Raw genomic sequence first — 72,089 nt, 5'->3', positions numbered from 1 at the left:
ACATACAAGTTCAGGAACTACTGACCTTGTGTGGTCAGGCTCTTTGGTAGGAATAAGGTGATTCCTTTGTGGTCCATGTGGAGAAGCTTGGAAGATCCCAGGCGTGGGGCATGGGAATGCAAAGCAGGACTCCATGCAAAGCAAGCCAGAGAGACCATTTGATGTTTGAAGCAACAGCTAATATTTGGTATTTAAGATTATTTTGTAAAAACAAAAATAAAGCGGTTTTCCTAGAATGGAAAAAATTGTGAGATGAGTTTAATGAGTTGATTGATAATTCTACATAAATGAGTAGTGATGGAAGAACTGAGGGTAGTGATGTATTTCAAAATAGGCTGAACTAGAAATCTCTCCTCCTCCTAGCCCTCTATCATTCTTGCACACCTTTAGTCAGTTGGTACAAGCTGTTGTATATCTAAGCAACAGGAATATTTGCCCACACCAAGGCTAAAATATATGTTATATATGATCACAAGGCATCAGTGGAACATTACTAAAGGGATGTCCCAGGTAATTTTCAGCCTGTATTTAAGCCAAGAAAAGTGTCCTGCTCTAAGTTTTTTTTATTAGAATTAACAATAACAAAATGGGCTCCCTTTGTATTTGGAAAAAAAATTCTCCTCAAGTGTTTCTCCAGTTATATAAACACCTAGCCTTTCCCTTCCCACATTCTCTAAAGCAGTGAAATGCCCACAGCTACAGTTGCAGGAGGGAGAAGGAGGAAAAGTAGCAGAAGCGGTATGTAATTAGTATTTTTTACAAGTTGATGGCTGCCACATCTTCTGAGGTACCAGGAACAAGTCCATGTGCTTGGCAGGTCCCCCCAAAACACCTGCTGGATAACTACTGAGTGGTTAAAAGCAGGAGGTCGTTGTAGAAATCCCAGCACAGCTTGCTGCTCATTCATTATGTTGCCTTCAGCAAATTCCTTAACCTTTCTAAGTGACAGTTTCTTAAGAAGAAGGGAATCATATCTAATGCATGGTTTTTGTTGTTTTAAACCTGACCCTCTTGTCCATTTTATTTACTTATTTATTAAAGTATAGTTGACATACAGTGTTATATTAATTTCAGGTGTACAACATAGTGATTCAACATGTATATACCTTATGATGCAATCACCATAGGTCTAAAAGTCATCAATGACCAAAATTATTACAATAAAATTGATTATATTCCCTTTGTAGTTCCAGTTATACAATAACTGGGGAGATAATGTAACATCATGCATGGGGGTTTTGTGAGGAATAAGTGAAATGAAATAAATGAAATATTGTCACATTGAAAGTACTTAATAAATACAAGATATAATATAATGAATCAATCACTTAGTAAAATGTCATCAAAAGATTACATGGAGACAAATGTTCCAGCTTCTCAACGTGGGAAAAGGTGTCTATTAAATGTATAGATAGGGGAGATTGATAGAAATTTTGGGGAAAATTTGAGGACAAACTTTAAGCAATTGGTTTGTGAACACTTTGCAATCCCTAACAACTAGAGAGTTTCAGTAATCATAGATTATACTGACAAGATTGCACTTTCTTTTGCATTTGATTTGCAGGGCCAATAATTGGGATATTAAATAAATGATGCATCTGATGATAGGTAATTATCAGTGTTTCTCATGATGTCCTTATAGAAGATGGACTAATAAAGTTGAATTAGTTACAATCATAGATATTTAAACATGTATACCCAAAATATGTTGATAACAAACTGGCTACATTAGGCTACAGAATGAGGACTAAAAAGAAAGTGATATATTAAAATAATGAAAGGAAACTAAGTTAAAATTTCAATGAGAATACAAATAAAGTTAAACACTTAGTTAAAAAATTGGTTGTGTGTACACAAAAAGTGTAAAATTGGACTTAATTGGAATCCATATGAAAAAGATATAACTATTAGTTCATTTTAAACTCAAAAGCTGTGCTTGCTAAACCCAGAGATGCAATATTAGCCTGTAAACTCTACTTCGTATATCAAGGAAAGTAATGTTGATACTATAATACTGATAATATTGATTCTGTACTAGTTAATCACACCAGAAGAAACCTTTTAGAATAACATTTTTAAAGAATGTTTGGGTGAACTGGAGAAGTCTACAGGGGGGTTACAAGGATGGTTGAAATCTCTGGAAATTAGGTACCAGAATAATGGGAAAAGGTGGCAACGTTGTACCTGGAGAAAGAACAATAGGAAAGACATGATGATTGTCTGAAAGAGTGGACAGTCTTTCTCAAGCCCAAAAGGAAGAACAAAGATCCCGTTAATGTACATGAAAGGGTAGAAGACATTAGCTTTATATGATAAATACATTTCTGGCAATCAGAGGTATTTAACTTACAGGATTTGCTTTCTGAGGTTGTAAGTTTATGAACTTTGTCACTGGAGGCATTAAATACTGTGATCATCTCTTAAGAAATATTCTTGAGAGAAATCCTCCTTTGGTGGGAGCTAGGATTTAGGTAGCCTTCAGGTTATCTTCCAACTTGAGTATGATGTTGAAAATAATTTTACCCCATATTCATGCTTTTAGGTTATTCAAGAAATTAATAGAAGGGAGGACATTAGCGGCTGTGAAACTGTCTTGTTTTTAACCTGCCACCATTCTAGCTGGAACCTCTAGGACCACTGCCTAATTATCTTTCTGATCACCACTCTTATTCCTTCTTCTCATCATTCTCTACTCTGTAGCCACAGTAACACACACACACACACACACACACACACACACACACACACACATATATTTTTCATGTCAATCAGAATATGCCACTTGCTGCTTAAAGCTCAGATATCTTTTATGTAAGCCTAGTATTTGAATTCTCTATAATGACCTACAAGGTGTCACATCTGGGGCCTCAGCTGATCCTTGTTCACTGCATGTATTCGTCCTATCACTATAGTTCAGTCACACCAGCTCTTATTTGCTTCATCAAATTGGATAAACTCACCCTCACTTCAGGTCCTTTCCAATAGCTGCTCTGTCTTTCTGGAATCTACTTCCTCCACACTTTTTTGTGTGTGGCTGGCTTCTAATGGTAGTCCATTCATCAGAGTGAGTATCATTGCCTCAGCGGGGACTTTTCTGATGACTCAACCTGAAGGCTTTCCACTCCCTTCCTGTAATCTGTTTTATTTTCCTATAAGCACTTACTATCTAAACGTTTATTGTTATATTGTTATTTAAGTTTAAAAAAGTGTCTGCACTCTCCCCCAACTAAACAATAAGTCTTATTATGGTAGGGACTTTATCTACTATCTTGTACAATCATGTGCCATTAGCCTTACAAAACAGGCTGAGGAACAGTAGTCACTCAATAAAATATGGTTGGAAGAAAGAAGAGGAAAGGAGTGATGAAGGAAGAAAAGAGCTTTCTTCTCAAAATTTATTCCTTGCATAAACTGGTCATAGACAGTTAAGAGATGTTATCTAAAATTTTCTAAAAATTATGGTGAGGGGATAGGATGAAGGTAAAATAATTTTTTATTTCAATAGTAAGGTCTGAAGTTGCTTTTTTATTGAAGTTTACTGTTAAAGAGTCAAATTTTAATTTTTCACTGTATCTCTGATACTTCTATAATTTTAGAACAGTATCAGGTTACGATAAAATGAAGATGAGATGATTGTGGGAGAGAATTAAGGATGTGTATTTTCAAAGGTGGCACTTAGAGAACAAACAGACTGCTCAGGTGGGCCCCTCCATGGAATGCACGCCAACAGTGCTCAGATTTTGACATTCTGATAGCTGTTTAACTGGTCCCTTATTAGATCTAGAGTTCAGCTTTATTTGAAGTGGTTTTTAGGAGGCAAGGCCCTTCCATTTTGACATTTTGTTCAAATTTCTAAGATTAGTGAAGAAATAACATTAAAATCAGTTGATCTTGAAATTCTGAAGATTGTTTATATAGTTTGTTTATAGTTTTATGATTTTTTTTAGGACCAAAGATTCCCTCTACCACGAAAATATTTATCACTTTACTATCAATATTATTTTAATCACCATGATACTTATAGAAATTGCTATTACAAGCAAATGCTTGAAGGAACAGGCCTTTGAGTTATAGAAAAAGAAGAAAAACTGCAAGCACCTGTTGAAGAAAGTGATGACAGATGGCAACATTTTTCTCAAGGTTTTCCCCGCAGCTGTGCTTACATTCAGTTCTCCAGGCTGACCAGCAGTTTATTCATATCTTCTATTACACCATTGAGTTTTCACTTTATCCTGTTTAACATAGCACCAGTCAAAGCTCTCTTCTGTTACAGAGATTGCATTCAAGAGAGAAAAAAAGGCTGACAATGAGTGAGAACCATTTAACATCTGTGCAATCACGTTTTTTAACAAGAGGTCATAGCAATCTTGTAGAATATAAAAGCTAGCGTTTGGGGGGCTGTTATGTTAGCTGGAAAGTGGCAGCCAGTAGTAGTGCTCTCATACTTAATGATAAATGCCAACTTTTGCTAATGCCGACTTTACTGTTGCCACATAGCAGTTTGAAACCTTAATGATATAGTTCATAATTTTTTCAAAGCATAAAATGTTCAAAAGAAAAAAATATCCTGTGAGAACATGTTTTAGGAGTAATATTTTTTATGACACAACTATAGACTAACTTTATTGCCAGAGTTTAATTATTAACTTAGATTTTCAAGGGTAATAGGTAATATTTTATAATCTACAATAAAAACAAAACTGTCTCAATGATGATTCATATTGAAGCTGATCTTAATGCAGATATTTGTGTTGGAATGATTGATAATCTATAATAAAAACAAAACTGTCTCAATGATGATTCATATTGAAGCTGATCTTAATGCAGATATTTGTGTTGGAATGATTGACCTCCACATAAAAGTCATTGATCTCGGGTAATATTACTTCACATTCCACTTCACAGAACATTACAACTGAGTAAGTACAAAGAAGAAAGGCTTCTGTGTACCAGCTTTTATATTTACATAATTAAAGCATCTTCATATTTTTATTCTTAAACTCTTACAAAACCTCTACAGAATCATGACTCTCCAAATCCTCCTCAATGTTCTTGCCTTCAGAGTTTGTTTTTAATGACACTTAATTGGAGCCTACTTTTATTTACCAGTATTTTATGTGATATTTATAAAATATACAATATATTTAATACATATCATAAAATTGGATTTTTATAATGGCTGCTGTGCCATTGTGCACTGAGAGTGCACTGTGATCAAATTCCTATTTTTATTTGAAAAGTCCTGGAATATCAAGCACTATAGGAAGACAGCAGAGGAATGGCCTTCACCATGGATTTACAGTAGAGCTGCCTCTGGGTCCATTTGCTAAATGGGACTGGGAGTGGGGGTGAGAGACACCATTCGGTTCTAATCCCAAAGGTGAAAATTAGTAAAAATGACTTGGGAAAATCTTTTTAAATATTTCATAAGTACCATATGGTTTTGTGAATATAAATTTATAAGTGATGTTATTGATATTCAAACTCTTAGTTGGTTGATGTTTTACTGTCAATTCATTCTCTGTTTTTTCACCCTACAGGATGATAGTTACAAATAACTATTCCACTCAATGATTTATTTGACTAATTTTATCCCTTTGTCACACTGTCAGGAAACTCTTAAACTCACTAAACATACTTTTGAAGGTTTAGCCAGTCTGCATGAAGGATTTTTAAGATTGGCAGGTATTTGAGTGACTTATTTTCTTTTCCTCTTTTTTCCCCTTCTTTCCCTCCTTCCCCTACTTCTTTCTTCCTTCAGGCAATAATAGTTGAATGATAGGAAATTTGGGACTGGGCTTTTTTTCTCTCCTCTTGAATCACTTATTAGTTCTTCTAAGGTTTGCCAAAATGCCATTTTTTATTATATAATATCAACTTCATTAAGACTGTGTTTGATTATAGACCATGTATTTTATTAACACAGGGTGAGGAAGAAAAGAGGTGCTACTGGGGAACATTTTGCTCCCACCAAGTTATTCCTTTATCACAAAGATGTGAATATTAGAAGATGGTTCTTATTTTTTATTTTCATTTAGAATTAGCTAAAGGAAAGGCAGGATACTCCTTTTAAAATTATGCATATTTAATGAGCCTCTGCTCTGTGCAAATCACTCTGTTAGACACTGAATATATAAATTAACATTAGAAAACATTCTAAAACATAGTTTCTCTCTCTCAGATTTGTTTTTTCTTCCCTTTAAAATAAGTAGGGAATGCCATCCCAGTGTAAAAGGATTTCAAAGACCGTTTGCATGCATGAGCTTTCCCCCCCTAAATGCTGATGTCAGTCTCATAAGATTCATGTCCACTTAGGGCCTAAAAGGTTGTAACAAGATCCCCAGAGTTCAGTGCCAGATGTGTTTGCATGGCAGATCATGCAGACCCAAACTCATTCTAACATCTGGTTAAACACATTCCACTTCAGATCTTAACCATATGTAAATATAATTGAAAGCAAGTGAAAAAATAATCTGTTGTCTCCCTCTTTTTGTTCTATTTACAATGTAAACAACTACTCTAAAGTTACAAATTAATAACTGGGTTAACAAGATTAGGTATCTATTTCTGGGCAGTTGTCTCATGGCTGAGAAGATAGTGCTGCGTCTAGAATATATTGCATTCTACATGGGAGTGCAGGTAGAAGCATATGGATTCAGAAAGGGAATGGTCACTTCCAGTTGGAATGATCAAAGAAAACTTTATAGAGGAGATAGAGTCATGGGTCTCAAGAGAAGCAAGTACTTCAATGGGTGGACTTAGTGGAGAGGAATCTCAGTGCGGGGAGGAGAGCAGGGGAGATAGATGGGAACAATGTAAACAAAAGGAAAGAGCTGGGAAAAGGCAGAGTATTTAAGGAGAATAAAAAATTGATAATAAAGATCATGTGGTAAGATTAATGATAGACATCTGGAAAATCAAGTGAGACTAAATTTTAGAGAAACTTCATCTAAGTTACAGAACTTTGTACTGTAGACTGTTGAATTAGATCTATTGACACACTGAGAATAACTTTGAAGGAAGAACCTGACAGAAATATGTAGGTGGTAGAGTCTAAACTGAGATAGGAGAAGCTGTAATGGAGTGGAAGTAAAAGGTGGGTTATTTTTTTTCAAAGGAAGGCATGATAGGAGCGGGGCCTATCCGTGAAGTTGTAATAGAAAAAGAAGTTAAATAAGACTGTGGTTTTGAATTTGGATGGCTTGGAGAAGGGCAGTGTAAGTAAAGAAAATAAGCTTACAGATTGAAGGTGAATATAATTTTGGATATAGTGCACTTGAGATGACAATAAGACTTCCAGGTGAAGGGATCCAATAGACTTTTGGATATGCGATACTGAATAAAGGTGATGATTGGAAACTCATGGAGTGGATGAGTTTCCCAAAGGAAGGAATATGAAGACAAAGGAGTATAATGTCAAAGAGAGAACTTTAATGTCCAAGTTAGGGATGGGAATGATAGAGACAGATATCAGAGGTGGGCAATCAATAGTAGAGGCTTCCGGAAGTGAAGAATGTGGACATTCTTACCTTGTTTCCAGGATTTCCTTGTCCCAAATTTAGAGGGGGAAGAGTTCAGTCTTTCATCATTGAGTATGATGTTAGCTGTAAGGTTTTTATAGATGCCTTTTACAAGTTTAAAGCAATACCCTTCTATTGGTAGTTTACTGAGATATTTAACTATGGATGAATGTTTCAAATGGTTTTTCTGCATTTATCAAGATGATCATATGGTTTTCTTTTTTAGACTTTGATACAATGAATTGCATTGATTTTCTAATGTTGAACCAACCCTGCATGGTCAAGATATAGTATCCTTTTTTATATATAACTATTTGCTAACATACATTTTTTAAAAAATGTGCAGGTAGAAACGGCCCCGGTGAGGTAGGGACAGCCCCGGTGAGGTTGAAACTGCCCCGGTGAGGTCGGGACGTGTTAAAAACAAACAAAAACCTAAGGAACTATGGCAACTCAATAGTCTTGAGTGCCCCCTAGTGGGGGTTCTTCATGTATATTAACAGAATGCATAAAATTACGTACAAATTAATGGGAAAAAATAATTCAAAGACGGGATACTATGCTTTTCAGTATATGACAAAAAAATCTAATAGCTCAAAAGAAAAGATGTAAGTTTTGAAATTATTTTATCAAGGAATTCTTTATTTTCTTATGATGTATTACAGGCATGTGCTAAGGACTCTGGGTAAAAATAAGAAAATCAACTTTGGGGGGGAAAAAAGGAGACATATGTAATACTCTTTTTAACACTTTAAGAAATAAAAATTATATTAAAAAAATGTGCAGGTAGGCTCATGAAAGAAAGTGATCTGTAAATTTTCTTGTAATGCCTTTGTTCTGGTATCAGGGTAAGGCTAGCATCAAAAAATGAGTTGGAAAGTGCTCTTTCCTTTTTATTTCCTAGAAGAGTTTGAGAAGGATTGATATTATCTCTTGCTTAAATAATATTTGACAAAATATCAAGTAAAAGAACTTTGGCTTAGAATTTTCTTTGTAGGAAGGGTTTTTACCCATGAGTAGATTGTAGGGCTATTTAGAGTATCTTTTTTTCTGACTAAGTTGCTGGTTTGTGTCTTTTGCAGAGTTTGTCTGTTTCTCATCTAAATTATCCAAGTTTTTTATATCAAGGTGTGCATAATATTAACTTTTTTATGTATGTAGGATCTATTTCAATGTTTCTTTTTCATTTTATTTACATCTACTTGTTTTCTACTTGTCCCATCTGCTCCTTGTTTTAATTTTCTCTATTTAGGATTCCTTTTCTTTTCTTCTTATTTTTTAAAATATATTTTTATTGATTTCAGAGAGAAAGGGAGATAAAGATAGAAACATCAATGATGAGAGCAAATCATTGATCAGCTCCCTCCTGCAGGCCCCACACTGGGGACCAAGCCCACAACCTGGGCATATGCCCTTATTGGGAATCGAACCGTGACCTCCTGGTTCATAGGTTGTTGGTCAACCACTGAGGCATGTCAGCTGGGCAGGATTTCATTTAGATTAAGTATGTTTTATGATTTCATAAAGTAGATATTACTTAGGATAGAAAGAAGGCATGGTGTGAGTTCTCACCGAAATTCTCTCAATAAAATGAGATGTATGATCATAAACTGAGGATGGGGAAGTGTTGGCATCTTGTATAGAGAAGGTTTATGATACTTGTCTTGGGTGGTTTCCTGAGAAAACAGCAAGAGAGTAACATGGATTTCCGAGCATTAATAAGGGCCCCCCTGAAGTAGACATGTAACTAATAATACTAGTTGGACAGCTAATATGAAGATGTTTCCAAATAAGCCTTAAATTTTGAAAAATGGGAACAAAATGGTAATGGAATGTTTTGCATTTCAATTTTAGTGTTAATTAAATCCATTCATGTTTTCCCTCATGAAGGTTGGAGATATTAGCTCTTTTAGACAATCACATTTTTCCAGGAGTCTGGAATCTCAACATAATTGGCAGCTGTCTTTTCTATATATTGAACATTTAAAAAAAAAATGAAAACTTAGCAGTTTACACAGGGCAGATGAACCCTAGGATTTTTAGTGAGACCTGAGGGAAGTTTCTTCTATTTTCTTTCTCAGAGCTAGGTTATCTGAAAAGCCAGAAAAAGTAGAATAGCTGGAAGGAATTGGTATTGGTGAATGGAAACAGAACAAATGGAGAATTGGCAAGCCAGCTGGATAGTTTGAGAGACTAATGGTTTTGGAAACATGTTTGTAAGACTAGGGTAATTATTCTACTCTTCAAACTGATTACATTTTGTACTGTATTCTTTTTGTTTGTGAAACTGTGATTGCTTGATTCATGTAATGAAATGTGAGCTTAGTATAAAGCACAGTTCATTTCTCTAAATTCCATGTTGTCTATAGACACTGTTGTTTCATTTACATATTGAAAATCTGTGTAATTAAAAGTGGGAAAAATCACAGTTTCATAGTAATATTTCATTTGAATTGCTTTCACAATTGCAGCCAGTTCTCAAAATATATATATTTTTTACAAACCCCAACTTATAATTCATGTGGTACTTTGGGAGTTTCCACAAATATCTTAGATCAATTTCACTTTGTAGGAAAAGTAAGATTTTATGTGAAAAACCTGATATGTACATTTTTTTTTCATAGAAAAATGAACTAAGCTATACTTTTCCAAAAGTGGTTACTACAGTTAGAACAGGCTGCCTGCGTTTGAATACTGGCTTTACTACCACTTACCCGCCATGTGGTCCTGGGCAAGATGCTTCTTCACCTCTTCATGCTTCAGTGTCTTCGTTTGTGAAATAGAGTTTTATCTTATAGACTTGATATGAAGATTAAATGAGTTAATGCATGTAAAATGCTTAAAGTGGGCTTAGGGTATAGTATGTTCTCAATAAATTATAGTTGTTACTAGAGTGAAAAAGTTAGGCTCTGAGCATTGCCAATAATGTTGGGTTTGAACAATGTCTAGATCTGGGATCCTGGATGTCAAATTTACACACACATGCTATTAAGGTACTAGGAATAAAAGTTCCAAATTTATTGATGGTTTAAGGTGTTTTTTCCTTGTATACTGTATCTTCTCTCCCAAACATAGCAATCATTTCTTCAAATTTAATTTTAGTGTTAGTAAAGGTTAGTATAATTATATTTCAGTATGTATATTCTAAAAAAATTCTTAGTGATTTACCAAAAATAAAGTATCATTATGTACTGAAAAACCAGAATAGTTAAGGCAAAATTTGTGTCTATAAGTGATGAAAATTAACAATACGATCTTTATAACTCTCAATATAGTAAGCTAATGGTAAAAGGCATAGGGAAATATTTGGGGGGAAAATTACAATTTAGAAGAGGGAAGGAAATGTCATTAAATGGACACTAACCATGGTAGGCATTCACACACACCCTCATATGCTATTTCATTTATTTATCTTTCAAAATCCATAAAGTGGGGCATATTATATATTATCCCCCTTTTACTAATGTTAGAATAAGAGCTCACAGTTTGACTTTAACGGTTCTTCAGGGCATTTAGGGGAGGGCTGGTCATTTGTTTTCCTAGTCATTTGTTTTCAAAGTTCATGCCCTCTCTGATGCATCTGTCTGCCTCCTAGAAGTGAACTGTATACCATTGAAGAAGTTTAGTACAAAAGTTACAGCTGATCCACAAAAACAAAACTTCCCTAGTTTTTCAATATCTTATAATTCAGCTAGTTTATTTTTTTTTACTTTTCATTATATTTCATTTTAATAAGCATATACCATTAAAGCTCATACGAAAACAGCCTATCATTGTAAGGATGGGTCTCCTTGCTTAAGTGCAGAAGGGACACTCCATCCAGGAAAATAGTAGGGCTAGTTCTTGCTTTGCCATGAACTAGCTATTTCACTTTGGGGCAAACAATTTCACACTTAGTGATCTCGAATGTTCCATCTCTTTTGATGCTTTATGGTATTATACATCCACACTGCCTTTTCCTGAAGGTCCAGAAGTTGAAAATGGGCCAATTTCCTAGGGAATTGATTCTCTAATTGGGACCCCCCAGACCCTTAGAAAATTCCAGGGCTTACAAAATGCCTACAGATACAGGATTATGTAATAAGCAAACCCAGAATCAGTTTTTTAAAGGTCCTCTTAATCTAAACACGTTTCTTTCTGAATTTAGGATATACTGACTTTCCCCCCATATTTTCTACAGGATTATTTCACAAATGAACATAGAGAGTTGAAAAAAGATGCACAGCAAGATTACCACCTAGACTATGCCATGGAAAATAGCACACACACAGTAATTGAATTTAGCAGAGAGCTGCATACATGTGACATCAATGACAAGACCATAACGGTAAGGCGTCTCCAAGGGAATGCATGCATGAATAAATTGTACACTTACAGTTGTAAAACCCTTTACAGAATAAAAGGAACAAATATTTAAACATTATCTTTGATAACAAAGTCACATAGTCTTTGGGGGAATGTTCTAGAATTCTCTTTCTAAGCCACAAAAAATCTAAGACTATAAATATCAATAAAGGCAATTTTTGTGTGAATCTCAAACTTTGAAGAGCTGTTTAAAGAGTGTATTGACTTTCAAAAGAGTTTTTGCTTCTTCTCTATAATGTTTGAAAATAGACAATAGATAAAGATTGTGAGAAATGTACTACAGGAGAGAGAAGTATGATCCTGAATATAATTCCTCTGATTTGTAACTGGTTCATCTTAGTAAACTTCTAAAATCAAGATGAATAGTAAACTGATTAAAATTGCCTATCAATTGCCTATCAATAGTAAACTGATTAAAATTGCCTATCAACATATTATACAAGGTCTTATTGGCAGACCTCATGCAAAAAGTAATATCTTTATACATACGAAAATTAAATATTTAGAGGTTATATAATTCATGTGGTACTTTGGGAGTTTCCACAAATATCTTAGATCAATTTCACTTTGTAAGGACCAGTAAAATTATCTGTTTTATTTGGTCAATCAAAGCTTTAAAAATAGGAATGTAAAAATCTGAAGCTATTTTAATTAACATCCAGCTTAAAGAGTAAAAGAGGAAGAAAAAACACATGCAAAGACATGGATCACTTTTTATAGTTTAATGGAATAATAATTATAGTCATTTGACTTATTAAGAAAGAATATAGCTTTTTTTTATCCTCACCCAAGGATATTTTTCTGTTGATTTCTAGAGAGACTAGAGGAGAGTGGGAGAAACAGAAAGAGAAACATCGATGTGAGAGAGACACATAGATTGGTTGCCTCCTGAATGTGCCCCACCAGGGCTTGGGATTAAGCCTGCAACCGAGGTATATGCCCTTGTCTGGAATCAAACCTGGGACCCCTTAGTTCATAGACCGATGTTCCATCCCCTGAGACAAAGCGGCTAGAGCAAGAATATAACTTTTAAAATAAATAGCATTTGCTGTATTATTTATTTTCAAAGTTCTTACTACAAAGATCTGACAAAGACACCTTTATCTATGGGGGGACTAAATAATTCCTTTATACCCAGCAAACCCTCCCACCAGCCCCACAACTTTTTGGGCAATCTCTCTTGGTTGCTAAATGGAAACCAATGTCATATGACAGTACTTCCTCTAGTTGGAATACAGCAGTTCATCTGATTTGTAACTGATTCACCTTCGTGAACTTCTAAAATCAAAATGAATAATGGACTGATTCCTTAGAAAGTCCCAAGATTCATAAAGTGACTATTAAATAGATTCAAGGTTAACAAACAAACCCAGAATCAGAAGTTCCTCCTGTATTTGCATTTTATGTAAATTCACACATATAACTGGGCTAGTGCCTATGAAAGTAAAAACTCTGACCTGGAAAATAATTGTAATTTCCATTCTATTTATTTATTTTCCCTAAAATGTCTGTGGCATCAAAACAGCTTTTAATTTTCCAAAATCTCTGCTGGTTAACAAGAATATTTGCTTGGTAACTACCAGTTGCTGGTTTGGAGGTTTAGCATGACAATGATTTGTTATTTCTGAATGCGTGAAAGCATACCTATTTGTCCGTTGTGCTTCCCTGTGCTTTGGAACACATAATCTTGCCTGTTGAGAGAGACAATTTCTGCGCCCGCCCCCGCCCCCGCCCCCAAACACACACACACACACACACACACACACACACTTGTCTATTTGGATACTTAATGATCAAATTAGATTTACACAATTAATGGTAGAGAATTCCAAATGTTATTGTTCTCTTTTCTTCACTTCTCCTGAGATAATTGTGTCCATGTCTGATCACAGGAGAGCACTGTGAAAGTGATCTGGGCCTACCACCATGAAGACGTGGGAGAAAATGGTCCCAAGTACCACAGCGCCAATCGTGGCACCAAGAGTCTGCGGCTGCTGAATCCTGAGAAAACCAATGTGTTGCCTACAGCCATACCATACTTTGAGCTGGTAAATCAGAACGTAAGTTTCTTCAGGTTTTATGACTGTAGGAGTGGGATTACTGAAAGTGTATAAGAACTTTTACTTGTACTTAATCGCTTGTCAAGAGAATGTGACTTTGTGTTCTCCTCCCCTTTTTATTAAGACAGGTCCCCGTCCCAAACAAAGGTACAACATATTGGTGCCAAATGTTTAAGATTCCTGTGTTTCAGGAAAAGCATCATGTAATAAAGGTATGTGACTCACTCACAGGCTAAACTTAATTTGTTTGAATGGAGTAGAAATTGTTCTAAAAATGATAATGATAAAACATGTATAGAAATGGTTTTCCATTTTATGAAAGTTATTTAGAGAACAAGGAACTGGCTTATCTGACACACACACACACTGTCTTGAGAGTCACTGAATTTAAGGAGAAGGCTTGGATTGTAGTTAGTCTTCTGGATTTTTGTTCTAAATTTTACATGTTAAAGGTAAAAGTTTTGAGATGCATTTGAACAGCTCTAGTTATTTCTTAGACAACACTTATAAAATTGGATTTATTGGAATTCCAATTTAAAATAATATATTTATGAATTGATAAATTATATCCAGGAAGGTTACATTCCCCACCAAAATTGTTTGAGGATATCTGCTTCATTGAAAATACTGAATATTCTCGTAAAAATAAAAGTTACAGTATTCTTGAAACCAGGAATACAAGAAAATTAGTGAATTTATACAGAAGTTAAAAAATACAGAATTGTGTAGTAAATAAGCCCAGTTTGCCTGTGGCATATAATTCCCCCCACTCCCTCAGGGATAGATCTCCCAAAACTTTTGCCTGTGGTTGGTGAAAGAACAAGTATTTAAAACACCCCACAGGTCCTTGGCTTTGTGCTAGGTAACTATTTGGCTGTTCCACGGTGGCTGAAGATATCCATGGTCTCAACCGAACTGAGATGGTAGGAGTCTAGACCAAGACATAGGAAGGAATAAGATAGAATGAAATAGTGCATATCAAACACTGTAAACATTTGGGAGGCCAGACATTGCCAACTTTTTGCCAGCCCACAGACTGGGTAATGAAATAGTGTGGACGTGAGAAAGGAGCAAACTTGTCGATTCTGGAATCTAGAGGGAAATATATAGGTACGATTCCCAGGTCGACTCTTTAATTAACTGTGTCTCAGGTAATTCGCTCTGAGGTAATGTGCATTGTAGGCCCTGATTTCTTCATCTGCAAAAGGTGTGGTCAGTCATAACACTTTCCCTACCAACCTCAAAGCATTTTGGTAGAAATGGAAATACTGAGTGTATTCTAAGAAATGACATAAATTTGTCATTTTCTCATATATTGGCCCTGTGGCACATACCTGCTTTTCATTTACAGAATGATTCATAACTACTTAGAGAGGCAAGAGGAGCAGGTTGAGAAATGTTTACTGAATTAGCAAGTTGATCTAAATATTTGTAGAATATTTTTGCCATCAGAAGACAGCATTGATATGACTGCAGATGAGTCATTTACCTCTGTACAATGTAATTTTTCTGCTTCTTACTTGTAAAAGGGAAATACAAATTCTAGCTTTACATATTAATACAGTGCCTAAGTCCTTTCCTGATACCAAGGAAAAGTCTTTCTTAGAAAAGAGAATGCTATAGGTATACAGTGTGGGGCAAAAGTAGGCTTACAGTTGTGAATCCACAAAACACAGAATGTATTCTTGTATTATTATTTATTAATTATTGTGTTATTTTCCATATGAATGACTATAAACTTACTTTTGCCCCACTCTTTATAAACTGTGAGCATATACTACTGTGTGTCATTTGCAGTAAATTTAACTGCAACCTCACTTAAGGGACATATAAAAAACCATAGGTTCAGAAATAAGAACAAATGTTTCACAAAATAGGTACTTGATTCATTTGATAGGATGCAAAGTCCTTAATCACTTAAACTAATTCATTTTTATCCTTTCCTTATTAATGCTCATGATTAAGTTGAATGAAATAAAAATAATTGTCTACATTTAAGGGAGCATGTATTCTCACCTCCACGTAGGACATTTGCTTGGTATCTCATCTAAGAATTTTTAGTAGATGTCCCTTGACAAGCACATCCTAGTAATACTCAGATGTGTGAGCATCTACATCTAAGGGTGTGCTTAGAATTAAGTATTTCTTTGGTCTACATTGCTGTCTTTACTAGGTATCAAGAGGGCTCTCAGTGACTTGAAAGGCTTTGGAGCATCTTTTGCAGTGTTTGGAAATTTATAAAGGGCAAAAGTTCTTTACCCCAGCAAAGGGGATTTGAGGGAAGGGCAACAGGTCAGAGATGAGCCTTCATTTTTGCAGGGCAGAGGGTTGATGGCCAGATTTTAAAATTCTATTATTATTTAAGAATACTGCTTATAATAAATTCCTGAGCTTGTTAAACCCTAAAATAACTTAAAGTTCATTAAGTTTTATGAGACATTTAACTTAAAAATGAATTCAAGTAGGATAATATACAAAAAGGCCAAGAAGGTTTACTGGAAAAGTAAATTCCAACATTCAGGTTGTGTAACTTTTGAGTTTTAACTTACAGCCTATGGCAGTTGACGATAATTTTAATGAATTTCTATAGTAAAATTCATAGATTTAGAACTTATCTTAAGAACTTACCTCCTTTTCATTCTTTTTTCCTTAGCAGAGATGATTTCTAAAATATAAGAAAAGTATATCTTTTTCATAGAATTAAAGACTCCTATGTTTTGAAAAGCCATTCGCTAAATGCTAATTATTCCTTAGCATAGGTCTTACAAATGCCTCTGTCCTTCTCTGATACAAACCAAGGTACTTTCTCAGAAAAAAGAATATTGTTTTCATATTGTATTATGTTGTATGTCATTTGAAGTGAGTTTTAAGAACATACTGATTAGAGTAGTATTGTGAGAAATCAATTTTATTGTCTGCACTCTATTTCAAACCAAGAAAAAGTTTGTAATTGCAGTTTAATGTTGATAGTACACTTTTTAGTTGTAATAAAAATTATAAAGCTAAGCAGATTAAAAAATCAGTGCCATGATCATGAATATATTTAATGAAATGACTAAAATTCAAAATATTCATTACATTATTAATTTAAATTTTAATTATGTAATGATAAAAATATTTACTACTAAAAGTATGATATATGGTAAATAATTTCTAAAATTATAAAATGACAAAGATAAATACTTTCATCTGCACTAGCGGTGGTATTGTAATAAAAATTATTGGTGATTTCTATTTATTTGAGACTCCAGTTTTTGATTTGTATTTTGATCTTGTACAAGTGTTTAAAATTGTGACTTGAAAATGTTTGTATCGTCATATGACAGCATGGACCACTTGCATACAGATATAGATATTGTAAAAAAGAAAATTCTTGGTGATTTATATTAAAACCACACTTCTAATATGAGCTCATCTCTGTCTCTCTGTCATGAGACCCACTGTCCAGCTGATCTCTTCATATGCAATAAACATGACCCTAGTTAAGCTTTGGGACTTTACCCTAAATTTAAAATTTTGGGGGGAAGTGATTATTTCCATTTTCTTTAGTAATAGTATTATTGTTATCACCTACCAGTAAGGATTGGGTATACTCTGATAGAAGCTGGAGTTATCAATTAGTTTAACACACTCTTTTTTTGAAGATAATTATTAGGAAATTCTCATAGATAAATTAAACACCTAACTCATCTGTTTTAACATGATACTCCTATTCAATAATAATAAATAGTTGTTTATGGCATATGATGTTAAAGAGGAAAAAAGGAAAAATAGCCAGACTGAATCATCATTTCTTAGTCATCTCTTCTTAAAGGACCAGATTCATGGTAAGTAGGTGGGTTCTTCATTCCAAAGGGCCAGGGTTGAATCCTCTCTTTCCTTTATTAGTTGTTTAACTGTGGAAAGTTAACTGTCATCCACAGCTTAACTTTGTCATTTAAATGGTAATGGTACCTTCCTTATATGATTGTTTATCCTGAAGAATAAACATCAGTTCTTTTTTTTATAAAATTATTAACACTAAGCACAGTATCTGACACATAGAAAGCTCTTAATAAGTCCAATTATTATTATTTAGGCCATTGTTTTCAGTGTTACATGCTGAATGATTTTTCATTGAGAATTATTTAGTGAGGAGGCCCAGAAAAGGATAGAGCATCATGCAAAAAGGTTGACCATTACTGAGTTTTAAGACAGGGTTACTTTTATCTGTTGTATCCTAGGGGAAATTATTTACTTCCCTGAATCTCAGTTTTTCTCATCTGGAACATGGGCGTAATAGTTCTTACCCAATAGAGTTCTTATGACTACTAAGTGAATCAAAGGAATTTAATGTTTGTAAGTAATTAGAACAGTGACTGGTACACAGTGTTTGTTAAATAAGGTAATTAAATAAATTTATGTAAATCACTAACAATACACAATTGTTAATCTGTTGATCATCTTGTTAGGTCTCTGGTTGCTGAGGAATCTCAAACAAGCCAACACTTTCCAGACGGTCAGAGTTTCAAATAAAACCTAGAATGTCACTCATTTCATTTAGGGAGACCATCTTGAGAATGACCTGTTGTGGAGAAATCTGAAGTTGAGGTGAACAAACACTGTCAATCATCCTCATCAATAGATGCAGGAAGGAAAGAAATGGCTATGCTTTCTACTTGCTACTGGACAGAACGTCTTTCTTGCCACGAAATTAGATGCTACTATTCTTTTCTGTTGGTGGCATTCATAAATCTGAATGATTTAATTGGGGAACAGTTCCTAGGACAAGGAAATCTAAGCATAATTGTCATTGAATAACCATGAAATGTCCTTGAAGCAGGGTACTATATATCCATGAAATAGTCATTCAAAATTGACTTTCCTATACTAGACTCATAGTATGAACACTTGACTTTATATGCTACGTTAAATGGACATTGCAGCCCAGCCCAGTTTCTCTTCTTTTTACTAAAATGACACCATTAAATGCCAAATTTTAGCATTGACACATTCTGAAATGTCAAGTATGAGAGAGGGTTTCTATTTCTGAAAATGTATAAGATTTCAGGGTTAAACTTAGCAAGTTGTGGGAATTCTAAATTTCAAACTACATGATTTGACAACTGTTAGAATCATCTCATCTCTGTCAGTATATCTTCTTCCTCCCACCCCCATGAAATACTGCAAAATATATTTTAATTGATGTGCTTTTCCCTCTGAGGGAAATAGCTTTTCGGTTTGTCATCAGGATGCATTTCCACAGACTCTCCTCTTTAGTTCTCGTTGTTTTTTCCTGTGTTCACCTTCTGTTTCACTTTATTATGTGGCAGATTAGTAGGTATTTGCTATTGACTCTTGACTGAATGGTTGTTTGTATTTTTACCCATTTCCATTCTAACTTTGTATGACTTCTTTTGGCTTACCGATATTTCCTCTCTGTCTTTTACTAATTTAGTATTTTCTAAAGGCAAATCTGTGAATCTTTAGGCAGATTTATTTAGTTTGTTGAAAGGAATTAACTTTCAAAGAGGCCTCATGTGAAAATACTTTCCACTCCTTTTAAGCATTTGTAACACTCTGTTTGGTTATTGAATTCTTAATACCAATTCATTACCACTGGCACCTGTGATTTTGTCATTCTTGACCTCTAGGAAAAGTTATGCTATAAATGCAAAAGAATCCTCTTCTTTGGGAATTTGTCATCCACAGTTTATAAAAACAAAAATAATTATACCCTTATATCCAAGTGTGAATGAAATTTTATATTTCTTTTATCTGCTAGAGAAGAGATGAAAATACTTGGGCATTTACATGGCTGATACTGTAACTTTGGGTTGACTCAAATTAGCACATTTTAAAAATTGTTGACTTAGCTTGCTCAATTTTGCAAAGTTCTTTTTAGATCCTCTTGGGTTACATCTACTTCACAGAAATACTGGCGATTGTCTAGCTACATGGGTGTTCTTAATAACCACTTGAGGGTACAAGGTAATTGAATTCACTTTGAAAGCATGTCTTTTCATGGAAGTGATTTATTGTTAACTCTGTCACTAATTATCTTTCTGACCCTAGAGAAAGTGCTTAACCTCACACTGGTTCTCAAATTCCCTGTCTGTAAAATAAAGGGACTGGACCAGATGATTTCCATTGGCTCTTTTCACTTGTAAATATTTATGACTTGCTACAAACTAGAAGTGAAATCTGTGTTGGGGTTTGGATGCCCTGTGGTCTGAGTTCCTGATATGCTTGCTTTTCACTGTCCCTGGGCATGGCAGGGTGAAATGCGTAGGACTCCACTGCCTCCCTGGAGTTAAAAGGCCTCCTTCTTTAGTCTCTTGGGCATGGGCTTTCTTAGCATATGTTCTGAGGCTTTTGTTTCCACCTGAAAATGGGAATAATAATAATAGTAATAACTTGTCTCAACTGGTGGCAGTCATCATTAAATGAGATATCTTTTAGAGTTCTATGTTTGGCATATCTATCTATCTATCTATATCTATCTATCTATCTATCTATCTATCTATCTATCTATCTATCTATATATTTTTACATCTATCTCTATCTCTATCTTTATCTCTATCTCTATCTCTATCTCTATCTCTATCTCTATCTCTATCTCTATCTCTATCTCTATCTCTATCTCTATCTCTATCTCTATCTCTATCTCTATCTCTATCTCTATCTCTATCTCTATCTCTATCTCTATCTCTATCTCTATCTCTATCTCTATCTCTATCTCTATCTCTATCTCTATCTCTATCTCTATCTCTATCTCTATCTCTATCTCTATCTCTATCTCTATCTCTATCTCTATCTCTATCTCTATCTCTATCTCTATCTCTATCTCTATCTCTATCTCTATCTCTATCTCTATCTCTATCTCTATCTCTATCTCTATCTCTATCTCTATCTCTATCTCTATCTCTATCTCTATCTCTATCTCTATCTCTATCTCTATCTCTATCTCTATCTCTATCTCTATCTCTATCTCTATCTCTATCTCTATCTCTATCTCTATCTCTATCTCTATCTCTATCTCTATCTCTATCTCTATCTCTATCTCTATCTCTATCTCTATCTCTATCTCTATCTCTATCTCTATCTCTATCTCTATCTCTATCTCTATCTCTATAAAGAGGTAATATTCAAATTAGGCCATAACGGGTCACGACCAGACAGGAGGAGGTTGTGCACACAAGTGAGGCTTGCATCGCGCCGGCTTGGGCAGCCCTGGAGTGAACACAGGCAGGGGGACAGTCCAGGCCTGGGGCGGAAGTCAGGCACGGGTCCCAGCCGCCCATGGCACCAATCCGGCCTGACTCCCGCGACGACCTGTGGGGTGCCTCCTCCTACGGCGGGAGGCGGGGTGCTTCCTCATGTGATTTTAATTGTGTGCTGGGCCTCTAGTATTATTAGATAGCTCAATAAGTACTAGCTATAGTCCCAATTTATGTTGGCTTCATGTACCTCTAAATCTTGGAAATAATTTAAATAACATAAATCTAAATATATAAGTAAATAATCTAAATCTTCAAAATAATGTAATTTTATATAGAATAGAAATTAAGAGTGCCAAGGTGAGCAAGGCTTACAGGTTGGTATAGTGTCCAGGATGGGCTCTGAAGATAAGTAGGGGTTGTAGTCTAACTCTGCTTTCTATTAGCTCAATTACCCTGGGCAAGCTAAATTCTCAGAGTTTGTGTCTTCATTTGTGAAGTATGAAAAATAATTTCCAGTGAAGATGAAATGAATACAAGTGAAAACACCTGTTACGTAATAGGCTTGTAATTGCTTGTTTTCTTCTCTTGATGGGGATTATAGAGATGGACAACTTAAACTCCATCTAATATTTTCTCATACTTTGAGTAGGACTGCACTGAAACTATGGTAGGCAGAAAGTCTCTATTTTATTTTGAAGAAAAGATTCCCTGGGAATTAGATTTCATAGCTTGCTTCCATTGTTATAAACCAAATGAAATTTAAGCTAATTTCCTCCTGTTCTTGTCTAAGTGAGGATAAAACCCAGCTGGTGACTATCCTCTGGGAAATATTCTTTCTCATTCCAAGCTCACCCATTAGCCTTCCATTCTATAGCCTTTCATAATGCCATTTTCAACAGACATAAAAATGTATTTACTTTTGTTTATTCTTCTCTTACCACTGAACTCTCTCCCTAATTTAGTACATCTTTTTAAAGTAGTTCAAAGGTTGGATGACTAGATTGAAAAGCATTAGCACATTTATTAATAATTATTAAGTATAAAAATTGTAAAGAATTTTATTAACAATTTTATTGAAAGAGTGCTAAGACATTTATGTTGAATTCTAAATGTTGATGGTGTAATAAGATTAAGAAGTTTGGTAATATTAAGATATGAATGACTTTTACTTTCATACAGGGAAGTATGTAGGTAAAATACCCACTTTTTGCTACTTTAATGCATTATCTTGTTAGATTTTCACAGCCTCCCACGAGGTCAGTTGAATTACCACCACTTTCCAGATGCACACACTGAGACATGGCATGAGTAAGTGAATTGTTTGATATTACACAAATTATGTGAAGCAGAGCTAGGAGTGGACACAGATCTTCTTAGCAAAACTGCTGGACCTTTCTCTATACAATTTCTACTAGCTCAAGCCTTATGATTTTTCCAGATGATATATGCTACAATGAAAAATCATTTACGTGGGAAATGTCTGATAGCTTATATCCAGCCACTGGCCCTTTGAATATGCTTCTCAGAATCCAAGCTACTGTGTGTCCTACAGAAATCAGCACATAGACCAATGGCTACGTGAACAGATCCCACCAGAACCTTGCAGAGATATATCCAGTTCAGAGATACTGGGAATTAACTTAAATCTAGTCAGATGGTATTTGAGTACACAGAGTCTGCTGTCTTCACTCTTGGGGATAGAAAATGCTTGTTAACAAGGGATGATACATACTGTTTCATTTGTGATTTAGAAAGTCAGTTAAATAAAATTAGAATTAGGATGATTAGGCAAAAAATTATACATATGGCTACAAAATGTTAAATCTCAGAGAAGACATGAGGGAGAAAGGATTTGGAAGTAATTTCAGTGGCAAGAAGGTAGCCTACTAAGGACACATCTTGTATTGGACAGGTCATTGGAAACAATCCATAGCCTTCTGTTTAAACTGAATTATAATCCTCTTTGGAGTTAAGTGAAAATAAGTAATGACCTATTTTGTTCCCCTTCACCATAAGGGTCTATAAAAAGGGAATTTTGAGAAGAAATACTAGCATTTTCACTTGGAAGTTAATTTTTGGCAAAATTCCTGAGAAAGTACCATAAAAACAAGAACCATGTTGTTGGAAAGGGAACTAGGAGTGTTGGCATCTCAGAGTGGCCAATGGGTTAAATCTGAAAATAAACATCAATTGAGCTATCAGCTGTTAAGTGTGAATATATTTTTTGGGGGACACCTTGGATATCTATTTTATGAAGAAAAATATTACACTCACATGTCAAAAATGTTAAGGTTGAGTCTTGTTTTTTTGAGTTATTGTGTTTTTCTTGATTCTTTTTTTTAAAATACATTTCTATTGATTTCAGATAGGGAGGGAGAGAGAGAATCATTGATCAGCTGACTCCTGCACGCCCCCTACTGGGGATCGAGTGCAACCCAGGAATGTGCTCTGACCCGGAATCGAACAGAAACCTTTTGGTTCATAGGCTAATGCTTAACCACTGAGCCATGCCGGCCAGGCTATTTATCTTGATTCTTAACCTAGGGTGCACATCATACTCACCTGAAAAGAATCTTTAGGTGTGGGGTCAAAGCCCTTCCATTGGTGTTGGTTGTTGCTGTCTTTTGGAAAAGTTCCCCAAGTGATTTTATTACAAACTCCCTGGTTGAGAATCATTGTTTTATATTTACTATAATTTCCCAGGATACTGTATTTAAGTTCTATTTTATAGCATCTAGCAAAACACCCTTTATATTTTTAGTAGCATGAATATACATTTTTTGAGTAATACATTGTTTTTTTATTCAAAAAATATTGTAAAATTGAACACACATTGAACATCGACCATAAGATGCACTGTTAGTTGTCTGCACATGAAGAAGATTTAAGAAATTTATGGTTTTGAGACAGTTTATTCCTTGATGCATTGCATATTTCTTTGTGGAAGTGAAGAGGCAAAACACCAGCTGTTTCCTGGAGTTGCAGCTGACTTTCATTATAAAATTTCACCATGAACTAATTCAGATATAAGGGATACTTTCTTTTATGAAGGGAAAAAGATTTGTGTTCTAGTGAAATATATACATCAAAGTTAACTCTATACGTTAATGCTTATAATGTAATGGACCTATTTTAGAAATTGTATACTGAAGGCCACCTTGCTCACTTTAAATGCATTCCATTGCCAATAAAGAGATCTTTTCATCACTGAAGTCTCACTGAATTTCTCTGAATGTGGAATTTTAAATATTAAGTGAAGGCAAAACCATGTAAATAACTGTTAATCAGAATAGAAATGCTACCCATAGCCTCTCAGCCTTTAGCTTAGTGTGAGGAAATCCTGAGAATATAGGAAAAGCACTTGCTTGGTGGTATGTTTCAGAAATCAGATGTGCACTTCATACACTATATAGCTAAAGCTGCTGGAAATGCCCCTCCACACTACTAAATTACAAGGAAGAATGAACAGTGAGTGTCTAGTGAGTGCCTGCTATGGACAGTGCTCAGTGCTATGTCTTCTGTCATATATGAGGCAATAGAAGACATAGGCTTCCCCCCCGAGGACCTTTCAGTCTAGATGGGGAGAAGAGGTACACTGAGTAATAGAGAAACCCTAAAGCTAGAGAGCAGACATTGGCATGAAAGTACATAGTAGAGACAAAAAGAAAGGAGAGAACCGTGGAGGGCAGTCCCATACCATATGGGAAAAATAATTTGGGGAAAGTACCACTAGATGGATCTGAGGTGTGTGGTGAGGATGGCTAGGAGGCCACCTCTCTGTTTATGCATTTAAGTGCAAAAGTAAAATCAGATGATAAGACAACGTTTATGAGAGCCCTGTATGTTTTGTGCACCGTCAATCTTTATAAAACCTGCAGGAAGCAGGTGGTATTATCCTCACTTTGCAGACAAGGACGCTGAGGCCCAGGGAGGTTAGGTCACTTGCCCAATGTTGATAGTTTATTTGTATACTTTTCCCTGAGGAATGTTGTATATTTTAAAAATAAACACGAATGAGCATGTTTGCTGGCTTAACCTCAAAATATGACTTTTAGGTACGCGGAAAACATGGAAAAACAGGAATCTGGCTTCCTTGTTAAAGTTCGGAAGTATGACACATTGGTGTGTGCGGAAGCTCCACATGGTCGCACATGTGGCAAAGAATACTTGATGCTACGAGCAGCATCTGCTTGTGCTAGAGCCAGCCAGCAGCTGCCGGCTGAACTTTAAATCCACAGTCTAGTTATGTCAGATGAGAATGCAGAATCCCTGCAGTGACTTGTTGTCAGGGCAACTGCATTTTTTGATGGGAGAATGCCTTATCCATACCAAAGCCCCTAGTGTGAAATATTGAAAGGGACTGCAGACTGTGGCGTTTAGTACCTAAATGGGTCACTGATTTCATCTTGAATGATACCATTGTGTAGCTTTTTCCCTCGACATGAATTTACCAGTTTTCCTTCACGTTAATACTCTGGCAAGTTGCGTCATACTCTCCGAAATAGAAATCCAGGCTACCTCTTAATTGCACACATATGCATGTAACCATTTAGTTCTTTAAAGAAAAGCTGCAAGCAGTTCCTCCGAAGAGAGAGATGGCCTCAGAGTCCTTGTGGCAATAAAGGCGTCTTCTCTAGAAGTGATTGGACTGTTGAGTTTGCCCATTCCCATTGTCAATGTTAGTCATGTTTTCTTAATAGTTTAAATATATGTAATGTATGTGGGATTCTTTATAGAAGAAGATTGTATCTTTTAGCCTTTTGGTTTATTGAATCATGGGCCTAATAAAGATCTATTTCAAGATATCATTTATTTATTTATGGCTCAAGATTTGAAAAAAAAAATGCTGTTTTAAAACCACCCTCCAAAGATGTATGCTTTTTGTAATTACAAAACAATTCCATAGGTTTTCTAAAACCATCTTTATTAATGAAACTGGGCATCTTCTCCATAATAGCTAATTTTGACTTCAAGGCAGAGTCAGTTCTTTTGGGTGGAAACTGAACACAGGGTTTTCATCATAACAATGGGCACATTCAATAACAGGTCATAGTATTGATTGTTGTGATCTTGGTATCAGCATATATCCACATAAAATGGAAATAACGAAATTACTCTGAAAGTACTTAAAAAATTTGAATTTTAGAAAGCAAATATTTGCTGATTGCTCATTATGTAAGTGCTTTATTCACTACTAATGCCATTTCGCAGATGAGGAAATGGAGGCTCAGAAAAGAACAGTCTTTCCTAATGTCACAGAGGATTTAGTATTATAAAGCATCATTTACTTAGCTAGCAGTGGGGAATTGCACAATTTACTTAACTTTCATGGGCCTAAGTTTGGAGAGCCCTGTCTTTCTGGTCACTTGGAGCTGGTTTTACTAGTAAATCCTGGCTCTGTCATTTATCACGTATGTGACCTTGAGTAACTTAAATACTCTGTAGAACTTGGATTCTCCATTTTCTTATTGGCAAAATTGATATACTATCAATTGCATTCATAAGATTACTGTGAAAATTATTTGAAATGGTTATAATGCACCCGAGGCAAGATAGATGTGAAATATTATCATTCAATACTAACTTTTTTGTTTTTACTCTGATACTCTAAATCTTCTGTTTGCTTTTGTCAACTTGATTCCATTGCTACAGAAAATGAGGGCTATTGAAAAAACTGCCCTTTTTATCCAGTTAATTAATTGAAACTGGGATTCAAGTTTAGGTCATAAATTCCAAATTGCTATTACCTGTGTGTACCTCTCTTTCAACATATGAAATGTAAAACAATATCAAGGCAAATAACTTACACAAACTTTATATCCCTTTCTACTCTGTCATCTTCTAATAATCTACAATGAAAGAATTTTTAGAGTGTTTGTAATTATCTAGTAACTTAAAGCAGTTGTGAAACTCACTTTGATTTCATTGATTTTTTGAGACATTAAAAAGAGGTAAACATTGAAATATATTTGTTTATATCCAACTGGATTTTTATATGCCATAATAATTCCTTTATAACTTTAACTATTTTCACTACCTTAGCTTTTTAATTCTATATTGACCTTTAAGATAAAGCTTAGTTCTTTTAAGCTGGCCTGCCAAATGCGTCTTATTTGTTATGTAAGGCAAGATGTCATAAGAGACACAATTGAATTAAATTTGTAAGTTTGGAGACCTAAATTCCTTTTTTATGATAAACAGGAAATGTCAGTACTCTGAGTAATTTTTTCCTCTCATATAGCAAATTAAATTTTCCAACAGATTGTTGGTTTGGTCACATAATTTCCAAGTATATTTATTCCAAGTGCTAAAAAATATTTTATGGAATAATTCATTTCTTCTTCAGCTTGAATTAATAATCATATGAAATTCATATGTGATATGATAGGCTCCTGGCCTGGCTTTCACTTATCTTGAAAAGAGATCACAGCGGTTTAATTTGTCTCATCATTTGAGAGATTAAGGAATTTGTTCTGTACACTGTTTCTCAAGAGAACGCTTATTTTTTTTCTCTTTTTCTTTGGTCTATTTTGTATGATGTGTGATGTGTGTGTCTACCTGTGCTGATTTGACATAAGATTTGAAAACTGTGTTTAATCAAGCGATTGATATTCTTATTTTTATTTTATTGAAAATGCTGGGAATTTTTTAGAAGTACTTGGTAACATGTGTTTTTCTTTAATTTTCAATGTAATAGGTACTTGCTACAAGAAAAAAGTGAAAAGTGTATAAAATAAATTATGGCATCCTCCTTCCTCCAAATTTTACTTCCCTGAGGTAACCAATGTCAACAGATGAATTTGTAATCTTTTATAACTTTATGTTCAAGAAAACATTTATAAAATTATATAGGATTTTATTGAGTAAATCTCCCTTCTTTTTTAAAAACAAAAGATCACTACATATATTACTTTGAAATTTGCTTTTTGAAATTACCACTCCTATCATTATAAGTCAAAACATAATAACACATTTATTTTAATATTTACATAATGCCCTTATTATGTATAAAAAAAGCACAATTTTTGCAGCCATCCACACTGATACACATATTTGTGATTTTATTTTTTTGCTGCTGTAAACAGTAAATATTCTTGTAAGTATGCTCTAATGTATTAGTGGTTTCATTTCTGTAGGATAGATTCCTAAATGCATTGAGTAAAGGTTATATACATTCCAAATTTTAATATATTCATCAGATTACTTTCTAAACTTCACACTCTAGCAACTGTGTATATATTTCCTCATTCCCTCTCAAATACTGAATATTTCAGTCTTTTCAACTTATTGCCTACTGATGGGTGAAATAAATATTTAAGATAGTTTTGGCTTGGTTTTTGCAGACTGCCAGTGAGACTGGAGCTCTTTTCATTTATATTTCCTCTTTGGAGAATTTACTGTGCAATCCTTTACCAATTCCTTTTTTAAAAATCCTTTTATTAATTTTGCCAGTTGTGAACTTTATGTAGAGAGAATCAGACAGTAGTGCTCTTCGGTGTGTGGCATCTTTTGCTCAACATGATATGTGAGTCACCCATGCTGTTGTGGGTAGAAAATAGTGTGTGCATTTTCATCGTTGTATAGTGATTATACCGTAATTTTTCATTCATTTATATCAGTGAGTTATTGCTATTTACCAAACCACCCCAAATTAAGGCTTTAAAAGTAAATGCACATGTATTATAGTTTACAGATTGGCCAGGGGCTTATGTTTATTGCTTTACTTATCCTATATAATAAAATCCTATATAATAAAAGCCCAGTGACTGAAATGGTGGAACAACCAGAATGACCACGGCCCCTCACCCCGGCCGGCAGCCCCCCAGCAAGTGGTTAGGGGCAATCAGGGAGGCAGGCAGAGTGGTTAGGAGTGATCAGCAGGCAGAGGCAGTTGGGGGCGATCAGGCAGGCAGAGGCAGTTAGGGGCGATCAGGCAGGCAGGCAGAGGCAGTTAAGGGCAATCAGGCAGGCAGGTGAGTAGTTAGGGGCGATCAGGCAGGCAGGCGAGCAGTTAGGGGCCAGCGTCCCGGATTGTGAGAGGGATGTTCGACTGCCGGCAGTTGGACATCCCCCAAGGGGTCCCGGATTCCAAGAGGGTGCATGCCGGGCTGAGGGACCCCCACCCTCCTGTGCACGAATTTTGTACACCGGGCCTCTAGCCTCTAGTACAGCGGTTCTCAACCTGTGGGTCGCGACCCCTTTGGCGGTCGAACGGCCCTTTCACAGGGGTCGCCTAAGACCATCCTGCATATCAGATATTTACATTACGATTCATAACAGTAGCAACATTACAGTTATGAAGTAGCAATGAAAATAATTTTATGGTTGGGTCACAACATGAGGAACTGTATTTAAAGGGCCAGGAGGTTGAGAACCACTGCGCTAGTAGGTCTATAATCAGCCTGGGTTGTGTAGGCAGTTCTTTACTGATGGCGGAGCTCTGTCATATGGTTGGGACTCAGCCCTTTGTAAGCTGGTCTAGAAGGCCTCCCTGGGAAGTGGGCTCTCCTGTATCTCATTTTCCAGAAGCCTAGATTGAGCTCCTTCAAATGGTGGTAGCAAGGTTCCAAATAAGAGGATAGAAACTATATGGCCAGTCGAGGCCTGGCCTTTGGGTTGGCCCAAGAAACAGGCTGAGCCCAGAAACAATACAGTTTTCCAACAGTTTGAGTTGCCCTGTGTCCTTGATATTACCAGTACTTTATATTTTAGCCATTCTAAAGGGAGCATAATGTTATTATACGGTGTTATTTTTTAACAGTTTTATTAAAGTATATGGATTAAAAATTGTACATATTTAAATGTATAATTGATAAGTTCTGATCTATGTGTTCACTTCTGAAATTATCATCACACTAAAAATGTAAGCATGTCCCCCAAATATCACCATGGCTCTGTAATCTCTCTCATTCCTTCCCTCCCTCTATTCCCGCACAACCATATATCTGCTTTTTGTCACTATAGATTAGTTTTGTATAATTTTATATAATAGAATCATAATGTACTTTGTCTAGTCTGCTTCCTTTTACTCAGTATAATTATCTTGAGGTTTATTCAAAACAATGTAACAGCATGCTCATATGTTTTAATAGTTTATTCTTTTGTTGTTGAATTAAATTCCATTGTATGGATATAGCACAATCTGTTTATCCATTCACTTGATGGATACTTACTTAGTTTTACTTTGGAGCTATTATAATAAAGCTGCTGTGAACATTTGTGTACAAGTCTTTCTATGACTGTATGCTTTCTTTTCTCTTGGGTGTATACCTAGGAATGGAACTGCTGGGTCATAGGGTATTCAATGTTTTTAACATTTTTAAAAACTGCCAAACTGTTTTCCAAAGTAGTTGCACCATTTTACATTCCTGGCAATGATGTAGGGTTGTTTCAGGTGCTTTTGTTCTCCTCAACACTTGGAATAGTCAGTCTTCTAAAATTTTAGCCATTCTGCTAGTTGTATTGTCTTGGAGAACTTTGAGGTCAGAATGCTACTATCATATTCACTAATTCTTCCTTAAATGGCTTTTAGTATGATATTCAAATCATAGAGTTTTAAATTCCAATTATTTTCTATTTCTAGAAATTATATTCTGTTTTTTCAAATATGCTGTCAGTCTTCATATTTCTTGCTTATCTTTCCAAATCCTTTTTAAAAAAACATTTAAAGAAAAGAACATTTATGATATATATATATAGTTATTGTCTATTTTATGTTTGATAATTTCAATAACTCAAGTCCTTGGGAATTTAAATATGTTGTAGATAGTCTCCCGTTTCCCCAAGTGCTTGATAAATTTTACCAAATTAACCTAATTTATGGGAATCACAAGGTACTGGACTGAGGACACTTCTTCCAGGAAGTATTATATTTGTATGTGCTTTTGCCAAAAGCCAGGGGAGGTAACCCATGAGGGATTCTTCATTTTCTTGGTTTGAATTTCCCTAACCATTCGGGCCTATAAATTCAAATCCTACTGTCACATAGGGTGGACCTATGTTTACACATCTCCAGGGAGAATTTTGTTGTTATTTTTTTCTACCCAGCTCTTAGTCAGCTTGGTTACCTTAACAAAATACCATAGACTGGTAAACAACAGAAAATATATCTTACTGTTCTGTAGGCTAGACAGAATTTTATTTAAAAAATGAAATCATATTATATATACTTTGTATTGTCTGGCTGGTTTCATGCAGCATAATTATTTTCAGATTAACCTATGTTGGAACCAATATTAAGGTGCTGGCCAGATAGGTTTCATTCTGAGGCCTTTTCTTGGCTTATAGGTGGGTGCCATTTCACTGTGTGCCTATATGACCTTTTTGTGTGAGAGTGGAGGGCCGGGGGTAGGAGAGCAAGCTGTCTGGTTTCTTATTAAGGCATAAATCCCATCATGAGGGCCCCACCCTTATGACCTCATCTAATCTTAATTATCTCTCAAAGAACCCATCTTTATTTTTTTCTCTCCATTTTTAAATACTATCACATTGGAAGCTAGGTCTTCAGCATATGGATTTGTGGGGGGGGGGGGGGGGGGGGGAAGCATAAATATTCAGTCCACCAGTAACTGAGAACTGAAGGAGACAGACAGATTTTTTTCAATGGCTACCTTTACTAGCAGTTGTGTTTTTTTGTGTGTTTTTTAGTCCACCACTTCACTGGAGTTGTATCAACCTGGAGGGCCCAGGTTCTATGTGTAAATGAAGGGTGCAGGGAGAAGGGGTGTGTGTCAAGTTAAGTCTCCCCCACCCCCATCATTGGATTAACCTATCCTTGTGACCAGTAGATACACATTCTCAAAGGAGCCTTCGTTTCTGTTTTTATCACTTTGATTTCAATTTTAAATTCTTTTTATTTTTAGTTCGGGAAATTTTCCTTACTTTCTTACTCAACTGATCAATACATTTCAAGGCATATTTGTTTTAAGTTTTGAGAATCCAGGTGTTTTCTAAGGAAGGGGCATTCAGAACATCTAGCTATCCTTCTGGTGACAGCTCAAGTTCTGATAGATACAGTTCCATTTTGCCACATTCATACCCGAGAAGCCTGGAATGCCATGATCAAAGGCACAGAGAACAGAGATACTCTTGGTAATTTGGTGTGTGTGTGTGTGTGTGTGTGTGTGTGTGTGTGTGTGTGCTGGGGAGGGGGGGGAAGGGTCTTGTGACAGGATTGCTGAGAGCATGGATAGTAAGCCAAGAAGCAAGTTTCTCTTGAGGCAAAGTGGAACTATTGGGTTTTGTGGGAGGAATGGCATGATTCATTGTAGAGTTAAGGGTACAGAAAATTAGAGCCAAGGCGTTATCCAGGACATATTAGGACAGTGTATATGAGAGGAAAAGGCAGTCTCAACTAGAACAGTGGCCTTGGAAGTAAGGAGAGAATGCACACAGGGTTGTTCTGGAGGTAGAAGTTCAAACACTTGGCAAAACATTTGATTTTAGGGATTAGAACTTTAATAAAAATCTAAAGGAAGTAATGGTTTATGGGGTAGAGAAGATGATGAGGTCTCTTTTGGAACCATTTTATAACTCATTTATCAGATCATTTGTAGGTTTCTTCTTTCAACTGCCAAGAAAAGAGATTGGCCACATTTCGTAAACCACAAATTTCTCTTTGAATACCTATGAAGGTTGTAAATGAGGAAGTTTAGATTGAGTGTAGCTTTTATCTGATGGAGAAAAATCTGAAATAAATCACCCATGTTTTTTATGTTTCCTTCATAAGTAAATCCATTTTTAGTGTGATTTCTATGACTGCAGACCTGAGAATATTTAAACTCTGATAAAAAAATATTAATCACAAAACTCATTTTCAGTTTAATTTGAAGGTGATGGCTGACATATTTAGGAAAAAACAATAACAGATTAAACCTATTCAGACTAATGACCCCTGAGTTTGTCCTTGAGACCCACCTCCATGTAGGAGTTTGGCGATTCTGGTCACCATCGAGTACCTAGTGGGAACAGAGAAATGTGCTGGGTTAGTGGGGGCAAAGTTGAAGAACAGAGTAAAAATGACAAGATGTTAAGTAATTCTGTGTAGTTGATCTATGGTGTTATGTTATTTTCTCTGGCTATGAACTTTTCAAATTAAATCAAAAGCAAACAAATAACCCCAAAGCTTAATAAGTCATTTGCTTTGTTCTCCAGAAACCCACATCTAGAGAAGACTTACTTATTCAAATAGCTGGAAGGCAGCAGGAGAATTAGGTGTGCACCTGTTTATGAAGCTAAGCAAAGACTTCCTTGAATGGGGTTATCTACCTATAATGCGATTCACCCACAGAAGACCACGGTTTAACTCAGTCATAGCCTCAGACAGAGTTCAGTTTGTTGTTTGCACTTTTTCATGGAATTGCCTTACAAATGAGGACTTCTTTTATGGAGGCCTCATGTTTACATACACAGATAAAAAGAGAGGAGATAGAATTACAGAAGTCATCCACTGGTATTCATTTATTTGTTTAATATTCCTGAAGTATAAAAGACTATTTTTTTATATGTATAAATTTTTAAAAATATATTTTTATTGATTCCAGAGAGGAAGGGAGAGGGAGAAGGAGTTAGAAACATCAATGATGAGAGAGAATCATTGATCAGCTGCCTCCTGCATGCCCCACACTGGGGATTGAGCCCGGGCATGTGCCCTGACTGGGAATTGAACCATAGGTCGACACTCAACCACTGAGCCACGAGGGCAGCACTAAATGACAGTATTTCTTAATTGGAGTGATGGTTAGTCACAAATTCTGTGAGATCAAGCATAGTTTTTCTCATTTCTTTATCATTCCTTTTCCAACCAGAGGGCAAAATTCCCATAAAAACACTATAACATTAAAGTGCCAAGTTATTTTGAGCCTTATTCCAATCCTGTTTTAATCATACCTCCCATCTTTACACTCCCACTGTGGCCGGTACAGATAAGAAAGGGAGGCAAACACAGTTCCCCAGAGAACGGGACTGAAGCCAGTTAGCCTTAGGTGCAAACTCAAGTCTGCTACTCAGCAGCTGTGTGAGTATGCTCGGTGTACTTAACTGTGTCTCAATTTTCTTGTCTGTGAAAAGAAGGCAGTGATACCTGCCTTAAGAGTGTATAAAGATGAAATGAAATGTGATAGCATGTGTAACGGGCATGGTACATATAAATACAAATGGTAGCTATTATTGATACCATAGCACCCATACATTTTCCATAGGACTCATCTTTCTACCTGACCATAAAACTTGAGCCCCCTGACGCTTGTGCCCCGCTCAGCCATGGGTCTTCAGCCCTGGGCACAGTTCCTAACAGTGCTCCCTACTGAATGTTTGTTGAATGAATGACTCAAATCTAGACTCAAGTCAATGATGGTGAGTTGTAAACAATGTTTGGAAACATCTATTTTATCCCTGGAACAAATGAACTTTGAACTTGTGGCACTGTGGATTAGGTGTCTAATTTAAGGGCTGAACAGAACAGTTTTGCTGTGCTACTTGTAGACACTTCATAGAAGGATACAAAATTCAGTGAAGTAAATTATGATTTGAAGACCAGGATTTATTACCAGTTCTAAAGCAATGCTATGTTGTGGCTTAGAGAATGATTATTTTCCTTCTCTCAGAAGACAAAGAAGATGGCCCATTTATTAAATTTCATCAGGAAATACAATCCTTAAATTATGATGAATAAATGCTAAAATAATATTCTTTATTTTAAACTGCCAAAATTATTATGATAAATTATATATAAACACAGGCACTAGAAGTTTCAGGATGTGAAAATAAGTTTTGTAAAGTTAGTTTTAAAATATGCAAGATTAAATTGGCTATTTTTATATGTAAGTGATATTGGGCTAAATTAAAAACTATTTTTTTTCTTTCCTCTAATTTGGGGCTGAGGAGTTTTATCATGAGGATCATCTGTTAGTAATTGAGTTTCTGTCCTTTCATAGATGGAATTATTAGGCCTTTAAACCATAAAAAAAAGAAGAACCCCATAGAAAACAACAACAAAAGCAGACTGTAACTTCAAAGGAGACCAAAAAAGCAAAAAACAATCCAGAGAGATAGAAAATGTTTGATGCAGAACCAAGGAAAGGTCTCGGTGTCATGGCTGGGACCCTCCCAGCAGGAGCTGTGCCTGCTCAGGGGTAACATCTGCCATTGGCTGTGAAGTCTTGAGAGCAATTTGGGGAAGAAAACGTTTAAAATTATTCTAAGGGCCTAAAAACTCAAAGGATATAATTGAGTGTTCAGAGTAACAACATGTTGTTCTGGAAACCTAGTCCCAAATCCATCTTGGTCAATTATTGCTCTAAATAACAAATTTTCATTTAAAATATTATGAAAGAAAAGAGATCATGTTACACTATATGGAGAAATAAAAAATTTCAAAGGTTTTTGGAGACTGTATTATAAAACTAAGTATGATAGCATAGCATAAATACAATACACGTGTAACATCATTATAGATGGGAAATCCAAGAACTATATGTGATGAATGCTTTGTATATACCATGCACTGTGTGGGGTTTTCCAATATCACATGTAATTCTCACGATCACATTGTGAGGTAGGAAACAGAGACTCATGTTTAATTAACTTGTCAGGGGCCAGTCAACTAGTAAGTGATGAAACCAGAATTTAAAAATATATTCTAAAATTAATATTTGTTCACTGTAAAAAATTCATATATAGAAAGCCACAAAGTGAAAAGCAAATATCTCTAACTTCTAGCACTCACATTTCACTTCCCATAAACATATTTTTTTTCTGAAATTTTCTATATATATGCAATCATGTACCTTTATGTCTTTGTCTGGTTATTTCTTGTTAGGTTTTTAGACCCTAATGGGATTGCACTATATATTTTGATACTTCCTTTTACTTAGCAGTATCTCTTGGGAAATGGTGTACTTCATTATGTATAGATCTATCTTATTCTTTTATGATTGTGTGGTAGTCCATTATCTGAATGTAAACATAATTTAATCAGCACCCGTTAATTTCAAGTTTTATGCCAATACATACTTTCTCTCTATATTAGTTTGCTTAGGCTGCCGTAACAATATTCCAAAGACTAGGTGGCTTTAAACAACAGAAATTTATTTCTCATGTTTTGGAGGCTGGGAAGTCCAAGCTCAAGGTGCCAGTAAGATAGGTTTCATTTTGAGGTCTCTTCTCTTGGCTTGTAGATGGTTGGGGCTTCAATATATTAATTTGGGGGACATAACATTCAGTCCGTAACAATCTCCAACATTGCCTATTAACAAACTTTTAAAATATTGTCAATCTGATAAGTGGAAAATGCATGTCCTTTTCATTTTTCATTTATTTGGTTATGAATGACTTTTAACGTCTTTTTCTCTGTAATCTCTTTGCTATGAACTTTTTGTTCATGTACTTTGTCCATTTTCACTGATGGTTTTTTTGTATTAAGGGTATTAGCCCTTTGTTTGACATAAATGTTGCAAATATTTTCTCCACTGTTTTGGTAATTTAGTGTTTACTTTTCTTAGCTCATCAGAGTGTTGCTTCTAATTCTTTTCTCTATTAATTTTTATGTCACTTCTCTCGGATAGGAGAATGGGTCACATAAAATGGAATTGAAGTGTGCATGCATTTTACTGCACAGTCTGTTTTGCCTGTTATTCTGAGATGTGGAATGATAATCCTGTAAGATGTTTCCCATTTCTACAATTTTCATTCTCCATAAAACATGTTGGTCCATGCAGTCTCTGTACCTTGCATAGGACTGGCAGAAATCCAGATATACTCACACCTTTGAGGTAGGTGTTGTTGCATTAAAGAGCATGTGACCAATAAAACTATTGGGGAAGTTTTCTGAACCATTTCTCTGCAGTATGAAACAGCAAAGTCATGCCTACTTTATATGCTTTTGAACTGTATGTACTTCTAATGCCACGAGTTACCAGATTTTGACATGCAGGTTAACCTTAAAAAGAATTGAAATTTTTAAAATGTATTTTTATTGATTTCAGAGAGGAAAGGAGAGGGAGGGAGAGAGAGAGAAACATCAATGTTGAGAGAGAATCATTGATTGGTTGTCTACTGATTGAGCCCACAAACCGGGCATATGCCCTGACCAGAAATCGAACTTTGACCTCCTGGTTCTTAGGTCAATGTTCAACCACTGAGCCACTGAGGCTGGGCAAAAATAATTCAAATTTTTACTTAAAAGCAGCTTGCACCTATAAAGATGTAAGCAATAGCATGTAAAAGAATAACAAGCAAGATCTAGTCTTGATATTATATATATTCCTAATTATAACACACAAATAATAAAGGCTTTGAAAAAGTCTGCTTCAGTTAATGAGTTGTCAGCAAGTGGTGAAACAATGAGTTGCTACTTCAATTAAGGAGAAAAAAATTCACATATGAAATAATTGCATTCAATAGAAAAATATATATGTGCTAACTTGTATAGAAGTGAGTATAGTTTTCAACTGCTTACTATAAATTATTATATGCTGGACACATTTTCTCCTTTTTTTAATAATAGACTATAAATTATTATATGCTGGACACATTTTCTCCTTTATTTTTTTTATAATAGATTGAGTTGATTTGTATTTCCATCTTATAAATTTTAAAGAACAATGGAGTTTCAGTAAGGTTATGTGATTTGCCTCAGGTCACACAGCTTGTGAGCACCAGAGGTTGGATTCCAAACCAAGTCTTTGGTTTCAAGCTACCACATAGTACTGCCTCCTGAAAGAAGTTCAGAGAAGCAAGGCCAATGTGAGCCAAAATAATCAGAGAGAGCATCCAGTGAAAACAAAACCTGGGCTTTCAAGAATGAGTATGATTTTAATAAGCAAAGTTGAATCTCAGGTCACACAGCTTGTGAGCACCAGAGGTTGGATTCCAAACCAAGTCTTTGGTTTCAAGCTACCACATAGTACTGCCTCCTGAAAGAAGTTCAGAGAAGCAAGGCCAATGTGAGCCAAAATAATCAGAGAGAGCATCCAGTGAAAACAAAACCTGGGCTTTCAAGAATGAGTAGGATTTTAATAAGCAAAGTTGAAGAGGATTATTGGGTGGAGAAACAGTGTGAAAGAAATCATGGAGGTCAGACTGAACATGGTGTATAAAGGGAAGGGATTCCCGTGACTGAAAATTCATGCATATGGGACTGTGTAGGTTACACACAGCCAGTGGCAGGGGGCCCCGAATCTCAGAAAAAAAGTGTGAACTTGATCAACTACAGGATGGGTGGTGTGAAGCCATTGAATATTACCAGTCAGATTAACAAGGTAAAAAGTGCTGATTTGGGGAAGTTGTCTGTTTGGAATACAGAGTATTGTCCAGAAGCATTGTCCAAATGGAGCATCTAAACACCCAAGAAGATTAGCAGGTGGCTCTTAGTATGATTCAGGTAGAATGAATAGAAGGTGTGGACTAGTTGATTGCTATGAGTGGAGACTAACCTGAGGACATTTTGAAGATGAAAAATATGAAACAGAATGAATCATATTACTTTGGCATGTTTTAAATAGTCTGTGTTCTCAAGAACAAAATTCAGTTTTCAAACACATTATAGAACTTAGCTATTTATTGGGAACTCTTTTTTATATTATTTTCAGAAGTCTGAAATAACAAAGCTTCTAACTTAATCCAAATTTGGGTACTTATCTCAGTTTTCATTATTTGTCTAAAGAGAGGAAAGAAACAAAAGGTGACTGAAGAACATAATTGTTGGTAATTACTATCAGCACCAAACCCATTTTTATTTCACCTGAGTGTTGTTTGGGTTTATTTCAAACAAATCCATTTGTCCAGAGCAGGGGTCCTCTAACTTTTTAAACAGGGGGCCAGTTCACTGTCCCTCAGACCGTTGGAGGGCCGGACTATAGTTTAAAAAAAAAACTATGAACAAATTCTTATGCACACTGCACATATCTTATTTTGAAGTAAAAAAACAAAACGGGAACAAATACAATATTTGTATTTGCATGTGGCCCGCGGGCCGTAGTTTGAGGACCCCTGGTCCAGAGGTTTACATATTTCAAGAGCTGCAACTTTATTTTAAGCTTTGCCCTTAACATTGTGTTTTTTCACCCCTAATTTGTCTTCTCTCATGGTAGAGAAATGGCAGCCCCAACTCTCACATCCAGGGGCCAGGAGAGGACAGCTCTCCCGTGAGCCACCACATAAAAGTCCTGTGATTGGACCAATTTAAGTTCATGTTAGGATGGACTCACATAGATGGGTTTAGGCTGATCAAGAGAAGGGGGAATCATTCTTAGTCGAATGGTATGACTAAGAAATTCAGGATCCTGGTAGGAAGGCTTTCTGGGGGAATTGATGCTGAAAGGGGATCAGAAAGTACCATTCTCTGGCTTGAGCTTTTCTCCTGCTCTAGAATATGAACCGTATGACTGTCAGATTCATGGTGGATGCATTTTTGCTTCCTCCCTTGGCACCTAACAAAGAACACATTGTAGGTAGATATATAGGTGTTACTATTTGTTTTGTTTTTTGTTTGTTAGTTGAGTGCATGAATGAATGACATTTACTGAGAGAGAAGATTTTCAGATCAAAATGATAAGGAGAGTTTATATTTAGAATTGTACACACACATAAGAAGTGTCAATGTAGCTAAATTTCTTTTGGAGAAAGGGTCATATTTCAGGAAAAGATCTCTAGAGAAAATACATCTCAGTCTTACACATATAAATTTGAAAATCAAATCTGAAATAAATTGACATGGCACACATAAATATACTATATTTCATGCTTGGCAATAAAACATTTGATCATGGCAATATTCTTTGTCTCAATGTAACATTCACACCTTAAACTTAGATTTTTAAACACTGGAACTTGTGAATGGATTACTTGTATAGACGTGTTTGTTATCTATATGCACACAGTATTACAAAAATGTATTAATAAATCCAGAATCCAACTTGTAATAATAATATTTGCAGATATATTTGTTGAGAATATGTAAATGCATAAATGAGTAAGTGAGTGAGTGAGTGAAAGAATGAAATGGAGCAAGATTGAAACCCAAGAAAATGTGATTTAAAAATGCTTTTTCATGAAGTTACTTGTCTCAGGTTGGGTTCCCAGATACAGTCCCTTGAGACAAGGATTTATGTACAAATGATTGATTGAGGAAGTGCCAGGAGAAAACACTTGTGGGGAGGGAAAGGGCAGGGAAGGGAAGAATGTAGAGCAAGGGTGTGATGGCATGGTAGTTTCGGCTTCAAACTACTCTCATTGTCTTAGTCTGTTCAGGCTGCTAAAACTGAAGTAGGACAGACTTGGTGGCTCATAAACAACAAAAATGGATTTCTCAGAGTTCTGGAGATGGGGGTCCAAGATCAAGTCACCTGCAGATTTGGTGTCAAGTGAGGGCTGCTTCTTCATCGATGGCTGTCTTCTCACCGGGTCTTCTCACCTGGTAGAAGGGGCGAGGGAGCTCTCTGGACTCTCTTTTGTAAGGATACTAACCCTGCTTATGAGGGATCTGCCTTCATACCCTACCACTGGCTTCATCTTCTAATACCATCACCTTGAGGGTTAGAATTTCAATATACATTTTTTGGGGGTGGACACAAATATTCAGTCCATAGCACCCATGGAGAACATAAAATATGTTTAGAATTTGCCTCCTCTGACACAGGATCACTGGACATTCATACTCCCTTACCTTTCCTCTTCCCCAGAGGAATATACATTTTCTAGTACTTCTTGCTCTCTGCGAGGTGAGCCCAAGACCAGGCCTCTGAGGAGAGTCACAGGTGCAAGTGATTAGAAATAAGGCACCCATAAATTAATGAATGAATAAATCTCATTCATTCATTCATTCATTTATGGGTGATGGGTACACTGAAGTGATCTTGGTGGAGCACTGGCACTGCCCCACCTACGATCCTGTCAGTAAGATACGCCTGTGTCAGTGTGTGGTTAGGAGCACTGACCCCTGAGCCAGTGCCACCAGTGGTCAGGATCTGGCCTCTGACACTTGGGCAAGTTTCTTAACTTACATGTGTTTAATTTTCTGCATCTATAAAATGTATAATAAGCCAGCTGCTCTTTGGATAACCTCTGTGGGAAATGGTTTACTGGCTCTTACTTGGATAGCAACCTGTGCCTCAGGTGACTGTGTAAAGCCTGATGCCAGGAACAAGAACAGACAGGAATAAAAGTGATGGGAATTTACAAAATTTCCAGCTCATTACAGAGTCCACCCATCGCTTCTCTCCTTTTGTTTTAATTTTAAGTTATTGAATTGCAAGTTGTTTGTGGAGAGCTATGTTCCACTCATGTTTCAACAAGCAACATCTTAAATGGGTAGACCTGGAAAAATAAGTATAGGGAAATTGTTTGTAAGTCCTCTAATAACCTCTTGTTTTTCTCATGCTGAGCTTAGTGTATTTAAACAAGTCAAGAAAGGGATTTTCCCCTCTTTTTTGCTCCACAAAATAAAGACAAAAGCAAAATACTAGTACACATGTACTTAGCTATAGATAATGAAACCTACTTAATCTCAATCATTTAAAGGGGAGCATGGATATTTGTGATAAGTTCATGTCACAAACAAATGGAGGGACAATTATGACCTAGGCATAAAATGTACATATTTGGCACTGGCTGGTTTTGCTCAGTGGTTAGAGCATTGGCCTGTGAACCCAACTAGCCTCATGTAGCTAGAGTAGATAGACATTCCTTCCTCTCTCACCAAAATAATTGAGTCATTTACTGAGAGCTGATTAGGAAGTATGTACAGATTTTTAAAGGCTTGCAATGGGAACAAAGTTCTCCCATTCCCTGGAAATTGTACCCTGCACCAAACAGGTTATGCCCAAGGAACAGAATGCAGAGCAAAAGAAAGAAAGACTGATGTATGGAGGCCTCAAGTGCGAATCAGGAGTTTTGAGGTCTTATATGCATGGTTGTGAAAGTATCTTCAGTACCCCTTCAGAAGGGGCAGATTACAGGATTGACTCACAGTTGTGAGTACCTGGGTCAATTGTGAGGACCTGGTGAGTAAGTAGTTCAAGTTGTCTCCTAGAAAAAAGTGGGAGATTGAGTGACTGGAAGGGGTGAAAGAACTAAAAGAGCAGGGAAGCGGGATGGAAAGAGAATTTCAGAAGGAGTATAGCCCCGGGTGGGGCAGTGACAGTGGGGTTGCTGAAGTGCAACGCAGGGTCGGTCTAAGGAATTGAGACAATCAAGAAATGAATTAATTTGAATTTGATGACTTGGCTTATTGATGAAGGCTTCAGAGAAAGGGGAGTATTTACTCACTTCCATTCAATAAACAGTCATTAAGGGTTTGTGTCGCAGGGAGTGTGCTAGACACATTTGACCTGGATAAATAGGGTAAGAGAAGAGGACGGGTCACAGGGAACAGTATACATAGTGGAGCTTTTCACTTTCCAGGTTCAGTTTTATGCTCAATGTTAATTTCCACCTTGGTCGTGGCTATTCTTAGAAGCTCTTCTTTTCTCTCCTTCTCTTTCATCTGTTTTGGTTCCTGGGCTGTTCCTTTACTATGCACCGAGGTTAATAGCTAACCTCCAGCCGCCAAGCCATCCTCGCCTGGCATCTATTGCATATGAAGGTGGGTCTGTAAATCCCACTTACGTGCTCAAGAACACAGTGATGAGTAACATGCTTTAATACGTCATCAGGTGTTTGTGTCATTACCACCCACTTCATGCACTGCTTTCTATTCATTGGTATTTATTTCTTCTGCAATCCTAGAGGCAGCCTAAAACAAAATTGAAATGTGCATTTCAGCCCCAGAAAGACCAGTTTATCTCTATTTATATACTTTATGTTGCCATACCTTTTTTGACAATTTCTGTTAGTTTCGTATTTTTTGAATAGAAGCAGCCCTTGGCATTCGCACTTGATTGTGATAATAATGTGACATCTGCGAAGTGAGCAAAATAGGGCACCCTTTTGAAGTGCTGCTCCTTATAGCACGGGTTCATTGCAGCCTTATTTTTCTCAGAAATATTTTTAATACAGAAATGAACAGCTGCGCCATTGTTTCAAACACCACAGTGATGCAAAAGGAAAAGTCTGTTTCCCACGGACAGGTACTGAGTAGACAAGAAAGAACAGTGTTTAACACTTGCATGCAGTCAACGAGTAGGATGTGTTGGGGAGCACTTGTGTGCCACCCTCTCCTTCCTCCAACATTTTTCTCAGAAATATTTTTAATACAGAAATGAACAGCTGCGCCATTGTTTCAAACACCACAGTGATGCAAAAGGAAAAGTCTGTTTCCCACGGACAGGTACTGAGTAGACAAGAAAGAACAGTGTTTAACACTTGCATGCAGTCAACGAGTAGGATGTGTTGGGGAGCACTTGTGTGCCACCCCCTCCTTCCTCAGACAGTGCTCAACGTTACTTGAGCTGAAGAAGAATATCACCCCAGGGCCAGGACTGCTTCCGATGTTTGTGGAACTGGTTGAGGAAGCAGAAGGTAACTAGCAGCCATCATTAGGGACTGGGAGTGATCACTGGCATCCCCAGACTGTAAGCCTGGAAGGAAGCTCTGTGGGACTGTATGTTTCTTATTTAATAAAGGTTACTTCTGCCTTTACTTTTAATGGAACTTTTGAAAGAAACTCTTTTATATGCAATCTGGTTGATTTAGTCCATTATGTTGGTACTTAGTGAAAGCCTCTTTTTCTCCCAAATATATTTACCATTTTTGCGTTTATATAAAGCAAAATTAAATAGTTTGTCTTACACCTTTGAACTCTATATATGCAAGTTTAAATAACACTTAAGATAGTTTCTTATATAAATGTAATTTGATTTATTTACTCTTCTATGCTGTTTTTTAGAGTTAAAAGAATTAGCACAATCTTATAAAGGGTGTTGAAGCTCTTATCTTGCACTGTCATTACATATAAGGTTTGCTTTGTATTTTTGCAGTTTTTTACCTGGGGCTGAGATGAAAAAGTATTAATTTTGCAGCTATGGTATATGTTAATTTTCAAGCATTCTATTATGATTATTCAGTGAAATTCAAGCTGTTATTCAGAGTAATGAGAGAAAAGAGATGAAACCAGTTGTAACATAATAGGGACAGAATACTTTTTTCCTCTTTATTGGTGTTTATGGAACATTTCATCTATGTTTTCTCCATCTTTCATGAATAAGAGAAGCCTTTCTCTAAAAAAATAGAAGAAGAAGAAGAAGAAGACAACGACAAAGAAGAAGTTTATTTGAGGCATCTTTTTTCTTTTCTTTTTATTGAATTTACTTGGGGGGGACATTGGTTAACAAAATTATACAGGTTTCAGGTGCACAATTCTACAACACATCATCTGTACACTGTATTGTGTGTTCAACACCCCAAGTCAAGTCTCCATACATTACCATTTATCCCCTCTATAACATCCTCCACGCCCCCTTTCTCCCTGGAAAGCACCACACTGTTATTCATGTTCATGAATTTTCTTTCTCTCTCTCTCTCTCTCTCTCTCTCTCTCTCTCTTCCCTCTGCCTAAAATACTCTCTCTTTCCCTCCGCTTGCCCCCCCCCCGACTCCCCAATAGCTGTCAGCCTGTCCTCTATGAGTCTGTCACTGTTTGTCTTGTTAGTTCATTTTGTTCTTTAGATTCCACATATGAGCGAAATCATATGGTACTTGTCTTTCTCTCACTGGCTTATTTCACTTTGCATAATGCTCTCCAGGTCCACCCATGCCGTTGCAAAGGGTAAGATGTCCTTTTTATGGCCAAGTAGTATTCCATTGTGCAAATGTACCATAGCTTTTTTTTTTATCCACTCATCTGCTGATGGGAGCTTGGGCTGCTTCCAAATCTTGGTTATTGTAAATAACACTGCAATGAACATAGGGATGCATATATTAATTTGAATTAGTGTTTCAAGTTTCTTAGGATAAATTCCCAGTAGTAGAATCGTTGGGTCATAAGGAGGTTCCATTTTTAATTTTTTGAGGTAACTCTGTACTGCTTTCCACAGTGACTGCACCAATCTGCATTCCCACCAGCAGTGCACAAGGTTTCCCTTTTCTCCACATTCGCGCCAGTACTTGTTGTTGGTTGATTTATTGATGGTTGCCATTCTGACAGGTGTGAGGTAATATCTCATTGTGCTTTAAATTTGCATTTCTCTTATGATTAGTGACATTGAGTATCTTTTCACATGCCTATTGGCAATCTGTATGTCCTCTTTGGAGAAGTGCCTATTTAGGTTCCTCGCCCATTTTTTAAGCATCTTAATGTCAGGCACCACCCAGCCTCACATTTCTGCATGCACTCTTAGCTCACTCTTGCTATGCCTCGATGAAGACTGCTAGTTTCTGTGGCTGCCTTGGCAACAGCCAACTATTTTGTCCTAACAACTCCTTTCCAGGACCTACCTTGTAGAACTCAGTACAACCTACAGGTTCTTCCTGAACTTATAAGACACTTAGCAAAAAGCTCGCATGTGCCTAAATATCTTACTGTGTACATATTAGCAGGGCCCTGTCCCCCTTGGAGTACTGAGGTGCCCAAATAAACCAAGTCTCACAAGAAAGCTTAAACTACATGTGGAAACTAAAATCCAATAGACATTCTGGGTTACCCTTTTGTGTAATCATTGTGTATTATGCAACCATGCTTGAATCATAACTGTCATTTCCAAGCAAAAAAAAATGTTTCTGCCTTCAGGGAACACAGTGTTTTAAAGACAAGTGCAGACAAAGCCATGCCAATGTCATTTCTCTGTATGTGATGTGAAAAGTGTGCATATGGTAAGGCATAACTCACTTGCAACACAAAATAAAGTTGGATTTAAAAACTCAAGTCCCTGACTGCCTATTCAGATCTTTACCTACTATGTACCATTTCCCTCTTCTGCTGCTTGGATTTGACTATTTTTAAAAAATGGTAAAACTCGGTAGAAAACTCTGTAGGAAAGCCTTAGGAGAAAATAGCTGAACACACTTCATCTTTGCATGCATGTCTGAAGCAGAGAACAAGCTAGAGTTTCAAAATGCATTACCTGCATTTGAGTAGTGGAGGCTAAAAGCATGAATGTGGATGAGCCCTAACACAGCGAGCCTTTTGGAAATCTAGGAGCACATCAGGGATTCTGTGTCAGATAAACAGAAGGTTTAAAGAACCATGTGACCGATTGGAACACCAATGATGCAGCTAGGCTAAGTACAGGGTTCACACACTTGCTCTGGATATAAGGCTCTTTGTGATGTGAGGATACACTTACCTCTCTCTGAGCTCCTGGACCGAAGTGGGAGAGTGTCATGAAGGGAACTCACAGAAGGGAGGATGGAAGGAGCATGCTCTCATGGACCGTGCTTTCACCCTGAGGCCTAGCTTCACTGCTTATTCTATTTTCACTGGTTTCTACCTCCCCTCTTCTAATTTGAGAGGTGTCACAGGAGCACATCACTACAATGTTTTCTTTTTCCTCTCTCCCACATTCTAATTTTACTATTAGAGAAAATAGAATTTGTTTCTAAATCCTAAAATAAAAATATCCATTATTGAGCTTTACTTTGTGTCCAGCTCTATGCTCAGCATCAGAAAGATAGATAGATAAATAGATGAATGAGATACAATCTTTCACCTCCAGTAGGGATTAGTGAAGATAACATTTTGAGGTGGGAGATAGGGAGGCTGAAGAAGAGCCAGGAAAAAGAGCCTGGAAGAAGGAAAGCAAGTTTTGAAACATGTTATGCAGAATGGCAAGGGAAACAAAGGTGAGTTAAAGAAACAACAGATTAGTCAAGTCCTATGATTCTTGGATAAATGCTTATCTCCTCTGTGCTGTTGCCATGGTTGTAGTCATCATCATCATCATTGTCATTATCATCTTCACAACAAATTATACCTGAACCACATAACCTTTACATGCTTGGAGAAAACCATTTCTTGAAAACTGATAATCATTTATGCTAGTTTGATGCTTTTGTGGTGTGGTAGGAAGATTTATTTATTTACTTATTGCTTTAATTAATAGACTTTATTTCTTAGAGCTTAGGTTTACAGAAAATTACACAGAAAGTACAAAGAGTTTCCATATACTTTTTTATTATTTTATTTTATTATTATTTTTCTTTATTGATTAAGGTATTGCATATGTGTCCTTTTCCCCCCATTGCCTTGGGCTTATATGTGTGCATGCAAGTCCTTTGATTGATCTCTCCCCCTTATCCCCACCCTCCCCTACCTTCCCTCTGAGGTTTGACAGTCTGATCGATGCTTCTCTGTCTCTAGATCTGTTTTTGTTCATCAGTTTATGTTGTTCATTAAATTCCATAAATGAGTGAGATCATGTGATGTTTATCTTTCTCTGACTGGCTTATTTCACTTAGCGTAATGCTCTCCAGTTCCATCCATGCTGTTGCAAATGGTATATACTTTTTACTGTTGGTAGTGTTACAGATTTAACTCATCCCATCCTCCCTCTGCTTTGTGCGTGTGTAGGTTGAGCCAGTGATACAGAGAGGCCATGAGAGTCTGGTCCATCACATCCTGCTCTATCAGTGCAACAGCAACTTGAACGACAGTGTTCTGGACTACGGCCATGAGTGCTACCACCCTAACATGCCCGACGCCTTCCACACCTGCGAGACCGTGATTTTTGCCTGGGCTATTGGTGGAGAGGTGGGGCTAATGATTACTGAGATGTAACACACTTAAGTGATCATTTTTTTTCCGCTATGATTCCAATATGTACTTATAAGTAAAGCTTTATACACTGTTATTTTTTAAAATATATATTTTTATTGATTTCAGAGAGGAAGGGAGAGGGGGAGAGAGATAGAAACATCAATAATGAGAGAGAATCATTGATCAACTGTCTCCTGCACACTCCCTAGTGGGGATCTAGCCCGCAACCCCGGGCATGTGCCCCTGACCAGAATCAAACCCAGGACCCTTCAGTCTGCAGGCTGATGCTGTATCCCCTGAGCAAAACTGGATAGAGTTCTATACACTATTTTTGATATGAGGGTGGTTTATTTTTCTTTCCAAGGAAAGTAATTTTTTTCTTAAGCCATTTTATTTTATCAACGATACATTGTTGGAGTTTCAGTATGTTGAAATCTCTTTGAGAATAGTTGATTTTTGAGTAGAGTAGAACTTTCAGGGACTTTCACAGGGCAATTTCTCATGAAATTTTCCTAATTTAGGCTTTTTCCTATCCACCTCATGTTGGGTTGTCCCTCGGCACTCCATTAGATCCTCGTTATGTGCTCCTGGAAGTTCATTATGACAATCCGACATATGAGGAAGGTGAGTTTATTTTTTATATATTCTATCTATGATTTTTACAAAGTTTTGTAACTTCTGTCTTAGAGTTGAAATAAAATAGCATCCATTGTTAGAAAGAATTAACTTATATGTTTGTGATTCAAATTAGGGTACTTTTTAGAGTAAATGGGGGTACTATTTAAACTGGGACAATAGTCATTACTTGTGATGAACAAGGCAGATGGGCCTTGTGGTCATTAATCTTAAAAAAACATTTTCATACTACTTACCAGGAAGTAGAAGAATAGACCTTTCCCCCTTTGTCATGTAAATTAGCTCCAAATACAGGATGCTTGTGAAACATTTTCTATCTATACATATGTAAAACTACCATTCATCACACTAGAAAATAGTATTTTTTTATGTGATAGGAAACCATAAGTATACACAAAAAGTAATTATACAGAAAGTGTGTGATAGGATATTAAAATGAAGAGCAGTAATTATTTACATTTGATTTCTGAATTCACTTATATAATATTCCAAAACCAAAAATTGAAAGATAATAAAGTTTTCATTATACATTGATTCATGCAATTATTCAGCAAATACTGAACACCAACTATGTGCTGGGTCTGTGCTTAATGATATAATGTTTGTGAAAAACTGACACTGTTTCCATCTGTGGAAATTATAGTATAAAGAAAAATAATAAAATAATCATACCGATTAATATTAAATTATATATAAGCTAATTGATCCAAAGGGTCAATTTAGTACTCACAGGTAGTACGTTGTCACTATAGGAAGGAGTCAACTAATTTCAAAATTAGTGGAACAGATTTTTGAAGTTTGAGATTCATAATTTCCCTCCTTATAAGTATGTCACAGCAAGGAATGTGCGTTATTCATCTTTCATTCCACAATGCTTATTGTAGTGCTTTTATATAATAAAGTCTCCATTAATATAGATTGAATAACTATTGAACAACTGAAAGAATGATGACACACTATAAAGAAAGTTAGCAATTAATAGTTTTCTCCATCAGCAGATGGCTTCTGGACCAAGCAATTTTTACCTTTATGTAAATATCACTGAACTGTACTTGAAAACAATATAAGACTTTTATTGAGTTCTTCTACATTTTAATGAATGACATTAGGATTCTGTCTTCATGTTAGATAATTGTGGAATATGTCAGGTAGACAACACAAACATTTCTCCTGTGGTATGCAGGCAATATAGCAACTTGACTTTCAATTTCCATTTGTGAAGCTGAATGTTGTCTTCCATCAATCTTTGCTTATATTCCTTTTCCTTGTGAGATTTTTAGGGAAAATGAACAAACCACTTCAATTGAATATAGGGAATTACTTTTAAGAACGAAAACTCACTTTTATTTATTTGCTTTTGTTCTAGGCTTAATAGATAATTCGGGACTGAGGTTATTTCACACAATAGATATAAGGAAATATGATGCCGGGGTGATAGAGGCTGGCCTCTGGGTAAGCCTCTTCCACACCATCCCTCCCGGTATGCCCGAGTTCCAGTCCGAGGGTCACTGCACCTTGGAATGCCTGGAAGAGGTATGCTTCGTCTCCATCTATGTGCTGCTATTTACAGATTAATCACTGCTCTTAGAAAACTGGAAAATTCCATGCTTGTTCATTATTAATGTCTTTCTTGTTGTCACACTTACCATTCTAGCAAGACCTTTGATTGCTTTTTTAAATCTTGAAGGCTATAGGAGTAGAATTCTAAAGACAGGAATGACTTTCAGCATGTTTTTCTTCCTAGCCCCACCTCCTTTGTTTATTTCATATTGGACACTTTACTTTATTCTTTAAAATTTCTTTCTCCATTTGTGTAGTTTCCTTTGTCAACTTTACCTTTCATCTCTATTTGTTTTTTTCATTATCCATTTTCAATTTTTTTCTCCTTTTTTTTGCTTCATAGTTTTTTCCCCCTTTATCTAATATAAAATACATATTGGACAAGATAAGTACATCTTTATATATAAAAGCCTAATATGCAAAGTGTCCCCTCGGGAGTTCAACCAACAGGGAGTTTGATTGCTCGCTATGATGTGCACTGACCATCAGGAGGCAGCGCGGAATGAAGGGAGGCCCTGGCCAGCAGCCGGCAGCCACTAGGGACCCTACCCATGCATGAATTTCATGTACTGGGCCTCTAGTGTATAAATATTTAACAATGGGTGCTTCCATGTATAGTTCTTTTCAATGAACATGTTTCAAGATGGATCGTATTCTTTATGAATTAAAAGCTGGCATGTAAGTTTTAGGGAGTGTGGCAGGCTGGTGAAGTGGAAACATACTCTTCTGAGATATTTTGACCAGAATTCAGATAGCCATGGCATCACTTACTAGCTGTAGGATCATGGGCAAGTCACTTAATGCCCCTCTTCCACTTGGTTTTCTTATCTGTTAGTGTGGAATAATTTCTCCTTTTAAGAGTTTGAAATTGCAGGTTACTAACATACTGGGATATTTTTGCCAGGAGCCTTGACTTCCTTTTTACCTCCTAAAAGAAGGAAAAAGAAAGATAACATTTAGGAGTGATCCGGTAAATCCTCAGTCAGCATTAGTTCTTTTTTTAATTAAATTAGAGGCCCAGTGCACGACATTCGTGCACTGGGCGGGGGGTGGGAGGGGTACCTCAGCCCGGCCTGCGCCCTCTTGCAGTCCCGGGACCCCTTGGGGGATGTCCACCTGTTGGCTTAGGCTGGGAGCAGGCCTAAGCCGGCAGGTGGACATCCCCTGAGGGGTCCTTAGCACTATCGTGAAGGTGGGAGAGACTCCTGCCACTGCTGCTGCACTCACCAGCCATGAGCTCGGCTTCTGGCTGAGCAATGCTCCCCCTGTGGGACCTCACTGACCACCAGGCGCAGCTCCTGCGTTGAGCGTCTCTCCCCTGGTGGTCAGTGCACATCATAGCGACCGGTTGTTCTGCTGTTCGGTTGATTTGCATATTAGCCTTTTATTATATAGGATCTTTTTATTGATTTTAGAGAGGGAAAGAGAAATAGAAACATCAATGGTGAGAGAGAATCACTGATGGGCTGCCTCTTGCCCATCAGTGATTCTCTCTCTGATGGAGCCCATAACCTGGACATGTGCCCTGACTGGGAATTGAACAGTGACCTCCTAGTTCATTGGTTGACACTCAACCATTGAGCCATGCCAGCTGGGTAGCATTAGTGCTTTACTTTTCTTCCAGCAAGTATTGTTTCATAATGATAATACTGATAGGAATGTCATGAAAAATCCAAATTCAACATGTTTGGTGGCTCAAGCATTCACTTAATTGCTTTAGCTTTTCTTCTCAGTTGTCTCTCCAAGTCTCTTTGAATGAGAACTGTCTGAATATACACACTTGTTTGGGCTAATCAAGTCTTCCACTCTCCCCACTCCTCACTCCCCACCCTGCAGGCTCTGGAAGCTGAAAAGCCAAGCGGGATCCACGTGTTTGCTGTTCTGCTCCACGCTCACCTGGCCGGCAGAGGCATCAGGCTCCGTCACTTTCGCAAAGGGGAAGAAATGAAATTACTTGCTTATGATGACAATTTTGACTTCAATTTCCAGGAGTTTCAGTACCTAAAGGAAGAACGAACCATCTTACCAGTATGAATGTTGTGATTTTTTTTTTCCCACTGAATGTTATAAAAGTCACGAGACATATATCTGCTGATAATTAGCAAGGTTTCTAGTGGTGAAATGAATTGTGCATGGTATCCTTATTCCTAAAGCCACCCACCACGGGTGTTGCACAACCCAGATGGAATGTGTTTGATCTGTTTTCCAAAATCAAAACTCACTTTTCTTACTATTCCCAGGGGCGCTTCAAGTTGATTTAAAAAGAATATAAAAATCAGGTTCTGAGCAATAGCGTTGCTCTTTTCTAATTTGACTCCCCAGTTGAAACTTTTGGCTGCAATTATGGTAAAGGGAAAATCAGGGGATTCCTTACCCCATAGGATATTTTTTTAGAAGTTTCATTTTAGTAAGCATCATCATAAGGATAATTCTTTCATTTGGCAAAGGTGTTTGGGACATAGCTAATTATACTGTGCTGTGTAATCTGCTTGCAACAATACTTGGGGTCATGGCAGGAGGAAGCAGAAGAGAATTTTATGCCCTACAATAATGAAGGCTTAAAAAAATTTTTTTGCAATCATTTTTTTCAAAACTTTTTATCCCGTGACTATCAAGATCGTCATACAATTTCCTACCCTTATTTCATTCTTGAAAGTACAGTTCTGATATACTATTTTTGAAATGAGAGATTTCTGCATGCAGAGATTCCTCGCTACACCCTGAGGATAGAAAGATGTAGTGTGAGAAACACTGATATTATCAAGATCCTACACACTCTTATTATGTTGTTTTGTCTCAGGCTTTCCAACCAGTTTTATTGTGTTATCTCAGAGTTTCCCAACTGGTGTGCTGGGAGTAGGGTATAAGTGTGTTGGGATACTGATCCCTGGTCCCCCTGAGGAGCAGAGCACGGAGAGCAGGCCTGAGGGCTAGCACACAGAGCTAGCTGTGTTTGGTTCATAAGTAGCCTGTTCACTTTCCTGAGTGGGTGGCCTAAAAAATCATTGTTTTCCATGTGTGCTGAATTGTCCAAAAGATTGAAAAACACTGGAAAAGTAAATTACTATTAATTTGCCTCATAATTCTGTTGTAAGGAAATACATGACTAAAGACCTTTAAAGAAAATAATGTAAATGAAGCGATAATCACAATAGCTAGTAGCTATAGCTAACATTTATGAAGTGTTTAATCTCTCCTAAAAATTAAATGTGTGTTTTGTCATTTAATCCCCTTGCAATAGCTGTGCAAAACAAGTGCTATTTTTATTATTATTTTTTAGATGAGCACATTGTACCCAGTGACTCATTTCCTGACCGAAGGTCATGCAGCTAGAACATGAACCCAGCGCACCTTGCTTGTTCGCTTGCTTATTATTCTAGAATTTAATAATCAAGGGTCTTCTTTTGAATCAAATTACTTAATGCATCCCTTCATATAGCAAGTTAAACTGTTGGCCTACAAATGTATTAGATAAATGAAACAGCCTAAAACTGCAATCTGAAAGCTCATTCTTTTATGTTTTAGGGAGATAATCTAATTACCGAATGTCGGTACAACACAAAAGATAGAGACCAGATGACTTGGGTAAGAAATTTTTTATTTTTAAAATTTATCTGTGGAGAGAGAGGGAGGAATAAACTTTGGTTTTAGAGGGAAAAGAGCTAAAAAACATTCCCATTGGGAAGCAAAATCCCTGAATGTCTTGAACATGAAACATCATAAAAGCGAAATCAGACCTGTTTTAGCATTTTATCAGAATAACTAATGATACTATGGTCATATTTGCATTGTAATTTATTGACTCTTTCATGAAAAGATACCCTTAGTCTTTTAATTTTTCCTCACCAAGTATTATTAATAAAATACCTGTGGTTACTAATGACCATCTACATGAGTCTGGACTTAGATGAATCAAGACTTTGAAAGGAAGAACGAATTGCATGACCTTGGGGTTTCTGACACAAACAGCAATTCTATCCCAACCGATTTACTGGGGAGTTCTGCTAAACATTAAATAATTAGATCATTCATGGTTTACTTATCTTTTCTGGGGAAACATCTCTCACCAACTCATTTTATGAAGTTAGCGTAATCTTAAACTTAAACCTAAGAATGGCAGTATGAGGTCATCAATATGTACCTGATGGAAATCTCTTTGACAAAGTATTGTCAGATCCTGCATTATAAAAAAATGCATTATATAAAAATATAATGTTAGGACCAAGTTGGGTTTTGCCAAGAAATATCAAATTGTTTTAAATTAGAAAATATATTAGTGCCATTCTTCAATTAAGATATTGAAGGAAAAAGATGCCTCAGCTTAAAATTTAAGTCAGCCATGGGGGAGAGAGGAACATTTAGCAAACCAAGAGTAAGAGAGAGAATTTTCTTAAGATAAAAATTGGTTATGAAAAATCTATAGCAAATATCAAATTAAATGAAGTATTAGATGAAGTATTTGTTGAAAATCAGGAAGACAAGGATATTCGTTATCACTGTTTCTATTCAAAATTGCACTGAGAAAGAAGAAAATGAGAGACAAGGCTAGAAAAGAAGCCAAGAGGCGAAAAACACTTTATTCACAGATACGTAATTTTCTACATCAAAAATCTCAAACTTGGTAATATCTAAAATTAATTATACTTTAGTATATAAGAAAATATGACTAAAAACTCTTAAGTTCTATAGAAATAAAATCTAACATTAGCTATGTTTGATCTCTATGGAAAAAATTATAAATCTGTATTGCAAGACATTAAAGAAACACCTAAAGAAATTAAGAGGTACTGTGTTCATGGATAGAAAAACTTAGTAAAATAAAAATAATTCTTTCCCATCCTCAGTGGCTCTGTGGTTGATTGTCGACCTATGAACAAGGAGGTCACAATTCAATTCCTGGTCAGGGCACATGCCTGGGTTGTGGGCTCGACCCCGATTAGGTGGAGGGGCATGCAGGAGGCAGCCAAACAGTGGTTTTCTCTTATCTCTTTTCATTGATGTTTCTCTCTCTCTCTCTCTCCCTTCCTCTTTGAAATCAATAAAAATCTTTTTTTTAAGAAAATAATCCCTTTAAAAAATAAAAATAATTCTTCTATTTAAATTTGTCTATAAATTTGATATAATTTCAGTAAAAAGTTCAGAGAGATTTTATGATTTGGGATTTTGGTATTAAGAAATCTTCACCTAGCCATAACAGCAGTTATTCTCCTAGTTTAATTTTCTAAATATTTTACAGTTTTAGCTTTACATGAAGAAAGTTGATTCTAAAATCTACATGGAATAGCAAAATGTTAATAATAGGCAGGACAGTACTAAAAAGAATAAGATGAGAAACAGACTACTGGAGATGAAGGCTTATTTTATTTATTTATTTATTTATTTTTTATTATTTTTACTTTTAATTTCTTTATTGATTAAGATATTACATATGTGTCCTTATCCTCCCATTACTACCCCACGCATGCCCTCACCCCCCTGTTGTCTGTGTCCATTGGTTAGGCTTATATTCATGCATACAAGTCCTTTAGTTGATCTCTCCCCCTTACCCCCATCCTCCCCTACCTTCCCTCAGTCAGAGAAAGATAAATATCACATGATCTCACTCATTTATGGAATATAATGAACAACATAAACTGATGGACAAAAACAGATCCAGAGACGGAGAATCATCGATCAGAACGTCAAAACTCTGAAGGCTTATTTTAAAGCTATGGTGATTCGTCGTGTGTTTTGAGTCCAGAGTTAGAAGAGTGGAACAGAGTAGGGATCCTGGAAACAAACCTACAAATCCTTTATATGGAAACTTGGTTTAAGATAGACATGGCATTCAGATAAGTTAAAAAGGATGGACTTTTCATTAAAGAATACTGACACACTTAGGTATCCAAATGAAAAAAATAGAATTATGTCTTTGTCTTGCACAATATACAGAAAGTCAATTCTAGATAGATTAAAAATATTTAAATGTGAAGAGAAAAATTTAAAAACCTTTAGGAGAAAAATATATAAATATATCATTATGACTTTGGTGTAGGTAAGAACTCTGTAACAAAACATAAAAAGCACAAACTATGAATTAAAACATTGATTAATTTGACTACATTAAAGCTTTTGGTTATAAAAAACATGGTTAAGTAGGTGAAAAGAAGTTTTAAACTAAAAAAAAATAGTTTCAATACATAGATTAAAACAGCATTACTATCCAGCATTTGAAAGAAATTTCATTAATCTGTAACATAAAACAAATATACAATAGAAAAAGAACAAAAAAATAAAAGCCCAAACAGATAATAAACATATGAAAGGATCCTATATTTCATTTGAAACCAAGGTCATGCAAATGTAAACCAGAATGAGATATTTTATACTTACCAGTTTGGCAATATTTAAAATTGTAATTCCAATGTACTGAAATTGGACCCCTCATATGCTGATGAATATAAATTTATAAAACCACTTTGGGGAAAACATGCCATTCTCTAGTAAAGTTGAAGATTGAGATATGCTCTAACCAGTTCCATTCCTATGTGGACTTAACCTTGAGGTTACTTTTGTGGGAAGTGTTCCAGGAGAGGAATATATAAAATATTCATAGTAACATGCAACAACCCAGGAACAAAAACTGGGGAACAGCTTAATTATTTATCAAAAGGAAAACAAATAAATATAATATGTTCATATAATATATGAATAGTATATAGTTATGAAAATTAATGAACTAAAGCCATTCTGAAGGACATAATGTTGCTTGAAAAGAGCAAATTTGCACCAGACTATCATGTATCTAAAGTTCAAGAACATACAAAAGTAAACATTATATTGTTTGGGATACATACATCAGTGAACTGAATGTAAAGTGTGATGGAAAGCAATAAAATAACAAACAAAATATCAAGATGATCATCATCTTTGTTTAGTGTGGGGAAGAGGAGAATTGAATATTAGCATACACAAGGTATGCCTTGTATATAATTCTGTTTTCATAACGTATTTTACTAAGTATATAATAAATTATTATTTTAGTGTATATTTTGGTGCTCTGGTTGGATACGCTCCCTTTTCAGGGCCAATACAGCTACACCTCAGCCACTGAAAATATCAGATGATAAGAGCTCACAACTGTATCCCTCATTGGGCCTTGCCCTTGGTGTCAGGGAATGCCTCCCTTAAGGTTACACTCCCTCCAGTGGGGCGGCCAGCAGCTAATGACTGGTTGATATGAGGTTACAAAGGCCCAGCTTTCTTCCTACAATTTGGTAAAATTCTAATAGCCCCCTCAGCTCAAGAATAATTTAAATATGATATTTACTGAGGCATCAGTTGCAGCCTCATTTGTAGAATGGCTTCTCCCTTTACTCAATCCTGCCTTGCTCATCAAGTAAGACATTATATTTTTGCAATTTGTAAAGTCATTATATAATAGCCACCACATTAATTTATAAATAAATTGTCACTTAGATTATTTTTCACCTTTAAGATTTATTACATTTTAACACTGGAAGGAACTGTATGCTCTTGGTGGTTTCTGTGCTCTAAGTGTCAATTAGTCGAATATACTTTTCTAAATAAAACATCTCCATTTCCAGGGAGGACTAAGCACCAGGAGTGAGATGTGTCTCTCATACCTTCTTTATTACCCAAGAATTAATCTTGCTCGATGTGCAAGTATCCCAGACATTATGGAGCAACTTCAGTTCATTGGTGTTAAGGAGATCTATAGGCCAGTCACGTAAGTAATAAATGAAGCTCATGGTCAGGGTAATATACTTCAGAACAGGATGACATTGTTTTTATACTGGATCTATCACCATGTTATGGAATTCCTTTACGTGTTGTTCTATTTGAGTATTTTCATCCGGGAAGACCAGGTGAGCTTCTTGGTTGCTTTGTCCAGGGTCCCCAAGACTACCCCCAGGTTCAGAGATATTTATAGTTGTACTCATGGCTAATATTAATTACAGTGAAATTAATATAAAAGAAAGTTATCAAAAGGAAAAAGGCATATGGGGCAAAGTCAACAGGAAAACAGGTGCAAGTTCCCAAGAAACCCTTTCCAGTGGATCACACAGAATGTGCTTAATTCTACCAGCATCAAATTATGGCAACACGGCCCGTGGACTGAAGGGTCCTGGGTTCTATTCTGGTCAAGAGCACGTACCTTGGTTGCAGGTTTCCTGGCCCTGGTCAGGGTACATGCAGGAGGCAACCTATCAATGTGTCTCTCTCAAATCGATGTTTCTCTCTGTCTCTCTCTCTCCCCCTTCCACTCTCTCTAAAAAATCAATGGAAAAATATCCTCAGGTAAGGATTAACAAAAATATTACGACGACATGTATGCTCACTAGAGACTGGGCGCTCAGAGTTTTTATTGGGGGCTAGTCTCCTTAGCACATTACCTAAATTCCAGACTCCCAGGAGGAAAACGGTGTTCAATATAAACTACACCATTTGAACAAACAGTCTAGGTCTGTTCGGGTGGCTTATCAACTCCAGAAACTGATTTCTCACAGCCCAGGAGGCTGGGAAGTCCAAGATCAAAGCCGGGGCAGAATCAGTGTCTGGTGAAGCCCCACTTCCTCATGGACAGTCATCCTGTCGCAGTAACCTCATGGGGCAGAAGGAGCAAGAGGGCTTTCTCGGGCTGCTTTTATAGGGGCACTAATCCCATATATGAGGGCAGAGACTTCAAAGGCCTCATCTCCTAATAACATCACCTTGGGTGTTAGGATTTCAACATAATGGATTTTGTGTGGACACACACATTCAATCTCTATGGCTGGAAGTGATATTTGAGCAGAAACCTAAGTGACGAGAAGCCCGTCATGCAAAGATATCCAAGTATACTCTATGCAAAGAGAAGAGTCAGGTAATGACCTTATGGTGGGTATGAAGCTAGCATGTTCAAAGAGCAACAAGAAGGTGGGTTTGGCTGGAGCAGATGAAATATGATAGGGAATGAGTGAGGAGGTCTGACAGCAAGTGGGACCAGATCATGTAGGACTTTATAGGCAGCATAAGAACTTAGGGTTTTAAGTGCAAAAAGAAGCCATTGCAGTATGTTTTTTAAAAGTCAATTTGGCTACTGTGTTGCGGAAAGATTGGAAAGAATAATACCAATCTGGGGACTATTGTGGTTGCTCAGGTGAGAGGTAAGGGAACCTTGGACCAAGGTGGTGGCAGTAGAGTCAGTGAGAAATGGTTACCTTCAGGTTACCTTTTGAAGGTAGCACTCGCTAGAATTGCTTGATTGCATCACAAGGAATTGGTTAGAGAAGAAGACGAGTGAAGGAAACATGACGATGTGTGAATGGTCTATTGGTATAGGTGTAGGGAAACTTGTTTGAAGAAAAAGTTGAAAATTCTGTTTTGGATATATTAAGGTAGATGTAGAAAAAATAATGGAGAAGAATTAGGGTGCCTAGTGGAAATTTTGGAGTGTATATTTTATTTAATATAAGGAAAGATTTTCTAATGCTTAGGACTTTTTAAAAGAGACTGATGTAATTAGGCAAAAGTTATGCATAGATTTTTGAGGGGGTATATTTAAGAAGAGGGTAAAAAAACAATGAAGATGTGGTACAATTCAGATGCTGATGGAGACTACAATTATGGTCTACTTTTTATTTCTAAGTATTATAGGGATTAGAAATTATGAACTAAAAAGACTTTTTTTAAAAAAAATTAAACTTATTATTTGTAGATATGTTGTACTGAGTTCCTATTTACCTAACCCAGTGACCATCAAAACAGAAATTTGGATCTACTAAAATACTAATAACAAAATGCTTATGTAAATTAGTTTGTAGTTATGAAGTATTTTTAGATGCATGATTTCATGTAAGTTATTTTCACACAATTTCAATAGGTAGAGCAGGACTTGGCAATCCTAGTTTTATAGAGCAGGAAATGGAAACTGAGAGAATTAAGACATTCTGTAATTCACAATAAACTGTTTGTATTGTGGTCTATGATTTTATATATATATATATATACTAGAGGCCTGTTGCATGAAATTCATGCACACGGGGGTGGGGGGTGTGGGGGAGAGGTCCCTCAGCCCAGCTTGCACCCTCTCACAGTCCAGGAGCTCTTGGGGGATGTCCAACTGCTGGCTTAGGCCCACTCCCCTTCGTTCCACCTGTTGTTTTGCCATTTGGTCAATTTGCATATTACGCTTTTATTATATAGGATATGCCTTTTGTTAAAAAGAAATCTATATATATAAAAGCCTAAGCAACTGAACGACCGAATGACCAAATGACTGGTCAACTGGTTGCTATGATGCACACTGACCACCAGGCAGCAGCCACTCCCTCCCTCAGTAGTCCTGCAAGTCCAATCTTTGGAGAATGGGCCAGGCACCGATGGACCAGCACCACCAGCAGGATCCCGACAGTGCTGCTGGCCTCCTGGAAGTCAGCCTTGGGCACCACGGTCACTTTCCCTCCCTAGACGCTCCGCAAGGAAGAAACAATATAAAAGCAGCCACCAGGTGGCTCCTGTGGGAACGTCAATGGGATGGATCTGGATCCTGGGCTGGCAAGGGTGTCCCACTGCCCGCCTGGAGGGCTGATTGCATCCCGGCCTCCCCCCACCACAGCCCTACAGGATGGGTGCCAGACATGAGCCTCTCCCGATCAGGACTGACTGGGTGCAAGCCCGCAGCAGGTGCAGTGGGGCTGGGATGAGCGGGGGTGGCTGGCAGGAGTGGCAGGTGGTGTTGGACTGCCAGTTTCGGCCCAATCCCCACAGGCCACACCGAGGGACCCCACCTGTGCAGGAATTCGTGCACTGGGCCTCTAGTAAAATAGTAAAAATCAAAACAATACATAAAAGGTCATGTTAAAAACACTGGGATATAGTTTTATATTTTCTTTTGTGTTTATCTGTGTAAAGCCTCTGAAAATGCCCTGTTTCCATGTCCCAGCAAGCTTGGTCATGCCCATGCCTTAGGTTACCCCCAGGAAGTGTAGTTTTTCGTCACTTAGAGAGATAGGGAAATGGCTTCACAGAACAAGGCCACTTTTGAGATGTCATTGCCCACCTAAAACCATTTAACTACAGGTTAAATATTCTTCAAAATTCTGAGTGAAAAAAAGCCTCAGGACTTTAAATCAAACTTTCGTATTTTTCATCATCACAGTTGACATAAATATCATTGAAGGCCAAACTAACAAGGTACTGGTTAAAAGATCAGAAAGAGAGGAATGGTCTGGGTGATTTTTCTGTTTTGCTTAAAAGAAAATTGCTAATTTGGTTTCAGGATACAGTACTAAAAAGGAATATCATATAACATGTAACCTTAAATCTCTTATTTTGTACTTTTAATATAATAATTAGTTAGGTGCCCTATTTCATTTTAAACATCCCATTGCCATCCTAAGATTAGAGGATGACTTGGTAGGAAAATAGAGACAACTATATCCTGTTACAGGATTTGTCTGTTCTGGAGGATGCAGTTTTTCTTTGCCTCCTACAGATCTGGCAAGGCTTAAAGAAGAGCAAAAAGTTACAAAGATTAGATAACAGAATAGATAATGAGTTTATATGAATTCTCTATTTTCTGCAGCACCACACATCCATGCAGTTCCAGGCAGGTTCATATGCTGCAAAGTTCCTGTGTTATTTGTAAAAGAACCGAGAGAGTTGTTTCTCTTTTTCTTTATAGGCAAAATCACTTTATGTTTATAATATGTAAAAATCACAAATGCTTATTATTAAAGAGTTTAGGTAATGCAGAAAAAGTTTCAAAAAGAAGATAAAAACCATCACCTCAACTTCTGGTAGAAAAAAATATACTAAATACAACATTAATTGAAAGTTATTGCAGAATCTTTCTATGTAGGTATTGATATAAAGATGAGTATATTACTATTATAAAGATTATAACTTGTTCAATGTTTTAAACAAAAACATTAACATTTAATTTTGTTTTACTTTATCAGAAGAAAAAGATACTGAACAGTTGTTGAACTTCAAATAAATGTTGCTGTTGTTTTTAACCACAAGAGGCAGTATTTAATAAAGGAGCTCACAAATGTTGAGAAAATAGATTGTAAAAAGCATTACGATGTCACACTCACTTTTTAAAAACTACATGATTGGGTTTTTTGGCATTTTTCCCCTTATTTTTTAAATTTTGGGTTTTTTGTTGTTGTTGTTGATTATTTTATTATATTTGTTTTGTTATTATTTTCTTTTTTTCTTTCTCTCCCTCTCCCCCAAACTACATGTTTTAATTTTAGATCATAAAAGATAAGGAGGACACTCATACTTTCCCATTGTCTCCAACCACCCTTTTCTATAACTCCAAAATATTTGTTATTCATATTATAATTTTTGTATTTTCAAGATTTTTAATTTTCACATTTAATTTTAAAAGCCAATTCTAACAATATTTAAGGCAACTATAATTTTAAAATAGATTCAGTGATAATTCACAACCTTTATATCATTTCTACATTTTTGAGTTCTTTAATTTGATTCATCCTATTTTCTTCTCAAGTTGTTTAATCAAGAAGGGGTTCCAGGTGCTTTATGCCCTGAGTTCTTTTACATTTTTCGAATTCCTGCACTTATATTTAGACAGCATTTGGGTGGAGATATTTTGGGTTCACTTCTCTCCCTCTCCCCGCCCCTTAGAAGATCTCTTGGGATGAATGGGAGCATTCGTCCTTTACCTGTAGAACACATAAGTTAACTTGAACATATTCCAGTGTTGAGCATCTGAATCAAATTTTCCTGAGACACAAAGTGTTCTTTCAGTACATACATTCACTCCCCCCCGCCGCCCCGCCTTTTTTTTTTTTGCATTTCAGGGAAGTTTTAGTGTAGCTACACATTTTTTTCTAATCTACTTTAGATTTTTTCCCCAAGAATTTTATAATTTTTCAGAAGTGCTCTTTTGCATCCTGCTTTTTAAAAATGTATTTGCTACTAAAGTTGTTTTGTCCTAAATTTATTTCCTTTGTTCTGCTCTCTTCCTGTTCATCTCACTCTGTTGTTTCATCATCTTTTATTTGAGCTCTTGTTTAATCGAATTCATGTTCTTGTTAAATGAGCTGATAACATGAAACACGTGTAGGAATTTTCTCCAGTATAATTGGTTTATATTTTCTTCTAGAGTCAGTTTCTTTTTCTGTCTCTTTACATGAAGTGTGAAATACTTTCCTTTTCTCCCTGTGTTTGCATGGTTATGTCATTTCTTCCTTCTGAGGAGTCAGTCTTCCCTAAAACTTACCTTTGACACAATGTAGGTGAATTCTTGACTTCCTTCTAAGAAAATCTGAGAGTAGCTTTCTTTCTTGGCAGACCACAGTTAGAGGTTTAGGTGATATATATTGTATGCCTACTTTTATATATTTTGATGGTAAAGGCCTATGGGTATAGAGGTGGGGCTGTATACTCTATATTACAATGCATGCATTCACCCTTCCTCAGATTTTGTTAAAAATCTATTCGAGGAAGTTTTCTAACTGGTAAGGACCGCATCCCTCTCCATGGAGGAATGTCCCAGGCCTTCCATCATGCTGCCAAAGCCACTGCAGCTCTGCAACCCTCCCTTCTCACTTCTTAGGGAGACTGCCTCACGGTGCACTTCCCAGTAGTGTAGAAATACCAACTTCTGTGCATGGGCCATGAAGTTTCAATCTCACTGTATGTGCGCGTCCGCACGTGGTATTTTGTGGAAGAGCCACACTCAAGGGGCCAAAGAGCCGCATGTGGCTCGCGAGCCGCGGGTTGCCAACCACGGCTAGAGTGCCAAGGGGGTTAGGACTTGAACCTTGTTCAGTTAAATTTCCTGGCTTCATTCTTTAACAGTTAGATTGTAAAGTTTGTGGCATTATGTTGTATCCTTTTTCATTTGCTTGTTGGTATATTCTTATTTCTTTTTTATCCTTTATTTTAAAAGTCAAATTGCTTGGAGCAGAACTTACATGCAATAAAATGCACCCATTTTTGTTAGGAAGTTTTCTCAGCTGTGTACACCTATGTAACCCCGTCACAAATAAGGTATAGAGATTGCCATCACCCCCATAGGTTCTCCTAGTAGTGGTCGGCAAACTCGGCTCGCGAGCCACATGCAGCTCTTTGGCCCCTTGAGTGTGGCTCTTCCACAACATACTGACTTCTGCGCATGGGCCACGAAGTTTCAATCGCACTGTACATGCACGCCTGCACGTGGTATTTTGTGGAAGAGCCACACTCAAGGGGCCAAAGAGCCGCATGTGGCTTGCGAGCCGCAGTTTGCCGACCACTGTTAGGCCCATCTGGAGACAATCCCATGGAACTGTGAATGTGCTTTATGTCACTATACTAGTTTGATCTTTTCTAGATTTTATAAAAATGTGATCATATAGTATGTGCTCTTTAAGCCTGTTTTTTTGTTTGTTTGTTTGTTTGTTGTTGTTTTGACCTAGAGGTTTCTGAGATTCATCTACGCTGGTACTTATATCAGCAGTCCATTCCTTTTTGTTGCTGAGCAGTATTCCCCTGTGTGGATACACCCAAGTATATTTATCAGTTCACCAGTTAAAAGACATTTGTATTGTTTTCTGTTTCTGGCTATTATGATGAAAGCTGCTGTGAACATTATTGTATTTGTCTTTGTATGGACATATGTCTTCAATTTTCTGAGTTAATGCCTAGTGGTGGAACCACTGGATTGTGTACAAAGTTTACATTTATTTAATAAGACTTTCATCATTTTCTCCAAAATGGTGGACCTTTTTACGTTCTCACCATTAATATACAAGAACTCCTATGGCTTAACATTCTTTCAATATTTACAATATTTTAAATTTCATCTATTCTGATGTGTATGTCGTGTGATATCTTATTGTGGTTTTATTTTCCATTTCCCTTGTGACTAACAATGGTGAGCCTCTTTTCACATGATTATTGGTCTTTTATATATGATCTTCTTTAATTTTTCAAATTTTTGTCTATTATTTAGTTGGGTTATTTTATTATTGATGTATCAGAATTTTTTAGATTTTTAAAGAGTTCTTTATACTTTGGATATAAGTCCTTTGTCATATATATTTTTGCAAATAATATCCCCATTCTGTGTTTTGATTTTCTTTTTTTAGCTCTATTTTTGAAGTCAATTTAATCATTTATGGTTTATTTTGTGCTTTTGGTATCCTGTGTAAGAAATCTGTGCCTACCCAAGGTCATGAAGATTTCTCCTGTGTTTTATTTTCCTAAGAAGTTTATAGTTTTAGGTTTTACATTTTGGTTGATGATATATTTTAAATAAATATCTGTGTGTGGTATGAGTTAAATACTAAGGTTCATTGTTTTTCCTATGGATATCAAGTTAAGAACCATTTGATGAAAAAACCCACCCGTTTCCCATTGAATTACACTGGAATGTTTGTTTAAAATCATTTGACCATGAACTGACTATTTCTGAACTCTGAATTTTGTATCATGGTTGTACATGTTTAGCCTTAATATAATACCACATTCAATTATTATAGTTTTATAATAGTATATCTTTAAATAAGAGGGTGTAAATCCCTAAACGTTGTCATTTTTTTCTTCCTCCAAATTGTTATGGATAGTCTAAGTTTATTTCTTTTTTGTATACATTTTTTAATCAACTTATCAATTAGATTAAACTTACAAAGAAAAATTACTCATTATTAAACAATATAATGTGATTTATTTTTATCAACTACAGTAATATATAAATAATACCCTTTTAAAAATGTTTATCTGGGTAGACATTTACAGTATGCCTAGATGTGTAGAAATTTAATTGTTTTAATTTCTAGAACATTCCTAGTCTTCCTAACTAATTCCCAGTCCCAGTGATAGCAGAAGAACTTGCTATTTCAAGGTCAACTATTTCTGGTTTAAAGCTTAGTCTTATAAGGAAAAGGACTCAGGATAAATGTTCACTTTTTCAGGCTTTCTCCTCTTTCTGTTTTGTCCTCTTTTCTCCAGCGGTAACCTGACAGTGTGGTGTAGGACAGGCTGAAAGTGACGGTGAGATGTTGTCATAGAGTAGGGGCCTGAACAAAGTCAGTAGGAATGGAAAGGAGGCAGTAAACATGAGCCAGGGATGCCACCTCAGAGAGGTTGGTGACTTCATCCCCAGTACTCAGTCTTGCTATGCTGTTGGTTTCCCACATCTGAACCACTGGGCTTCTCCTTTAAAATCCTTTCCATTTATTAAAAGTAAGTTAACAAATGTGTTTATACCTCATGTCAAGAAATACTAGTTTTCTGATATAATCTAGCAGCAAAGCTTTTTAAGATTTTATCAACGTACAATAATACAGTATTCATTCTCATCAGCAAGTCTGCTGAAAACTCAGAGGGGGTTAGGCCACCTCAGATCATTAGCAGAGATTCCAGTGCCACCTTGTGGTGTGTTATAACCACCCCTCTCCCCTCCCGCCCCGTATTCCCCTAGCTATGAAGTTGATTTTCTTTTTTTCCAGCTAGATACATTACCTTTTTGAAAAGTAAATTTAATTTTCAGGATTTGATTTTAAAATTATTATATATTTAATAAAACCCATATGTAGCTTTTATTGTATTTAAAAGGACATTGTACATAAACATAATAGGCACTTTTCAAGTCAAGTTTTTACTTTATACTGATTCTGAATTGCATCTCTACAAATCTTCACAGCATGTTTAAATATTAAAATGCTACGGATTCTAGGTCATTGATAGATATGCTTAATGTAGAGTGATGCTGACTGCTCTTCCTTTATAGCATTTAATAGTGCATTTAAAACTCAACAGATATATTGACTTTAATTAAAGGTAAAAAGGAAGTTAGGACTGAAGAATAGAAACATCATCGTATGGTATGCATTGTTTTTTATTGTATTATTTACCAGAGTATAGAGGAAATAATTTTAATTTAGACATTAAGAATTTATCTTTATAAATCTAAAAAATTAATAAAGGATGTTTAATTTCCTTAATAAAATAATATTCAATGTGCCTGAATAGATTATGTGTTTAAAAGAAGAAATTGTGAAGATAAAATATGAAAATATAGATTCCTCAGTTGGAGGTTAATTATTTGGTAACTATTGGAACATCTTGGTGTGTCATGGGAGCCAGATACCTGATGGTTACCATGATAATCTACTGGAAGGCCCATGGAATAATTTATGTAAATTTTTATATATATCAGCACTTACACTTTTCCTTCTTTCAGGAATCAATATAAATATATTTAACAAAGAGTAACTTTTCAAGCAGGTCTTGTCATTCTTCTGTGATTTGTTCTTTCTTTCTTGGACATTTAACAGGTTTGTTTTATTAGAGCAGAAAGTAGAAGCAAAGCTCATTGCTGAAGAATATTTCTTTTCTCAGTAAAATCGTAAAAACATTTTTTCAATTTCAAGTCTTTTGAATTTATCTCCATGTCAGCAAGCCAGAATAGGGCGGCCACTAGGGGTCAGGCTTCTCAACTGTATGGAACTGAAATGTCCATCTCAGTTACAGTACTTTTTAAGATGCTACACATTTCTTAAAAAAAAAAAAACACACACACATATTTTTATTGATTTCAGAGAGGAAGGGAGAGAGAGATAGAAACATCAATGATGAGAGAGAATCATTGATCGGCTGCCTCCTGCACAACCCCCACTGGGGATGGAGCCCGCAACTCCCGCCTGTACCCTGATGGGGAGTCGAACAGTGACCTCCCGCTTCATAGGTCAACATTCAATCACTGAGCCATGCCAGCCAAGACCAACACATTTCTTTATTTCACTATTAGCATTTCAATATTTAGAACTGTTTGTTAGTAGTTATATTGTTAACTAGAGCCAAAACAAATAAGCGAGGAATTGTGAGACTCTGGGGAAGCTTTCAGAGCTAAAAGTAATACCCATCTGCCAATAAAACAGGGACTTTCATTTTTTTTAAATGTCATCCTCCTTATTTGGTATGTATTTCCTCTAGTAACTGCTGATGAGTTCATCAGTGTGTTGCATTAGGTCATCTTTGTTTGTAAAAATGAACAAGCATGATATCTACTGAAAAGTAATGGAAACATGTAATGCTTTTATTCTGAATATTACTAATTGTGTTTTTTTTAATTTTAAATTCAGGACCTGGCCTTTCATTATCAAAAGCCCCAAGCAATATAAAAACCTTTCCTTCATGGATGCAATGAATAAGTTCAAGTGGACTAAAAAGGAAGGTCTGTCCTTCAACAAGCTTGTCCTGAGCCTGCCGGTGAACGTGAGATGCTCCAAGACCGACAACGCAGAGTGGTCGGTAAGCCCTGCTTGTTTTCATCTTCGGGGGAAACCAGATGTCACATTTTACCTGAAGCCACAACAGGTGAAATCTAGGGAACAGATGAATACCCATAAATCCAACGATCCATCTGATAATTTGTTTAATGATTACCTGGGGTTGACCAAAAACTCCTGATTTCTTTTCTTTTAAAGAGAAAATTTATTCTAAAACTAAACTTGTAGTGAAGCAGGAATAGGATAAGATGAGAATTTTAAAAAGCGATGGAGCCTGTTTTGTATCCCCCCTGTCCCAGAGACCTGCCTGGCCCTCTTCCCCACTTCCCCCCACGGAATCCTTAAGGTTGTGACTGTCCTCATGTTTGACAACCTCAGCAGCCATCTGTGCCCCCACCCTCGCCCCTTTGATTCCTGCAGAAGTGCAAGGACTGAGCGAGCGTGGCCACAGTCCTGCTCTTTGATCACACACTCATTGGCGTTGTCTGCTCTTTCAGATCCAAGGGATGACGGCCTTACCTCCAGATATAGAAAGACCTTACAAAGCAGAGCCCTTGATGTGCACCTCTCCTCCCTCTTCCCTGCACAGAAGCCTCTCTCTTCAGCTGCTGGTGTGCCTCACAGTCCTGAGCAGCATCCTGAGCAGCCTACACTCCTGGTCCTAGTTCTGTGGTCCTTGGTGACGATGTTTTCTGTGATTGGAAACTCGTTTAATGTGCGGGTTAAAGACACTTGGGGCATGAGGAGTGTGGAGACTTCCCTTTCATATACTCCCTTCCTCCCCACTCTCTCAGTCTCCCTGAGAGATGTCATGGGTTCTCTCCTTTTCCTCAGACATGGCTGATAAAATGTATCCATTACCAATAAAGCAAAAGTGGCCTGATCAAAATGTGGACCAAGTCAAGCGGAAGTAAAAGAATTCTTTATTTCCTTCTGCATTACATTTATGCAAACACTTGTAATTGCTATTTTAATTTTTAAATGTTGGTTTGGCTTCTATATTCCTTTTAAAAACTGTCAAAGGAAGTACTCTCCACTCCAGTTTTCTTCCCCTTTATTGCTCCTTGGGTGTGACTTCCTGAGCATAAACAATGGTCGCCTACCTTTCAGTGTTACCCAGTTCTGTCCTTTTCTGTGAATTCCCCGAGGGCCCCATACCTCGGTGCTTTTTGATGATGCCCATGTTCATCTCTTCATTTATCTGAGTCTGTTGGTACAACCCCTAACCCATCTCAGAGTACGTCTGCATCCTGCTCAGCGCTGGCCAGGTGAGTGTTTTCGTGAGCTCTGGCACTAAACAGGAAGAAAGGAAAGAGGTTGTGGGAAACAGAGAACTGGTACCTAACGGATTGTAGGCCGAGGAAAAAATGTAGTTGGCTGCAACCCTGTGCTGTCAGGGGTCCTTTTGGGGGTCCCAGGTCAAAGGCCAGACAGTGTGAGCCAGCCAAGGAGGGTGTGAGGTCCACGTAGCACCTCACTGACTGCGGTCGGGGTCACACGTGTTGCCTACTGGCTCAATTCGAGTCACACTTGCTATTGTAGATTTATTTTTATATTAAGTAACAGACTAACTTTCTATAATACAGTTGCTACCAATTGACAATCTTGTGAGTTTTTGGGTTCTCTTTGTAGAGTTCAGCTAAATCTTGTTAAGTGTCCTTTCCTCATTTCTTAAGTTGGGATCATATGAATAAACCAAATGAAAGTAACTTTTTGTGTGGCATCTTGTACACTCCTAGAGAGAAGTGATTCTGTACTGAGGTTTCCAGTCACATCAATTAAGCACTTTGCATTTTCTATCCTGTGTTTAAGCCCTTTCTCCCCAGCAAACAATGTCTTCAATACCAATTATATTGTCCTTTAAATAAATGTTATGTTTTGGTGTGTTTCCTTCCTGATTCTAAGAATTTTGTCCACATAATGAAATGTCTGTAATATTTATGAGGCATATATTATAGTTAGCTTTTCTTCTTTTTATTTTACAACTGCTATATCAGACTTTATTATTTTTCCATCCAAATATTTATATAAGAAATATGATAATCCCTATCTGAAATTTTATGTTTATTTTTCCTTCAGGACATCTGAATCTGAGATGTCAAAGTAGAATGATTTCCTTTGGAAATCATGTAATATTATCTGCTTTCATTGTTCTTGGTAAGGAAGGTAAACATACTGGCTAGAAAAGGATACACAGCTTTGGGAAGCTTGCATTTTTGGAGAAATGGGAATCTGTTTTTTCAGTTGATGTTGCTAAGAATAAAGCTGTCATTGTTCTGCTACAAATTCTTATGAATATATAGAATTTTGAGAAATTGAATCTATTTGAAATTGGAATAGGTTATCTATTGAAGACTCGGTAAGATTCTGATTATATTCTAAGTTTGCTCTTAACATTGGAAGACCTTCCTGAACAGCCTAGGTTTGTCATTGCTGCACTGGATCCAGTCACATTATCTGTCCTGGGCTGGGAGTACCTGGGTCCTGAGGGGAAATGGAGCCTCCACGTACAGTGGTCTACAGTTTGATTGTTAAAGCAGGTAGGGTGGGGAGAGGAGAGACCTGCATATGATGAAACCAATATTCATCAAGGCCCTGTGAGGTTGGGGGTGTCTTGAGTGATCAGTTTCTCTGAAGAGTATCAAACAGGATCAAAGGAGTCCTGGGAGTGAGAAGAGTGGTACAGTCAACAGCGGCAGACATATTCGGGGTTTTGAACTTTCTCCTAATGGCTACAGAGGCCAGCGAGGAGTGGCAGACAGGAGGATGTTTACAAGTAGTATCTGCTTGCCTGATACAATTTGCTCAACTAAATGCTTATTGTTGACTATATTGGCCATTTCCAGTTTTTCAATATGATCAACATTGCTATGATTAACATTCTTATAATTAAAACTTTCATATCTATAAATATTTCCTCACAATAAGTTACCTTAAGTGCAAGTACAGATGTAATAATTATATATTTTTGAGAATTTTTATTTAATAATTATAATATTTGAGAATTTTGATGATTATTGCTAGATGTCTTCAACTTGTTCAAATTATTCTCAAAGAGTTTAGAAAAGAATTCAATCTATATCTATTGTCTGTCTACAAAGAGAGTATGATAATTCAAATATGGTAAAATGATAACAATTGAGGACTCTGGATGAAGGATATAGGAGTTTGTTTGTTTTTTAAATACTATACTTACAACCTTTCAGCTAATGAAAAGCTTATTCATCATCATGGACCATCACTTCTCCATAGACTATTAGGACCAGGAACCTCGCTTATATGTTAGTTTGACCATCTTAGCCCTGCAAGACCTGGATCAACAGTTGTATCCAAATCCAGCAGAATCAAACTGGCAATTTATGAGCAGAAAATGGTCACTTGCATAGACTCATGGCAGGATTCTCAACTCCCTTGGCCAGAGCTGTGTTGCATGGAAAATATAAAGAGTCGTGGAAAACTGTTACAAAGTTTAGCAGGCTTACTGTAGAACTTCTCAGTCTTTAGTATGTAAATGTGCATTTGAAAGTCCAAGAGGAGTTATGTAGTGTGAAACATTACCCAGGCTCATTGACCACTGTACCTCTGTTGTGGTGGAGGAACATTTTCCAAGAAACAAGCTGTGGAGCAAACAACTTTCCCAGCAAAGCATGTCCAGCTCTCTCTCTCTCTCTCTCTTTCCCTTCCTCCCTTCCTTCCACTCTCACTAAATGTCAATGGAAAAAATGTCCTCAGGTGAGGATTAACAAAAAAATAGCTCCTCAATATTGTTACATCATACCCGTCTACATTTCTTATATAATCCCATTCTCACCCATCCTGCTGCTTCTTTCTGCTTCCTAAAGGGGAGAGTACGTCACCCTAATGTGACAAAAAGAAACCACAAT

The 72,089-nt window shown here is 36.6% G+C and overlaps 1 protein-coding gene across 1 annotated transcript; it reads left to right on the top strand.

Moving 5' to 3' along the window:
• Positions 1 to 11,672: 11,672 nt before the first annotated feature.
• Positions 11,673 to 70,096, top strand: MOXD1 (monooxygenase, DBH-like 1). Its single transcript, XM_005859010.2, has 11 exons — positions 11,673 to 11,847; positions 13,778 to 13,945; positions 14,074 to 14,157; positions 47,588 to 47,767; positions 48,295 to 48,397; positions 49,776 to 49,942; positions 51,806 to 51,997; positions 53,495 to 53,554; positions 57,556 to 57,698; positions 68,059 to 68,227; positions 68,703 to 70,096. The coding sequence occupies exons 1-11, from the start codon at positions 11,770 to 11,772 to the stop codon at positions 68,868 to 68,870; spliced, it is 1,512 nt and encodes a 503-aa protein (XP_005859072.2). The 5' UTR covers positions 11,673 to 11,769; the 3' UTR covers positions 68,871 to 70,096.
• The last annotated feature ends 1,993 nt before the right edge of the window (positions 70,097 to 72,089 follow it).

This window comes from Myotis brandtii, unplaced genomic scaffold, assembly GCF_000412655.1.
Source record: "Myotis brandtii unplaced genomic scaffold, ASM41265v1 scaffold123, whole genome shotgun sequence".
Taxonomy (NCBI): Eukaryota; Metazoa; Chordata; class Mammalia; order Chiroptera; family Vespertilionidae; genus Myotis; species Myotis brandtii.
Note: the sequence above shows the minus strand (reverse complement) of the source record. Positions and strands in the feature narration are given on the sequence as shown.

What these genes read in the sequence shown, in the direction of transcription:
- MOXD1 (XM_005859010.2), top strand. Translation starts at nt 11,770, where the DNA reads ATGGAAAATAGCACACACACAGTAATTGAATTTAGCAGAGAGCTGCAT. An exon ending in CCTGGGCTATTGGTGGAGAG is followed by an intron (nt 47,768 to 48,294) that starts GTGGGGCTAATG and finishes TTCCTAATTTAG; the next exon opens with GCTTTTTCCTATCCACCTCA. An exon ending in ATAGAGACCAGATGACTTGG is followed by an intron (nt 53,555 to 57,555) that starts GTAAGAAATTTT and finishes CTCCATTTCCAG; the next exon opens with GGAGGACTAAGCACCAGGAG.